The sequence below is a fragment of the Haliotis cracherodii genome, unplaced genomic scaffold (assembly GCF_022045235.1).
Source record: "Haliotis cracherodii isolate W230 unplaced genomic scaffold, xgHalCrac1.p SCAF_1, whole genome shotgun sequence".
NCBI lineage: Eukaryota > Metazoa > Mollusca > Gastropoda > Lepetellida > Haliotidae > Haliotis > Haliotis cracherodii.
This window is the reverse complement of record NW_027266264.1, coordinates 50,742,784-50,814,872: the sequence shown is the minus strand read 5'-3', so window position 1 is coordinate 50,814,872 and position 72,089 is coordinate 50,742,784.

Here is a 72,089-nt window from a genome sequence, read left to right as displayed (position 1 = left end):
CACGGGGACACGCCCAGAATTCTTCTTTTCTGCTCATGCGCAAAGTAATAAATTTGCAAATTAAAAAACCGATGATGTAAACAAAGTGTGGAAACACTACGTGACTCGAAGCACGACGGGAGATGTGCAATCGTAGTTTTCATCTAAAATATAGATTTTCGTAGACACCTCAAGAAATGAGATTCGTCCTTATATCAACGTTGTGGGTGCCCCGCGCCTGGGATGGTAATTAACGGGTTATGTATACATGCAGAAGGGCGACCCATGATGCAGTGGAAGGATTTGTTTAACATCTTCTGTCAGAATCTTCCCTTCTCACCCCGATATCGCCTCTCGGCTGCTCGGCTATCTCGCGCGGAGGTCAGGGGTGGCGTAATGGCGTCGGATTGTGTTACGTAATATAGCGCAGACCTCACGTGACCTTCACCCCTGAAATCTCAGTGCTTCCTACGATACCGAGTTTCTTGTGGTAATCCACCATTTGATAAGGCTAAAGCTCGAATAAATGTATTAGGTTTAGCAACGTAATTGATCACACACTGCACGTTACCTTGACCTTGAGGGATTCGTGACGTAATTGTCATGACGTTTTTAGACCATTGAATTACAGCACATGACATTTATGTTTTAGTTTCAGGACGGCTATTATATTTTTCAAAATAATTGCAGCTGACATTTGAAATATATGTTTGTGTATAAGAATGAACACCTATCTTAAACGTCAAGACATGGTCATGCAGTCGAATTATTCCGGGCCTGTAAAGTGATCCCTGACCTGAACGTGCATTGACATGATCCTGAAACCTTTAATTTGTCTTTATACAAGCTTGTCAGCCACTGGAACGGCCGCACAATGGTTGTAGGTCTGCCTTGTCATCCCACGACGCCTTTTGCACGTATTTTCGACAAACACAAGATGGTGAGATAGGATACGTGACCGTGGAAGACAGCGGCGATACATAGAACAATCACAGCGATGACCTCGTCGTTTTTTCAACACATTTTCTACTCAGATTGCCCAATGACATAATGCCTCCGCGCCAACCCTCACGGGTCGAGCGTCTACGAGTTGTCAAATGTATTGTTTGGACTAATTATTATACCCTTCCGCCATAGGTGATTTTCTATTCACCAGTTATCAAATCGTCATCTATCGGCAACCCTATACGCGAGCGATGGCGGATTTCAATGGGAGGGATTACGAGAACTATGGGGCATGGAAAAATTGTTTCCTTCGGTACATAGTGCATGTCACACGTGGAAACAGTGTGATATATGTTACCCCCTGTGGGGATCTGTGTTACAGCGAGGAGGGAGGGTGGTTCCCTTCATCAGGTGTGTCGCCGAGGTGTATCAAATAGCTTATCTTAAAAACCGTCATGAAATTGTATCACGAATCTGCACTATCGCGTGTATTATTTGATAGTGGGTAGACATATATATGACCACGGGATTCGAAAATGGGAAGGCATGGGGCGCAGGGTGTTAGGTGTGTGTGTGTGTGTGTGTGTGTGTGTGTGTTGTGTGTGATGGTGATTTTATAGTGCTAGCACACTGAGATACCATGCCATAGTTTAACATGAATACCCCACTCAGACACAGATTTCTGTTTCCGAGCCGACAAGACCTTGTTTTAGCCCCTTAATATTAGTCAGGATAACAACATGTACCATCTTTTAATTTCTTTTGTCGTGATGAGCCCGTTGTTCGAACCCCGGACCTTCCGCTTTTCGGGCAGTGTGGGTGTGTGTGTGTGTGTGTGTGTGTGGGTGAGAGAGAGAGAGAGAGAGAGAGAGAGAGAGAGAGAGAGAGAGAGAGAGAGAGAGAGAGAGAGAGAGAGAGAGAGAGAGAGAGAGAGAGAGAGAGAGAGAGAGAGAGAGAGGTGTCTCTGACAAGAAGGGTTGGGGATACCCTGCCTCTTCCACCTGGAAGTGTATATTGAGATATTTGTTTCAGATATCACCGACGTTGGTTGGGTGCAGTGTGTTGGGGCGTACTGTTCTGCCGTGAGAATTGCACATTTTATTTCGTTTTCCTCAGGAACATCACCTCTTGGTGTGCAACTCCCCCAAACCGCTTATCGTCTCTCCTCCCCCTCCACACACACAAACACCACCCATGCCCACTCCCCTTGATAGCATATCTCGGTAGCACCAGATCCACTGAGTCTCGTGAAAGATGTGACTAATAATCCTGATATCACACGCAACATAAGCAAATATCTTCAAAAGCGAATAAACAACATATTAACGAGCAAAAAGAAATAGACTCAGTTCCCGGTTTCCTAACACCTATTCATGTTGGTTTTTATAATATTTTCTTATAGCATTTCAATCAGTGCATTTATTTTATACATTTTGGAGAGATTGTTATAGTTTCGCAAGTGTTATTTTTCATAAATATAAACTATGCCTTTTCATAACATCATCTTTTCACAAATATACACGATGACTTCTCATTACATCATCTGACTCAAATTGAAATAAATATACTGTCAAATTAAGAAATTTCAAATGTATTTTGCCAGGGACTTATAACATCTTCATCGTTTTCCTGAACACTTTAAGAGACATGCATGTTGCAATAGTACTGGCAAAATTGAAAACAAATGACACAATGAATGAATAATTAGATAAAAATAAATAAATAAATAAATACACCGTGTATTCCTTCAAAATTCTTTTTTTCTTGTACCTGTAATTCCTGGTTTTAATTCCAACACAAATATCAATATTCTCTCTGTGGTATGTAAGGTAGCGACGTCACAAATAAAATAAATGTAGGCAAAAAAGCTTTTACTCCTTCAAAGTGGCCTTACGAACATAAAAGCCTTTTCCAAATACGGCGTTCCGACACGTGAGCGCATAGAACCCTTAGTTGGTATCTTTTGAGCAGCGAATCCCCCTTCCGTCAGCCAAACTCGCAAGTATAGCGCCACTTTTAAAGATCTGCCATTTTCAGTTTAGAAGTTTTTTTTGTCTGCCAGACATTACATTTTAAGGTTACATAACACGCCTCATAATATAGACTACCCGCTGCTTTAATTTGTACAGCAAAGTGTTGCCTATCTTGCCTCTTTGGTTGAGGAGGCTCCACAATTACAACCCGAGCGCTCAAAGAGCATGGACGTTTCTTCAAAGGAAATCCCGCAGGCCGACGGCCGTGTCTACCTCATCTTCATCTACGTGCACATTGAAGGCGACGGCTTTAAGTTTGCAACACCGCGACGTGGGAACAGGTCTCTCATCTCATGCACGTAGTTTTATGTACGTTTAACTGCTTTTATGCATGTTTTGTGATTAACAGCCCTCATATCCAGGAAACACTGAATGTGCCTAAGAAAAACACGCAGGAGTTGCATTTCTACACGATCTTTTTGAAACTTGAAATTATGAATTATTAAATGTCTTTTAGTTTATGCACGTGAACTGCATGAGAACATAAGTTCCGAGGATTACAGGACCCTTTTATCGGTGGTGAAACTCAACAACAGGAAGCACGTTTACAGATATGTGTGTGTTGTATTTGCAATCTCACTGAGAATGAAGGGCAAAGAACTACTGGTACATATCAAATAATAATTACGTATTAAAATAATGGTACAACTGATAAATATGAGAAATACATGCCTTTATAGCATATTAATGTCCATAATGTCTAGAATGCACGCAATCACATTAAATTAAAATAGACAAATACCGAAATGTGCATTTTTTAAATATATGTTTTTTCTTTATATTTAGAATATACACACGTCTACAACATACTAAATACTCCAAAGTCCGAGAAACGTTATGAAGCTTCAGTTTTCTTTGTGGGTTGTCATAAAGATTCATAAAAAATGAGCCAGCGAGTTAGTGTAACTGATTTAATATATCTGCTTAATTCCCACATTTAATATAACAATAAAAAAGTTAGTTCATTCTGTGATAGCTAAACATTGATATTGCCCATCTTATTTTTACTCGTTATTTAAACAATATTTTATAAAGTTTTGGAGTGTTGATATAGTAGTTCCAAGTTCCAGAAAAAATCATATTTTTCATTTATATTTAAGTCTTTTTTGCTGGTGGAAAATAGCATTCTCGTTAAAGGGGGTATTTGTTTTCGTGTAGCAAGTGAACTGAGTATCGCCACTTATTGTATTGACAATTGGTGTGCATCAATTTCTGGCATTATGATATTGACATAAGGTTGAATTAATTATTGCGTTGAAGCTACACCAAATATAGTCGCTTTCTGATCTCGTGTGGTTAAATATTACCTTATTATACTTCCCTATTACACAACATGGTCACCGTGAAGATCCGGGTTAGAATTGATCTTCAGCAACCCATGTCATAAGAGGCGATTAACGGGATCGGGTGGTCAGGCTCGCTGACATGGTTGATTCTTGTCATCGTGTCATTGGATTGTCATACAACTGGAATATTGCTGTAAACGGCGTTAAACGACAAAGAAAAACTTGACGAAATATTTTATTTGATATTTCATTTGTTAAATAGAGTGAAATGTGGCAGTCCCGACTGGAGAACCTACGCTAATCCATCATTATATAACATTGCAAGTTGGGGAAAAGTTTTCTATTATAGAAAATAACTTTAGTAAATAATATCATAATATGAATAAGCATAACAACTTCAATGTCCTGTAAAAATATCCTTTGGGTTTAGTCAAAGTAATACGATGGTTCTATATTTTGAAAGAACCCTCAGTTTGATTTTCAATTGAAACTATCTTGTGTTATCGATACTGTATCCAAAAACTGTACTGGCGATTAGTCAGCGCCCAAAGAATACTTCCACACGGTTATCCTATCTAAAATATAATCTAATTTAAAAATTCAATAACAAAACATTCTGATGATGGGGACACAAATTTACAACATTTCAAACATGGTAGGGGTCGTGTGGTTGCAAATTAATTACTTATCCCAGTCTATATTAAACCAATTTATTTTTACACAAAATGACCATGCCACAGATAACATCATACAAACTGTTGCAGGAATGAGTGATGGTTAAACAGACACAATCAAACACTTCTTTCAATTTCCAATTACATAAAAAACAACCTCGGTATACTTTCTTTAGTCCCTCAGACAAGGACAGTGCTAGAAGCCAAGAGCTTGATACCATTCGTCTGTCAAAAGAACATTGTGCATACAGACATACTACTTACCATAAGAGATATACACTACACTCCACTGTAAATCTGATAGCGATACACACAAACAATAGTCTCATACTTTTTACAGTGATGTGTCGTGAACGAATCAAGTTGAACCACCGTGTTTTTATAGTTGAGTGTGTCGCATTAATGCAAGAACCAGTTTAGAAAGCAATAATCCTATTTTAACATGATAGGACAGATTGAAGTTAACTAGGCGAATGTGTGGAAAGAACCGATATTACTGTTTCTATACTTGAACATAACAGAAAAAGCTTTTCATCAATTACTAAAATCCTATAAGTGGTTTTTCGAATCTTAATCGACAAATAATTTCAAAGCATGCAGCTTATTACAGTGCAGTTAATTTCTCATAATATTAAAATACAATGCTGAAGACAAATTTCATAAAATTGAACACGTAATCATTCACATGCTCCGCTGTTTTATTGCAGTTTAAAACGCCTTTCGCATTATTCAAATGAAGCCATTAACTTGGGAAGAGTATTGTATAGAACACCCGTTTCCGTTGCATTGAGCACCCTCATTACGTTTGTCGATTTTTGCCAGATTTCTTATTAATCCAGCAAGTAATTATCATGATTAATTTTTAATATTTCATGAGGATTAAATCGAACATTTCGTCATATGCCGACATTTTATGTCTCACAACTGCATCTTTAATCTTTCGGCTACGATTTCTGATGATTGCCGCGGTTCGGTTAAGAACCTACCCAACTTCCACAACAACTGAGCTTAGCCCGAAAACCAGAGAATACCGCTTCGGCGCATTTTTGAATAATTTAAAAAGATAATTTGCTGATATTAGTAATAATGTGATTACATTACGATGACTTCATTCTAAGTGACGATCGCATGAAATTGACATCCCCAATCGGTGTCGTTTTCATGTCAAAACGAGGCTCATAGCAAATCTGCTGCTATTTGGAGAGCCGTACATATCGCGAACTCTAATGTCTTGCGGGATGGAACAAATGCTAATTGAGTCGCAACGAACGGCATAGGGCAACCACAAGTCAGAATTTTCTTGATTTTGATGTATATATGAGTCGTGTACGCCCTTTGGTTGGCACAGCGTCTAAAAAGGCAAACTTGCGGTAAATGGGGTTCATTTGAAGTCATGATTGCGGCCGATATTTGCGCTTATTTGCATTTTATCAGATCTTTATTTTGGAAATGTAATTTGCAGTGATCAAGTCGTGATGTCCTCCCGTTCGAAATCATACGATGACTGATTGATTTTTACTTGCGGTTGCGTCGAAATCGACCTGCGGTTTTCACCCTGCTAACATAGAGGGAATTCATTCAACAGCCAAGCTGCCAAGCTATGCGTGTACTGCGCCCCATCAAAGGCTCGGTTGCTAATCAGAACTAATTGTAAAAGTTTTAATTCAGTTAAAATTGAATGCCTTAATTAGAAATTTGTCATTATTTATTCCATTGAAGTTTTATGCAAACGAGCTGAACCGTTTCCTTTGTAAATCCATTTTGGCGTTCTGCATTTGATTCCAAAATGAGAACCAATTGAAATTGAGTGGCTGACTTTCAATGGTGCATCCTTGATGAATGATATTTACAAATATAGCCAATTTCTTTAGAAGATAAATTGATTTTAGTGCACAAATCACGTCTCCCTAATAAGCTGGAAAAATCAGGGGACTTATTTTCAATACATTTCTTTACGCTATGACCTTACAGATTCGTTAATATATGTGTATTCATATTGATGAGTCTTAGAGTAGAGGATCATCTTCAAGCAAATAAATATTTCAAGGAAATTTAAACAGATCATTTATGCTGATTAAATTTCGTAAAACATTTGATTTCACATTGATTATCATTTACATAAAGAATAAATTTCTAGTTTGTTATTCCCTGTTATTGTGATAATAGTAATTGTTCTTTTATAGTTGTGACATTTTAAACTGGAATAAGATAATTGTCTTGAAAGACAGCTCTAATATCCTGGTTGACATGGCAATCTTATTATTTGTCCAAACAATTTTATTATGGATGAAGAGTTAAATGGGCATCAAACAGAAATACACCCACAGAGAGAGAGAGAGAGAGAGAGAGAGAGAGAGAGAGAGAGAGAGAGAGAGAGAGAGAGAGAGAGAGAGAGAGAGAGAGAGAGAGAGAGAGAGAGGGTATAGTTTGATTTGTGAACAGAAATATGTTTGACTGGTTCTTTATGAACTCATTCCTGACAGTTCGGGTTTAATTTCCCTTTGAAACGGAATATTAATACAGTTTGGATTTTGTACTATCAAACAGCAATCATATTGGAAGGAAAAATTATGTTATGTCGGTTTTAAACCTTATATATTGATAAATAAACTCTTGAATGTATTTCCAACAATTTTTTGTGAAACTTAATAAATCCGAAAATTCTGGCTAATATATATTAAAGTTTCTATATCCATAAATGCAGAGTTTCTTAATGAATATATTTACATTCTTCGTTATTTCATCAAATTGAAAAGCCAATTCGAATTTTAGATATACACCTGCAGGTATCTTCGATGAGCTCTACTTCTAGTTCTTTGATGTTAACGCGCAACTTTCTAATGTCAATCGGAATATTTTCAAGTTGTAATCATTTTCACTTCACCTTCTTCCAGATCTAAACTTTAAAATGCCCCATTTTGACAATTTTATAACATCACTCTGGTAATCTTACCACTTCATCATTGTATGAAATTTACTTTACGAACATGCACATTTGTCAAAAATAACATAAACTAGTATAGAACATAAATCATGTTGCACATTCTGATTCATGTCGTTTATGCAGACGTACATGTAACGGAATTGCGAAAATCAAAGTCTACAATTAAAACTGTCTATCTGAAAATGAAACAACACGCGGAGTCTTATGGATGCTCCGTCATAACTTTCGCTACAACTTTAATTAGGTCTTGATTTTCATTTTATGTACACCGAGCGTGGGATAACGTATTTATGTCATTTTGTCTCTATATTCGCCATCGTAACATCTCATCTAGAAATACAGAACAGAGATTTGGATTCCGTGAACGAGTTTCAAACTCAATTACACTGAACAATATCATACAACATTTTTAGCAATCGTTTGAAAACTATTTTCCTTGCCTTTAGTTATCAAATTTAGCACTATTAATTCCGACCACTGTTGGATTTGTTGAGATAAATCAGACTCAGATCAAATAATGATCCTTTTGCAGTCCGCTATGGTGATATTTTTGTAGGAAAGGACAAATTTAATCAAGAAAATTGCCGAAATCCAGAAAAGACTCCAACTCATTCAAACAGATTTACAAGTCACAAAACATAGAAAAATCAGATTACTGAGAGCAGTAAAATATTTTCAGACTCTGGTTGTCTTTCTGTCCATGAACTTAGCCAATAAACTCCTGCGGTAAAATCAATAATAATTTTGTAGTCGTAATGAAAATTCGCCTTATTTTCTTCATGAAAGAGTCATGTATTTAATTTCCCAGCAATAAACAATTATCATGTTGACAGTGCATGCAAAAGAACATGTATCAAATATTACAATATATTGTCAGAAAATATTTGAACTCAGCTGCCAGATTGGTGATATGAAATTAATATGCGGTGAAAACGGTACTTTTATTACCATATGCCAGATTGACCATTTATGAAAGGACATTTTATTTACCTCTATCAGCTTGGGGCCTTTTATTCGCTATAACACCAAATAGAATAAATACCAGTGTGAAGTAGAAAGGTTCTAGTGGTATATTATAGTACAATACCATTGTTAGACAGCAGCCGTACAAAGAAAGCACGATCTATGAACAGGTTCAATGTAAATCAAACTAAGGGGAAATGCAATTTAAATTTCCCCTATTTGATATTATTAAAACATAATTGGATTGAAATATCCGCAATCTTTCTTTGCAAACTCATCAACGGTAATTTATTTCGAATTCGTTTAAGTAAACATATCCGAATTTGTTAAATTAAAGTAACATGAACTCGTGATGTTTCATAATTAATAATTCATTTCTTCATCGAACAGTGGGATGCTTGAGGCTGTCGTAACATGTTGCTATTATATAAACTGTACTCACCAACCCTCAGCTGAATAGTCTGAAATAAATTATTATTTCAATTTTATGCAAATATTTATTAATCATTTACTTTTATCTTAATATGTCCTAGATTGTTTCCTTTATCGGCTCTGTTGCTGTAGCTCTGTGCTGTTTCAAAGCAAATAGAACTTTGAATAAAAAGTAAATTATCTTGTTCTCATGACACTCAGAATTGAATCATCAAGTAATAGTTTGTAAAAAAATCCAAATGTTGCCCAAATGACGCTTTGAGACTCTCTGCTATGCCCATATTCAGAGATATGATCGTTATTCATATTCAAAGTCATGACCAAAAGGGACAGACCACAACATCCAAACTGAGGCTGACAAAAGTTCCTCAATGAATCATCCAAAAGTTTAGCATCTCTCGGGCCTTCTCCCAGCCTCGTATTAAAATCAGCACCAGTTCGTACCAAGTTGACGTTTGGTTACAATTTCGTACTCAAATTACCCAATTTCGTGGCAGGGCTCACCTAGAACTGTGACATTCAATTTGACATTGTAATAGGTCAACAATTAAACTTAATTGCCATCATTTGCTGCAATGATTCAGCGCCACTCGACTTCGAATCGTACAACCTAGCTTAGCTCGTCGTCTATTTCACTTCGCTTGGTGCTACATATTGTTTTATCCGCCAATTTGTAATATTTTACCGACTGACCCACTGTTCTTGTAATTTCTGGTCAAAAGTCACGTGTTGCACGTGACCACATTATTCATGTCATTGATTGGCACTTGTTATCTGACCAACAGTTGTTGTCAATTGCTCATAGACATGAAATTGGTGTGGTCAATGCTCGGTCTATTGCAGTCCACATGTGCTTAAGAAGCAATTATTTTCTTGATTAATCAAACACATAAAACTACCAGTAAAGAACAAAGGCGGACTATAATTGTTTTTACTGTATTATCAGTATTGTTTCAAGTACACGTTGTAGGTTCTTGAGCAAGAATGATTTAGGTCACAAAGTGCACAATCGTTTTGATCAAGCAGAACGCGGAGACAGAATGTTTCGACTAATTCATAAATTGTATGAAATAAATTGACAGCGTGTGCAATAGTGAAAACCGAACATTAAGCCGCAACTTGCAATTTGGATTAAAGTAGCATGACATTATATTTCCGCATGTCCTATATGTAACCATACATTCACGGATGTGAGTTCATTTACTAGCTTTTAAAATTGAAAGCAATGATCTGCACACCAGTTGGAATGAAGAACAATTTCCCTGTGAAAATGAGTTCGAAATGAGTGAGTCATTTTTACAACGATTTACCAATTATTTGAACATGGCAAAATGGAATTTCGAGTAAAACTAGTATAAGCTTTATTTTCAGTGTCAAATATAGATGAATTAATGCCGATGTCAAGATAAAGAACTTTAATTCGAAATATGTAATACAAATTTTGTTCATGGTAAGAACCTGAAAAGCTCCAACAAGAATCGCATCTTAGACTTTGAGACGAGAAAGTTTTCCATTGTTAAAGAAAGTCAATCGGCATATGTACATTCTTGTGTTTCCGTCGATAATCAGAAGAAAGAAACTATTTGCATTCATGGAACAAAAACGCGACAGAAACCGTTGACATAGGTTTTCTAAAGTCAAGATATGTTCACCCTACTCCTGAAGAAAACGCCCTATGCTTCCTCGCCTTTGATCCCAGCCTACCTTACAGCTATTTTCTCGGTTCTGATTATGTCAATATTTTCAGAATATTTGCAGGGGTTAAGAAGGGATTGGTCTGGAAGTCGTTTTTGCGATCAAAGTTCCGAGTCATTACAGCACATTCAGTCAACAGTGGATATATTTATGTAGATTTTCGTCAGAAGCGCAGGTTTATCGTTTACCACAGATTAATTGCGTAACTTGGGAACTTCAAGGGTGTAGAGTCTCTCAAGTCATATCGCGGAGCCCTTTGAAGCCACCATCTTCCCCAAAACACTCACCATCTCCCTGGCTCGGAGACGTATAAATGAACGCTGTTAATCAAGACATGTTTTTTCTTGCTCATTAGTGAGTAGAACTGGGTCTGACTCTCGACGGCTGGCCGTAAGCTTTGCTTTGTGTGCCTTCCCTGTGACCTGGTACACAGCATATGCATTTTAAGGATGCTGTACGCTCTTCTTGTTGGTCTACATTTGGGTTTGGTGTTTACTTTTTAGGCCCTCTTGCAGTTAATATTTCGCAGACGAATGCCAAGCTTTTCATATGAGCGGAGTTGGGTTTTCTAAGAAATGAATGATGCTGCGTTGAAGAACTAAGTCCTTGAATGTTAAAAGAGATATGTTGGTGTTATCGTTATGCTAACTCAAGTATGCTTCCCTAGCTAAACAGGTTCTTTAATTCTACAAACATTAAAGTTTGAATAGTTTTCAAAAACAGTGAATAAAAAGTAAGTTTAGTGTTCAGAATTTACTGATTTTAGTCTCTTTTTCCTTCTTCCATATTTAACCTGTGTTCACCTTTGTGTCAGAAATATGCCGTTTTTACCATATCAGAGTTAATAGTGTTAGACTCACTGATAGAAATAGGGTCTTTTGACCATTGCCATAGATTGAGATAACTAAATGGAGTTAGATTCATGTGTTTTATGATATCAATTTCTGAAAATGCATTCAGACATTCCCTTTGTAAAACACTTCGAATATTCGTTTAATGGTTGCCCGAGACGGTTGTATTTGAATGACCATCCTTTGCACATTGTTAAATCCGGGGGCATTCTCATTATTAGTCAACATTGCCACATGGACAGTTGCTATTGTATTTCTACTGCTTAGGTGATTTATTGGTTTGGAGGCGAAGACATGATTTAATTTGTTTTATTGCCAAAAAATAATTCCATAGCTTGTAATAAGATGAAACAGGGTATTCACCATCCCTCTCTATAAACGTTCTCACTTCAATGGTTATCCTTTCAGAACGTCGCTTCCTTTTGGCAAAATCTTTACAACTGACGGTATTAAGGTTATGACTTTTCTCGTGAGTGGTCATCGTATTGTCAAATTTTAAAATAAAACAAACATTAAGAAGGACGGAGACTTCAATTTCCTTCAGGATTTTATCACACCATGGCAACCCCAAACCCACCTCGGCAACTTGAAAAAAACTATTAAAGAACCCTGCGGTAGAGGTTGTTTGTTTTTGCCATAATTGAGCCAAAGGTCAGTTCAACAAAATAACAGACTGGACAGAGTCAACAAACCTGGTTTACACTCGCTCAGCTTTTAAATAGGCAGAAGTAATTGCTACGCTTTTCATTCTGATAATGTCACGTAATTTCGCAGGGAAATTTGCAAAAATTGATGTGGTTAGACTATTGTACACAGAGCGTTGACAGGGAGGCATCACCCCCTTCCAATTAGTAAAAGGATTGTTTTATATTCTAGCGTTGGTTCTCCGTCCTCGAACAGGCTTTATTAGTCTTCATAGTTGATTGTCTTCAGACAAAACTCATCATGACACTGAACCAACAATTTTCCTGTTCTTGTGACACTGCTGTGTTTTATCGCTTATTTATGTCCGTCAATTTGCTGCGATTATATTGACACTGGTGACGACCATAGAAAAATATTACTGGTGTCCACAAAGTCCCCGGATAGTACAAAACACTGTTTGGGTGAGTACTTTTGGAAATAACGCGACAGGCGTCGTTATGACCTTCTCAACCCATTGTTAGGATAATATTGAAAATAAAGCATCGTTCTCCTAGCTGTCAATGAAAATACTCATAACAGTAAATTGAGCGGGTGATACATGATCACCCTGGTCGTGAAGTCCGACCCCGAGGGGAGGAGGGACCTTTTTACGGGGACTGCCGAAGGATATGGTCAAATTATTGTGTAGACTATGATGTGAGGAAGATAAAAGTCGTCATTAAGAAGCTTGGATCAAACGTTAGTTTACATGCAAATTTGTACTTGCCACTGGTGCCAATTAGTGTGTCTCTGGTTCCTGGCGGAGTTTGTTCTTTGGCCTTGTTCGCATCCAAAACATCAAATTAAACTTGATACATTAACAATGGAAGCAGTTCTTGGAACAAAAGTCCTGATATTGGAATATTTTGAGATATGTAGACTTTGACGTTCCAGGATACAGAAGGCGCACATGTATTTGCCGAAAATGTTTTCGTGGGGCCGCCATCTTGTTTTGCAAAACTCTTACAGTGATTTGTGTTCAATCTGGACCCCTTATTTTGAATTCACTTCTGACGAACAAAGTACTTTGGGGTGATATATTAATGATGACATTTGTATGTAGTTTTTAAATAGTTTTTGTATGTAGCCAATCGGGTGATGTTGCAGTGCGCTGTAAATCTATAGCTCACAGACCAATCTCCCCCAGGAGTGACATGCACTAGATGATATTACATGATGAACGGATGAGAGGGATTCGGTAACCGCAGCAAGATGGAGGAGAAGCTGCTATTCCACTGCCTCAAGAAAAACAAAACCTGTCTTTGCCTCTGATTGTTTCCGACATCACTGCAAGATAATCTCGATGATATTGTCACTCTTCATCTGTTAATACGTATATCTAATGTCTTTCGATAAACGTGACAGTAAAGTTCAACCTATTTGGGAGTGTATTTATGAAAGAGTGTATTTTCAAATTTCAGATTTCCACCGACCACATTCAAGCAATGTTAGGAATGTTGTGTGCGTTTTAATGGTGTACGTGTTCTTGATCGCGATATGGCCTTAGGTAAGAAGGATGCATAAAGCCATGTTAGACCAGTTCCAAATCCTCCAATCAGTTGATGGATAGTGGTCAAGCGGTCTTCCAGTGACCATTGCTGTCAGTGAACAAGAGAGGTATATTTACGGCTGACAGGCGTTCAAGCTCCACTCATGATCACACAATATTGGAGGCTACGTTTTAAATAGAGGTCATAGCATTGGATAAATCCGTCATCAACGTTATTGGCCTTGGCGACATTTTGACCAGAGATCAATCCTTTTTTCTGACACCCCAGGGACATACATTCATTTGTTGACATTTGGTCTTGGGTTGGAATCCATAACAAATTTGATTGAAAATACATGCATGGTATGAGAGAGTACTCTGAAGTACTGTGACATTTACCGAGTGTGTCATTTCTGCTTTCATGAGAATTGGTACCAGGATGTGTCATCTCATTGTGACGAACACGGCAGACATGCACGGGGCTGTAACAGGAACGGGTCAGATAACAAGCGGCTTTGTCTGTAGCTTTTGAAGTTTACTTTACCAAAATTACACAAATGCAAACGGTGAAATGAATAAATATGAAAAAAAACCGCCTTACAAAAACGTGCAACGCTAACCGACACACTAATGACAATACTTTAAAGCCCAAAGCTATAGCCACCCATACAAACACTAAAAACATAAACCGAAATAAAAAACACACCTTACTCATGATACGCCAAATGATATAAAATATTGTTTCGGTTAACGACGAACATTAATGTATTGACTTTGTCGCAATCAATTAAAAAAAATCCCGACAGGACACAAGGAATTGATAACTGCATGCGATAAGACACGATAACAATCGCGTTATGTGGTACATTCCCACAGCAAAACACCATTGACTGACATTTACCACAGTAAACCAGTCGCGTCCTTCATTGCTCTGATTTTTTCCAGAAATAATGATGATTTCAAAAATGAGTTTTAGATGGTTCATTTGTGCAGAATGTCCTTTCTTGTGACCAGAGAGAACTTTTTTGGTTGGGAGCTAAGTACACTTGATGCTTTGGACATGCGTTTTCCGCCAAAATCTGTGATTATTGCCGCAAGGAAAGGGGAAGAGTATTATACCCTTGACAAACGCCTGCTTCCGATTTTTGAGGTTTTGCACGATAACGCATTATAATGCCCTCCGGTATCCAATGTACCATTGTGAACGGTGTGTGCGGAGATGGTCGCTAATTCTTCGCTATTCATTGCATCGACGATCCTAATACCGCATTCCCCTTTAGAGATAATTTGAAAAACGCTATTCATCAAGTTGAGATTTAACCAAACGAGGGTGATTTTCCCTGATTAGCCCTGGTTTAGCCTCTCGTTCGGCTCTCTTCGCCTCCTCAAACAACCAGATTCGTAAAGCAAATCGCTCTCAAAACTTGCGATTTTCTTAGGTGATTAACGTCATTTGACGTTGAGGAGGGAGCAAGACTCCGCCGTTGGGGATGACGCTCCCTAATTGAGGAGGAGGTGAACGAGAACAAGCCCACAATGCTCATCTCAAATACAAATAAACCCATTCCTTTATATCATCTTCAACTACAGGAAACCGTGTTTTTCGTGTGTTGCAGCTAATTTGATCATTCTCACGTTGACGATGGTCAGACGGTACAAGATGGCTCTACTGAAAAGAAGCGAGGGTGCAAGAAATGAATTATATGTTTTAAACATGGAATTTGGACATTCATGTTTATGCTTAAAATAATTGTGGTCATAAGGGGATTTAGATCTGTTTGAGGCAATGCGTTGCTTAACTAATGCTACGGGATATATGTTATGTTTGCTGTAGCCGCTGTAATTATAAATGTTATCATAGCGTATTGTAAAGGCCTATTCAAAAGTCTGAAGAGGATTTTATATTAAAGGGTATTAAAATGCTTTTTCGCAGATCAAGTTCCTGTATGTGCATTTCAATTTCTAATAATTAAGGAGGAGGTGTAGTAGCCATGTGGTTGAAGTAATCGCTCGACACGCTGAAATTCAGGTTCGAATCCTCACATGGGCACAACGTGGTGATGTTCGTAAATGGCGAACTCAAGTATCCTAATCAAGGTGATATCATAACTCCTTGGCGATGCTGAGTTAGAATTGGTCATCAGAATCCATATCTTAAGAGATGCTTTAATGCATCGGGTGGTCAGGGTAGGTGACTTGGTGGGTTGCCTGTCTCCGTACCCAGACGCGTGGACCGTTGTTCATAATATCAATCATTGATCATTGGTCCCGATTCGTCTAGTTAGAGGACTCATTTAGCTGGAATATTGTTCAGTGCAAATAAATGTGTGGGGTCGAATGAAACAGGCACTGCCATGGTGTGCTGTGGCTGGAACTCCGTTAGTCCGATCCCTCCGCTTTCCAGACAATCATTGCTGGGAGCGTCTTCATAAAGACAACGGCGCACTTCATTTTCATAAAATAGGTATATGCAGATTAAACGGGATGTGTGTTTATGTGAACTTAGTTTCGTACACATGGCTGGTCAAAAAGTTCTAAGCCTAACAAAAAACAAAACAATTGTGAAAGTGTTTTTAATTTTATTTTTCAACGTACTCTCGCTTCTTTTCAAAACACTTCTCATATCGAGAGTGAAGCTTTTCAATACACTTCTCATATCGATAGTGAAGCTTTTTGATACACTTCTCATATCGATAGTGAAGCGTTTTGATACACTTCTCATATCGATAGTGAAGCGTTTTGATACACTTCTCATATCGATAGTGAAGTTTTTTTAATTCCAGTCAGGAAGAAACCACCCTGCAAAACCCATTCACGACAGCTTTGATGTCATCGTTGTCACGCTTTGCCACGAAGATGTTCTTTCAGTTTATGAAACAGGTGGAAATCACTTTGTGCAAGGTCTGGCGAGTAAGGAGGCCGAGGAAGCTCTTCGAACCCACACTGTCCCACAGCAGCCTTTGCAAGTCCGGAGGTGTGAGAAGAGGCATTGTCATGATGTAGTAGAACTCCATCAGTCAGCATTCCTCGCCGCTTTTCTTTGATACAATTTTTCAGGCGATGAAACAAATCAGCATAGTAGGCGCCGGTAATCGCCTTTTGACTTTCTAAGTAATGAGCAAGGATCACACCCATTGCATCCCAGAATACAGTGGCCATAACTTTCTTCACTGATCTTGAAGACTTGAATTGCTTTGGTGCCTGAGGAGTGGAATGGTGCCATTCCATGGACTGACGTGTTAACTCGGGATCATGGCGGTAGACCCATGTTTCATTACCCGTTACTAAATTTCTTTTTGAATTTGACCAAATCCTCCTCAATTAGCTCTATATTTTCTCTGGCAATGTCAGTTCTTTTTTCCTTTAGATCGGAATTTAGAAACTTTGGCACCCAACTAGCAGATAGCTTATTCATATTGTAATTGTTCATGAATAATAGTTTCAATGTATCCATGGCTTAGACCTGTGTCTTCCTCAAGTTCAGCAATGGTAATACGTCTGTCTGACAGTGTAAGTTTTTCTATCAACTTGATTGAATCTTCATTGAAGGAAGTTGAGGGACGTCCAGACCTAGGGTCACCATCAAGGCTTGCTCTCCCAGCCTTAAACATAGCTGCCTAACGTCTAACTGTGGAACAGCTAGGGCACTTATCCCCATACACTTGAGACATGCGGTCATGAATTTCTAGGGGAGTACTTTTTTAGCTTGATAACTGTGTCCATCTTGACCCCTATCACGTTCAGCTGTTTGTCACTAATATACAAAGGCCTCAACAGACCAAATGCACTTGCAATGAATTACTCAAACAATGTACTACATTGACTAGTTAACTTTGTTGTGGCCCATAGTTGAACGTTAGTCAGGTTCACAACGTTTTAACCAGCCCTGGTATTATCTGGCTATTTGGAAACAGTTTTTGGTGAGTCTTGATTGAACTTTAGCAATTATCATTTTGTGCTCTGTTATTTTACTTAAAAACATATTAGTTGTCAGTTTATGTATGCACGGACATGGAGATTCCGGGTTACAATTGATCCCCTGGGACATATGCTGTCGTTAGAGATGACTTAGTGAATTGGGTGGTCAGGCTCGCCGACTTGATGGCGTGTCATCGTACCCCGTCTGCAAGCATCGTTGCTCACATTATCAATCACTGGATTGCCTGATCAGGCCTCATTGATATATATTGGAAAATTGGTCAGTGGCCAAGTGGATAGAGCGTCCCCCCGAGAATGAAAGGTCGGTGTTTGGATCGCTGGTAGCATCATACCTGACTTCTTGTTTCCCTGCCTGCCGCCCGTCATTAAAACAAGGGCTGATCGGATATACTGTGTCTGAGTGGGTATTCATATTACACTGTGGCATGGTATCTCAGTAGGCTAGCACTATAAAACTGTCATAAGTCAGGGCGTGTACATGAAGCACGTACTATATAGGTGCAATAATCTTGAACGTGGCGTTAAACCTCTTCCCACCTCACCTGTATTACAAAAGACTTACAGAATAGTGATCCGAATCTCCACCACCATTAACACCATCGAATTATATACGCCTTCACACAAGCATAATAACATGCCCTATATCACATAAATGCTATTGCACTTTGCTACCACATTCTTTATGAAACGGATCGTGCCCTGGCGGAGTTTTTTCAAAGGTGATCTTTTGTCGTAATGGGAAACAAAGTGTAGGCCCATATGCGCTCCGTGTCAGCGTGACCCAGTGTATAGTTTTGACACCTCAAGGTCGACGCATGCGCAGTGAGGTCAGGACTGGCGAGAATCTATTGACTCCTGATCAGAAAAAGATGCCGATTTGGTTATCAACATGCTCTGTTGGTGATTTCACTCAGCTGATGGCAACCAGAGACGTCTTCTACGGTTTGTAAAGGTTGTTTGAACAGAACTGGTTATCCTTCGCCAGTCCTGCGACATCATCTTGAGGTCGTTATACCATAAAGAACGTTTTCTCAAATGTCAAGAGGCCTCGCAGGTTTTTGTCTGAAAACTCTCTTTTTTACTGCCAGATGTGTTTAGCTGCAACCTTTAGGTAACATGTTTTTTTCTCAATAGCGACATTACCATCACTGATGAATTACAACGTTTCTTTGTAAAACGCTTCTGTGTAGTTGGAGTCTGTTCTTATATCTGGAAACACTGGAAACAGGCACCAATGGTTGTCTGCGAACCGGTCAGTGCCATTTAAACTCTTGTCTGCCATTTTATAAAAACGGCTGGGTTTTGTGCTGTATTGACACACTCTGTACGGAAACAGTTTACTGGAAACTCAATACGCCATTGATGCCAAACTAGCACATATCGTACATTTAAAAAAATGATGTTTTTAAGCATGGGGTGAGGTGAAATTGGGTTTAACGTCGCGTCCAAGATTATTGCATTTATATTGCGACATGCACGTGAGGGTGTATGGCTGCTAGTACTAGTCCGGACTAATGCCGAATTTATAGTGCTAGCCCACTGAGATACCATGCCGCAGTTTAACATGAATACCCCACTCAGATAGTATACGGACTCCGAGCTGACCAGTCCTTGTTTTAGCCCCTTAATGCCGAGCGCCAGGCAGGGTAACAACGAGTACCTTCTTTTAACGTCTTTTGGTATGACGCGGCCGGGGATGGAACCCCAGACCTTTCGCTGTCCGGGCGAACGCCCTACCACTAGACCACAGAGGCGGTCTGTTTTTAAGGGCATGAAGATGATGTCTATGCTTTAGATCTACCCCTTTGGCTCAACAAGCAGTGGAAGTGTGACGGCAGGGTATTACGTCGCTTCACGGGGGACACGTGCATTTTACACAATCCATTGTACCTATGCGGAATCGGAACCAATCCCCGACGTAACGAACAAAGTCTTTAATGTCAAGCTAGCCATCTGGTCCAGCAGAGTGAGTGAGATCATACGCCGCCTTCAGCAATGTTCATGCAATTTCACAGGAAATGGGTTTCCTACATTGTGCTAATGTTGGGAATCGAACCTTCGGCGTGACGTGCGAACACTTCATCCTCCAGCCGCCCCTGCCCTAGTAGAAGTTAAATGGCGAATCAAGAGGGTATCATCCTATAAAACAACGACTGGCACTCATCCAAAGGGGTAACCGTATATGACCAGCGGCATTTACGGGACCTACCATTTAATGTCCTGGGGGTGGAGAGACAGGGCTCTTTGTTTGAAACTGAAACGGTTTTTTTCAGTCAGCGCTTCAAAACATGCAATGTTTTCTTCTCTCATTATTGAGAATCACGCTGATAATAAGAGATAAAAATATATGTGTCCGCATATATGCATGTCTCCCGCCGTGATATTGCCGGAATATTGCTAAAAGCGGCGTAAAACCATACTCACTCATTCGGTTATATGCAACGGGTCCTCAAGCTTGAGAGCGTAACCACTCGGACTCACATTGAAATGCGTATCATCCTGTCGTTCACTGTGTCAAACGTGCAGCATACCAACAGCTTGTCCTCTCTCTTCTATATTAAAAACAACTCGTCGCATTTTCAACTTCCAAGACTAAAGTTCAGTTACATCTGGAATGTTCCGTTTGATACCCCATATTAACTGTTACTTGTGACGTATTACACGTGCACTGGTAAACCAACTGTTGCGTTCAGGCGTGTGTTTTGGGTAGATTTTCCCATCACCTTCAACCTTGGACTTTTCAGTGTTTCTTTTAATATTGTCATTGTCGATGTTTCCAGTTTTATAAAATCCTCCAATCAGTGTGACAGGTGACACTCCAATCAGTGTGACAGGCATAAACAACACGTTCTTCAACCGTTAATTACATTGTCAACATACTCAGACCTACTAACACTTGTTGGCATATGTTCATACACATACCCGTAGATTTATAATAATAATACTACTACTAATAATAATGATTATGATGATGATGATGATGATGATGATGATGATGGTAGTAATAATAATAATAATGAGTATATTTCAGTATATCCTGTATGTCCAGTGTGTTGGGCCCTTAGGCTTTCCTCTCATTCCGTCGCACCTGACAGGTTATAAAGTCATGTGTTTAGATGTCAGCGTAGGAAATATGTGAGTGAGCATTGTTTTACACCGCTTTAGTACTACTTCAGTCATATCACGGCGGGGTCATGAGCAATGGGTTTCACGCGTTGTACCCATGTGGGGATAATCGGACCTGTTTCCTTTGGCGTGTCGAGCTATAACGACCCCGATGCATTCTGTATGTAATGACAGGGAAGTGCATAAATGACTAGTGTATTTTCCGTTTAGCTGCAAAATTAAACCTACAGATAAGTAGTTGTCAGTGACTGAATGTTGCTGTACGTCGGGGTCAGCAATATTCCAGCTGAATCACGGCGGTCGATTAATAATCGCAAACGTACGGCAAACCAGTGGTAAAGACGTGACGAACGACCCTTGCATTCGGGGTGCGATGACACACAACCATTTCAAACATTCGTTGGCTGTTACGACAATCGTGGAAATAAAAGCGACAAAACCAAACTACAACCACAAGAAATCAGAATCCACCGCATGACTCCGACAACATCACAAGCATGCAAGTACGAACCACCTTCATACAGTAATGACACCAAGCGTCCGCGAAAATGCGAGCTCACCCCGCACCACCGGCAACATTCGCAACAAACACACGCAAAGGCAAGCCAAGGCTCCACCTCATTAAACACATGATCACACGACACAAGCCGAAACAAGGAACGCACCGTCCACATTCCAGGACCTGTTGCCCCAAGTCCACCATAAAACAACTTGAAAGCCCCATCAAGACCCCGAATGCTGCAACCCCGAGCAAGAGCCGCACGACGCTCCCTGAAATCCTTGGGACGTTATCATGCACATGAGAAGATGTCAGTACATGTTATAATGTTCGCATATTGTCTAGCTTCACAAAGAACGCCCGGGTTGACTGGTGTGAAATAAATTCACGATAAACATACGTGTTTTGACGGACAAAATGTAGTTCGGAGGTATGAAACCTACTGGCGACACTGCAAGGAAACATAAAGTCATTCATCAACCTGCTGATGATGTTACACGAAACCATTAAGACATTCATCAACCTGCTGATGATGTTTCACGAAACCATTAAGACATTCATCAACCTGCTGATGATGTTTCACGAAACCCATTAAGACATTCATCAACCTGCTGATGATGTTACACGAAACCTTACAGACATTCATCAACCTGTTGATGATGTTACACGAAACCATTAAGACACTCATCAATCTGCTGATATGTTCCACGAAACCATTAAGACACTCATCAACGTGCTGATATGTTACACGAAAGCATTAAGACATTCATCAACCTGCTTATGATGTTACACGAAACCATTAAGACATTCATCAACCTGCTTATGATGTTACACGAAACGATTAAGACATTCATCAACCTGCTGATATGTTACACGAAACCATTAAGACATATATGAACCTACTGATGATGTTACACGAAACTATAAAGACACTCATCAACCTGCTGATGATGTTACACGAAACCATTAAGACATTCATCAACCTGCTGATGATGTTACACGAAACCATTAAGACATTCACCAACCTGCTGATATGTTACACGAAACCCCTTAAGACATTCATCAGCCTGCAGATGGTGTTACACGAAACCATGAAGACATTCATCAACCTGCTGATGATGTTACACGAAACCACTAAGACATTCATCAACCTGCTGATGATGTTCCACGAAACCATAAAGACATTCGTCAACCTGTTGATGATGTTACATGAAATCATTCAGACTTTCATCAATCTGCTGATATGTTCCACGAAACCATTAAGACACTCATCAACCTGCTGATATGTTACACGAAACTATTAAGACTTTCATCAATCTGCTGATATGTTCCACGAAACCATTAAGACACTCATCAACCTGCTGATATGTTACACAAAACCATTAAGACACTCATCAACCTGCTGCTGATATGTTACACGAAACCATTAAGACACTCATCAACCTGCTGATATGTTCCACGAAACCATTAAGACATTCATCAACCTGCTGATATGTTACACGAAACCATTAAGACACTCATCAACCTGCTGATGATGTTACACGAAACCATTAAGACATTCATCAACCTGCTGATGATGTTACACGAAACGATAAAGACATGCATCGGCCTGCTGATGATGTTACACGAAACCATTAAGACATCCATCAACCTACTGATGATGTTACACGAAACCATTAAGACATTCATCAACCTGCTGATATGTTACAAGAAACCATTAAGACATTCATCAACCTGCTGATGTGTTACACGAAACCATTAAGGCACTCATCAACGTGCTGCTGATACACGAAACCATTAAGACATTCATCAACCTGCTGATATGTTACACGAAACCATTAAGACATTCATCAACCTGCTGATGTGTTACACGAAACCATTAAGACATTCATCAACCTGCTGATGATACACGAAACCATGAAGACATTCATCAACGTGCTGATGATGTTACACGAAACCATGAAGACACTCACCAACCTGCTGATATGTTAAACGAAACCATTAAGACATTCATCAGCGTGCTGATATGTTCCACGAAACCATTAAGACACTCATCAACCTGCTGCTGATACACGAAACCATTAAGACATTCATCAACCTGCTGATGATGTTACACGAAACCATTAAGACATTCATCAGCCTGCTGATATGTTACACGCAACCATTAAGACATTCATCAACCTGCTGATATGTTACACAAAACCATTAAGACACTCATCAACCTGCTGATATGTTACACGAAACCATTAAGACACTCATCAGCGTGCTGATATGTTACACAAAACCATTAAGACACTCATCAACCTGCTGCTGATACACGAAACCATTAAGACATTCATCAACCTGCTGATATGTTACACGAAACCATTAAGACATTCATCAGCCTGCTGATATGTTACAAGAAACCATTAAGACATTCATCAACCTGCTGATATGTTACACGAAACCATTAAGGCATTCATCAACCTGCTGCTGATGTTACACGAAACCATAGAGACATTCATTAACCTGCTGATGATACACGAAACCATTAAGACATTCATCAACCTGCTGATGTTACACGAAACCATGAAGACATTCATCAACCTGCTGATGTTACACGAAACCATTAAGACATCCATCAACCTGCTGATGATACACGAAACCATTAAGACATCCATCAACCTGCTGATGATACACGAAACCATTAAGACATTCCTCAACCTGTTGATGATACACGAAACCATGACGACATTCATCAACCTGCTAATATGTTACACGAAACCATAAAGACACTCATCAACCTGTTGATATGTTACACGAAACCATTCAGACATTCATTAACCTATGAAGACACCATCCAGATATTCATCAATCTGCGGATGACATAGCATGACAAAACTATCCCCATCTATATTAAAACCTGTCAAAACGATAACGATGATTATTTATAAACATTTCTTTTATAGTATGAATTCAGGAATTATGTGAGAGATGATGAAACATATAACAAATGACTAACTGCTCACAACAGTTCCAGCGCTGCTATCCCAAGGGGACCCCGGCGTCAATGACTGCTAAATTATTCATGCTTTTCTATTTCATGGACTTGAAAGTCCTTCATATACCCACACATTTATCCAGGAGCACTCTAACATTTGGGTCTATTTCAGGATAAGAAAACAATCAGACAACATGTACAAATAACCGTTATCATTTATATTATTGATTGACTTAAGATTCTTCATTTCAAAGGATTATAGTTCAGAATCTGTAATACCAATAGTTCCTATTTCTTTTGTCTGTCAGTTACCCATTCAACATATTCAACCCATTCAACCAATACGTTCACAATTTATCGAATTAAGGATTCCACAAGGAACAAAGTCTGACATATATCTAAAATAAATCGAAATTCTAATATCATAATATTTAATTCTCGAAAGATACCTACTTTGAAACGAGAAACCTAATTTTGCCATGACAGAAACACCTGAGGATGTATGAGGATGCAGCTCTTGGAATATAATACCAAGCGCAGCCTGCATTCGATAGACCATTGTCATTTTCACATGAACCATCAAAGGGGATATATATCACCCAGACGAAGACAATTCTAAACTCGGTGTCATAGTAAACCAATTAATTTCCGATAAGTCAGAAATATACAACCACAGGTGATAGACGTATGAACAGTATTTGGTATGACATTTATTTATGGCGTCATAAGAAGGTAGACGAAGCCTGTCGTATGATTGAGACACTGTGCGATTGTAAAAAGCCATTGTTGAGGTATAATGAACATATGGTTATGGCACAGATAGACTTATAATGAATCTTTGACAGTCTTACGCTATATTTGATGTGCATTGGATATCATGCAGACATGAGGATAATTGAAACTGGGAATATTTCGGATACTTAATTTCTGGTTTTGTGTTTGCCCATGGTGATAGGTCTGTGACAAGGATGCCCACTCTCCTCTAGGGTTTCTCTGTTCGCGAGGCATAAAAGTTGATTAGGTAGGTTTATGGTTCTAGAATTGGTTGTTTGGACATATAGTGGGTGATAAATCCATGGTAACAATGACTAGTGTCTACAAGACGTCAACAGAAACCGTATTCGTGAGATATTACATCTTGTTTTAGAAATAATGGATTGATATTTTCAAGCTGAAATTATTATGTATTTGCTAACAAAATTCAAAAGCAGAATTAAAAATGAAAACCTTTGTAACCAAATTGAAACAAAAGAATAAATGCATTTATTGTGAGAATTTGAATTCGAATAACAAATACACACAAATCAACATAATTTCCGTCACCAAAAGTTTTCTTTTGCCACAGTTGGGAAATACCAGCTCTTCTGACTTGTGTTGGTGTTTGGGGGGTTTGGGAATGGTGTGGAGGGTTGGAGAATCAGGCTGCCAGAAATACCTAAAAGACTTGCTCGGATTATCACCCTTGGTTTCTGTGCATCCGTGCCTGTGGATATCACCAAAATATATGACTAAGGGATTTCCTCCCACAATAAGCTGACACGCTGTGATATAACTGAATTAGTGCGCAGAGCGGCGTTAATACCAGATCCACTCCCTCACAACACTTGAGATCAAGATTGATAATGTGAATCATTTTTGCACATGTGGTCATATATTACACGCAACGGTTGTATTCTCAACCAATTGTATTTTTAATACTTAGTTTCTTCCACCCGCATGCTGCCTCTGAAGCCGATGATGGACATGAGAAACACATCAAATACGGATGACCTCATCGAGGCGTAAATACGACTATCGAATGCCACAGAACATGGTACTGACGTCAATCTTTGACGGTCTTTCAACTCAGCTAATGTGGAATGATCAAATTCCTTTTTGCATCTGTGCGGAAGGAAATATGCAGCTATCTATCAGACATGTTCTGTTTCCGTGTAAGATTCAATTTACAGATACAACGAACCTCTTTTTTTTTAACACAGTGAAGGAATTCTGACTGAATTGGGGTTGTTTGAAAGTGTGTTGAAATGAAACATAAATCAAAGTGAGTATTTCAGGATTTTTATAAAGATGTCATTGATACACATTTAATCTGTGAGACATGGTGACAGCTCGTTAACTTGAGTGCATTGACTAAAACATATACTCTGTATAAAAAGAAACGCAAAAGTAGTAAAATGGCTACGTTGTTGTCGACATACATACAAAATAATACCAAAAACGAATTGATCATTTCTGCATGGATTGGAATTGATTTGTGTAGAAGTAATGATGTACTGCAGAAATCTGGTGAAAAGAAGGAAAAACAACAGAACCTCCGACAGTTGGCACAAACACTGAAAGCTGAGATGGTAAAAATTCTCCAGGCAACAATTCGGGATCTGACTGCTTCCATGGGACGATGCTACTGGTTAGTTTTGGACTCTAATGATGGCCATACAAGGCGTTGAGAACAGATTTTCTTCACCTTAAAAATCTACTGTTCAGTGTGTCCCATATGGAACCTGGGCCAATGACAATGATGTGTGCCAATTGTGAACAATCGATTACCATCTGTTGATTACTTATAATATGATATATTAAATCTACACCTAAAATCACTTGTGCCTTTCTTTTTTCAGAGTATATATATTATTATCACTATCATTATCATGATTCGATAACAAAATAACTTATTTAAATCAATAATAAAAAAACCCCAACTAAGTAATCAAGCTTACAAAGATTGACAATGGATAATTCGTTTAAAGGAGGATCATTTTTCTACAATGAACCCTGCTACTTTGGACTCCAAGCATTCATAACTGTCCATAGGAAATTAATGCGTCCATTCTACGATAATCCGTAAATGTATGAATCCGGATAATATATCTGGCAACGTTACCGTCAGAAATAACGGAGTTCCTGCGAACAAATGTCGAGATGAGGAAGCACATCGTCACAGCCATATATCGACTCAACTGACTCGTGTATCTAGCAACCTCGTTATACCGGATCCTGTTATTTCGGACAGGCCACCGATCGCTTCACTGTTCGAAAGCTTACATGTATACAACATGACGTTACTCTTTTCCTATAAATGGGTTCTCATCCGACAAATGTTAATCGGGATGAATTTATACGGTATCGGCCGCATTAGCGGATTTTTTTTCTGAGTGTCAGCTGATATGAGCTTGAGTTACTGCGTCTCCACTGAAAATATATCTAGTTGTCATTTGTTCATTATCGATTTTTCAGGGTATAATATATCCATTCTATGACGATAAATACCCCGGGCCCGTTTGCAACTACAATTTCGTGTTTAGTCTGATTTTGGAACCAAACTGGAACCAGAAAGAAACAAACAGGAACAAAACAGAAATAAATCAATGGTCGATACAAACCACGAATGGATTTAATTGTCACAAGCAACTCTAGAGGGAGTTCTTTTCCGTCGCACGACAAGCATCCCCGGTCTTCATTGACACAGATATCCACACATGCTGGACCTGAAACAAAAATAAATACCACCTCAAAATTAAACAGCCAAGAGTGAGTGAGTTGGCTTTAACGCCGCTATGATCACTATACCAGTTTTACCACGTGTCAGCTTGGTGTGGGAGGAAAGCCCAAAGTGATGCAGGTGTCAGACGTTTACCAATTTGGTGAAACTCACGAGCACCGGTAGTGTGCTGCCAAACCTAGAAACTTAATTAGGGTGAACCGGAATTCGAACCCACGATCATAGGCCACCCCTGCCCCCTAATACCCCAATAACAATAGGCTATTTATATTGCGCATATTTCCACACCACTCAGGGACATGCTCAAAGCGCTATTATTACCCCGATCTCCGGATCAATTTGCACTTATGAACCATTCTCAACTCCCTGGGGAGTATACAACCCAAGCTGCCTGTTATGCGCTAGAAGGTTAAGAATCAATCATCAGATTATCAGATTGTTGACAACTGACCTTTTTTTGCCTTTTCTTTACTCTCGACATGATCGAGAAAAAAGAATAGCTAACATGAGCCCCAAATAATCCATCTAAGTGGTGTCAGCATGTCCGTGACCCAATAGGACTTAAATGAATCCGAACTACTGTATATTTGGAAGAAAAGGCGTGACGTTGAACAACGACATGATGCGTTGTCAACTATTTTATCTTAAAGTGCATATATCATGAAAAATAATAATCACAACAACTGCATGCATCTGCTGTAGATCTTTGCATAATGTTTGCCAGCAGTCAGTCCAGGTATCAAAACACTCAGCCATGTGTATAGTGTAATGTATCACGCCAGCAAGTAGCACGGTTGCACAGAGTCTATGACATGTCGCTTCATCGTTGTCGTTTTATTTGAAGACTACAACAGGATATTTTGACTTGGAGAAAGTAAACTAAACTATATCGGAGTTCACTTGTACTTCTTCCTCAGAAATCGCCTATTCATCTTCTGAGAAACATTAGCATTCCATGACAACTCGAAAACTATTGTCACTATCATTTCGGCAAGTTATGATAAGGGTACCGCGAAAAGGAGCGAAGTAAGTACGATCGATGCTTTATCCTTTCATACATAGATCAGAGAATATTTTAAACACAGCAAAGTCTCACAACAAAATATATGAGAGTTACGCAATTGAAGCTCAGTTAAAGCACAATAAAAGAAAATGCATGTTTCGCACATCGTCTTCTCACAGTGATATGAATTACCTTTGTCACAGAACCGTTGTTAAAAGAAAGAGGAGTATCTTTTCATTGTTTGGCGAAGGAAAGTTCATAAATGGTCAGTGTTTAATTGTGGATAGGAGAATGTCTAAGGGTTTAAAAGGTGAAGAATAGGTTTGCTTTGCCGAGACCGTATGCAGGCGGGAATGACCGTGAACGGAAGTTTGCTGGCCAGGGTTGTTGTGCGATCAAACGTGTCATTTTGGAGGAAAGACCTTCTACAAGACCATATATGGAACCTCTACATCCGCCTTAGCTGTATTTTTGTTTCAGCCTTTGAAACTAATAGACATTACTAAGATGCAAATAAACCTTATTTACGTGTCGCTTTCGCTGTTTGAATGGGATATTTGCTATAACGGTATCCAATTCTGCAAAGGTGTATATTCCCACTTTATTATTTAGCAAATTGTGGGTTTGAATCCCAGAATCACCTTGACTATGACGTTAGGTGTGTCACCACCTTACCTGCGTTTGCTTGTTTTAACAGTGGTCAATGTCTAAGCTGAAAGATTTGCATCACTTGGGCTCGCCCCACGTCAAGCTGATACTCAATCACTAATTTTCGAAATTCCCTGCACAACCGAAGATAAAATAGCTGTATCATTTAGAAACATAGATGGTACTTTCATTGTAACCGAGGGCTATAATATGCATACACTAGCACCTCGGTCATCCAAACCACCATGTTATTCCGGAAACCCTGCTTTCAGCACACTCTCTTCTCTGTTAGAATATATACTGAACCGCAAAAAAAAGTCACCATGGATAGATATATGAGAAATCTTATTTGTCCAAACACTGTTAACACACTCTGAGACATATTAAAAAGATGAAACTTGGCAAAACTGATCATCAAGGTTGAAATTAAAGTGTCAAATGTTCTTAAAGTGAAACACAACACTAGTCTCTGAGAAAATGACATCACAAGTCAGTATCTCGTGTGTCTGCCATGTGCATTGATGACTGCCGTGCAACGTCGATACATGGAATGGATGAGGCGGTTGATGAAGGCTACAGGCACTTGAGCCCACACTCTGAGGAACGCCTGACGCAGTTCAGCTGCAGTTGTCGGTCTTGGTCGGACGTCATTCAGCCGTCTTTGAATCTCGTCCCACATGTGCTCAATGGGATTTAAATCGGAACTGAGGGCATGCCACTGCATGGTTCTGATGCCATTCTGCTGGTGGAAGTCTCTCGTTGCTCTCGCAGTGTGGGCACGGGCGTTATGACTCGTGGTTGCGGCGACGTGCTAAATGAGGTATGGCGTGTGGTCTCGAGACTTGATCAATGTACCGAGCTGCTGTGACACCATTGCCTCTCCCTGGACCTATGTCCTGGAAGACCACAGGGCTGACCCTTTGTGCAAGACCAATTCCACCCCACACCATGATGCTCGGACCACCCCACGAGTCTCTCTCAAAAACACAAGCGTCCGAATAACGTTCCCCATGGCGTTGCAAGATTCTCTCTCTCTCTGCCATCTGCAGTTGAGATACAGTAACGGCTCTCGTCTGAGAAGAGGACTCTTTTCCAGTGCTGGTGGCGCCAATGCTGATGCTGTGTTGCCCACTGAAGACGGTTCAGGCGATGACGTGGTGTCAGAATGGGTCCTCGGAGTGGCCTGTGACAGTGGAGGTGTCTGATCGTCAATTGTCGATGTACGGTGTCCGCACTTATGTGTCGCTGGTGTGTCCCAATGGTCTGTCGAGCAGTGTCCGCAGCAGTAACAAAGATATCTTGAAGATGCTGTCGCACAATCTGACGATCCTGACGTCGGGTGGTGACCCTTGGACTTCCACTACGTGGTCGGCCATCTGCAGTGTTGGTGGTCTGGTACTGTTGCTGGAGCCTGTATATGGTCTTTACGTGGACTTGAAATGCATTGGCTACTTGCCGGGCGGTTTGTCCAGCTTGCAATCATCAAAGGGCTTGGTGTCGCTGATTTCTTGTCAATCTTGGCATGCGGTATCAATTCAATAACGAATGAATGTTATCCGATGGATTTTTATAGGGCAAGAAATGGGGGAATGCATGTGCATTTCAATTTGCACGGAACTCACGTGCATCGGGTTACCATGACCGTTGCCGTGATGCATTTTGGCGATCGGTTATATTGTCATCTGCTTTGGGTTTTTTTATCACCAAATGTCATTTTTCCGGACAAGGTAATGTTAAATTTTAGAAACTTTAACAAAAAATACCCACATATTTACATGACAACTTTTCATGCAATGTTACTTGGAGTAATGTTTCTTTTGCGGTTCAGTACATTTTTATATATAGTACATTAAAGGATTCGTTAATCCAGACTGAATGTATTTTATTGATACTGGTGCCTTCCGGATTGACCCTGTGCGCACAACCACATGAACTGCTCAAATGCAAAGACTGTTAAACGAAATGTGAGTTGGTAAGTTGTAGTATTGAAATGTATATTACTTGGCGAGAGAGGCGGTGAATGTGCTTCACACCTTGCACTCATTTGGGTAAACGAACGCAGACAACCGGCGCGAGCCCCTACAGAAACGCCTTAGCTACCCAACAACCCTATCGAAAACGCCACGTTACGCATCTGGCATGTCTCCTCTGTTGTGTCTATGTTTCTAAGTTCGTCATGTAATGTGCCCCCAAGGGCCTTATAATGAAAGTTCTGAATCACGCAATTAATGGTTCAAGCAAGCAACATATTGATAAAACAGATCCCTATGAAACAAGGTAACTTAACAAATGGTGACTAACGTCATTATGCAATGAAACCCGATGTGACATATTACTGAAGGCACACATTCTAAATGTGAAATCCTAGATGTGCCTGTGTGTCTGGAGAGTTAACACCACCCTACAATAACAACCTCTTCTGGCTAAACCCAGATATCGTATGAAATGTCAATATGACGCCCCATGGCAATCACACAAAAATTGCTCACAAAGTTACAATTTAAAGGTAAAAAGCTGACAATTTGCACATTTTTTCTACAGCTCTGTCCATCTAACAACGCAAAACACGCCTAACTGTTTAGAATATTTATGAAAAATTCACAAATCTGCAGCAAGTAAATGCTTCTAAAAGCTTTTGTCACAAAGGGAGGATAGCCCGATTGATACGCAGACAACTCAGGAGACCAGTTTTGATCTGGATCATGTTTCTCGGTGCTATATCTGTGTTTGCAGCAGTGACTGTGTGGGAAAGGTAAAACATGTTTTGTCACTTGGTGGACGAATAAATATTTCTGCGAAGTTTTTGACACATTTTATGTGTGGTTAAAACCATTTTATGGCGACAATGGCAGAGTGGCAATTTAATAAGGCTTGGATGCTGAACCCACGAGGCCAAGGACTATGGGAATATGTCTAGTGTCAGAAGCTCTATAGCTCACCTGACAAGCTTCAGACACTCGACACTGCACCTGAACCTGTCTACTAATGTATGGAAAGTTTGAATTTTTAAAACATTTTTTTACATATCCTGGATTTGATTGGATCATGTGTAATTGTGTAAATGCATGACACAAAAGTGTATCAAAATGATTGGGGGAGTCATGTATAGTAGCAGAGACCATATATCGGTACATGGTCTCTGTTAGTAGCTTCCCTGGTGGATTGTGCACGCTACAATACGACACAACCTGGTGGTAGTTGTTTTTACGGTAAAGGTCACCTAATACATGCCACGTCGTCGCAACGAGGTGCTAAGTAGGCCTTAGTTACAAGGTAGCTAACCATATACATGATGCTTCGTCACAACAAGTAGCTTAGTAGGACTTAGTTACAAGGTAGCTAATCATATACATGATGCTTCGTCACAACAAGTAGCTGAGTAGGCCTTAGTTACAAAGTAGCTAACCATATACATGATGCTTCGTCGCAACAAGTAGCTGAGTAGGACTTAGTTACAAGGTAGCTTACCATATACATGATGCTTCGTCACAACAAGTAGCTGAGTAGGACTTAATTACAAGGTAGCTAACCATATACATGATGCTTCGTCACAACAAATAGATGAGTAGGACTTAGTTACAAGGTAGCTAATCATATACATGATGCTTCGTCACAACAAGTAGCTGAGTAGGACTTAGTTACAAGGTAGCTAACCATATACATGATGCTTCGTCACAACAAATAGCTGTGTAGGGCTTAGTTACAAGGTAGATAACCATATACATGATGCTTCGTCACAACAAGTGGCTGAGTAAGCGTTAGTAGCAAGGTAGCTAACCATATACATGATGCTTCGTCGCAACAAGTAACTGAGTAGGACTAAGTTACATGATGCTTCGTCACAACAAGTAGCTGAGTAGGCCTTAGTTACAAGGTAGCTAATCATATACATGATGCTTCGTCACAACAAGTAGCTGAGTAGGACTTAGTTACAAGGTAGCTATTCATATACATGATGCTTCGTCACAACAAGTAGCTGAGTAGGACCTAATAACAAGGTAGCTAACCATATACATGATGCTTCGTCACAACAAGTAGCTGAGTTGGCCTTAGTTACAAGGTAGCTAACCATATACATGATGCTTCGTCACAACAAGTAGCTGAGTTGGCCTTAGTTACAAGGTAGCTAACCATATACATGATGCTTCGTCACAACAAGTAGCTGAGTTGGCCTTAGTTACAAGGTAGCTAACAATATACATGATGCTTCGTCACAACAAGTAGCTGAGTAGGACCTAATAACAAGGTAGCTAACCATATACATGATGCTTCGTCACAACAAGTAGCTGAGTTGGCCTTAGTTACAAGGTAGCTAACCATATACATGATGCTTCGTCACAACAAGTAGCTGAGTTGGCCTTAGTTACAAGGTAGCTAACAATATACATGATGCTTCGTCACAACAAGTAGCTGAGTAGGACCTAATTACAAGGTAGCTAACCATATACATGATGCTTCGTCACAACAAGTAGTTGAGTAGGACTTAGTTACAAGGTAGCTAACCATATACATGATGCTTCGTCACAACAAGTAGCTGAGTAGGACCTAATTACAAGGTAGCTAACCATATACATAATGCTTTGTCGCAAACATATCAGCAACAGCCCCAATCACAACATCAACGGGCAAAACGTCCCAATCCTCTCCAACAACCTCCATGGCTTCACTAAAAAAACCTAACAGAAGCAGTCCACATTCGTCGCCACAAGCCATCAATTAACAGAGATCAAGGCTGTTTCATCCCATCCGCCTACTACGAATTCATTAAGCAATAATCACCCCACCAATGAATACTCAATCCTGTTTGATTGGCTTCCTGTCTTCTTGGCTTACCCATGCGATTTCAATCCATCATGTTGTTGCACTGTTATCCTTCTGTTCATCATATTTAACCTACTCATGTATGCAATTGTTGTTACTGTTAATCCTCAACCTACTACATATATTATGTACCATGTTTCATTATTCAGCCTTGCTTGACAACAGTATAAGGACCTTCACCGAAACGTCGCCTTACAGTAAAATAAAGACGCTGTTATCCATAAATCGTGTATACTTTGCCATCCGTTAACTTCTAAGAATTGCATATCAAACAATTTAACGCCCCCTCGACAGCGACCGGAAAGCGAGTTGCTGGCGTCGCGGTCGCGATAGTGGGGACGTATATTTGAACACCATGAGACAAAACAAACGTGTCTACGATCGCGACCTTGGTGCGGATTTGATTGGTTTTGAATAGAAGTGAACATTAAACATTTTTATGAATATCAAACAGTCGCCAAGTTCAATATGCTTATGTAACTATCATAAAACATTTACCAGTTTATATAAACTACCTGGAAAAAGAAAGTATACATCTTTGTTTGATGGTGACAAACAAGAAAATTCAATGGTAAATGTTTTTGGTAAGCGTATCATTGGCGACTTTACATGTACCATATTAATGAGTATCTCACAACAGGTGACGTGCACATGAGGTCTCAAGGAGTGAGTGAGTGAGTGAGTGAGTGAGTGAGTACGCCGCTTTTAGCAATATTCCAGCAATATCACGGCGGAGGAAACCAGAAATGGGCTTCACACATTGTATCCATGTGGGGAATCGATCCTGGGTCTTCGGCGTGACAAGCGAACGCTTTAACCACTAAAGCGGGGGAGTCATATTTGATTTAAAATCCAATTTTATAGAGTATACTTTTTGTCGGCCATGTTATAGAAAGCTGTGTAAGTGAGACAGTCTTCATTATAATAATCTTTCTCACTGAACTTCTCAATGTGTAACCTGGACATATGGCCGACATTATCACTGAATAAGCTACTGAACTACTAGTAGAGATAACATGTATTTTGTATTTGAGAATTTACGAGTTCATTTCGGGATCATAAAACAAAAAGCTGACAAGCTGAGTCAGCCATTTTAAGTGAATTACCTTTGATGGAACATATATTTCGTTTTGTTGAATAATTTGAGAATAAAAACATTTTATAGCTCTTTTAACAACTGAATTTGAATTTGAATGAGATAAAATAGACTTGTAAATGAAAGAAATAGTGTATCCAGAATGGAGCCTTTACTGTTGAGGTGATAACATGTTTAACTAGTTAAATACTTTAATAATAATAATCCGTAAATTAAAGAATCTTTGTATTTAGGTTTAAAGTGTTGTGTGTTAAAATAGCGACAGTGATCAAATAGTTTTGTTTCCGAGCCATGCAAATAATACTTAACATCTGTCCTGCCGCGCACACATCTCCGAATGACAGTTAATATTGTTCTTAACATTGCGGCAATCGTAGCCACATAATTCAAGCAACGGGATAGCTCGGTGGATTACGGCTAACTATCAATTTCTGGTTGTCTTTCTGCTAACTGATTCATCATGAGAATACAATTGAGCGTTTTGGCGGACCCCACATCGAGGAGATTATTTGCAGTTACCTGATCGCCCAAATAGTCCAGTCTCCACACGTAATGAATATCATTGCAAAATACAAACACATTGTACGCCTATTCAAATTACATAACGACTTCCCCAACCAAACACTTTACCTAATCTGACGCCTTTTAAAGTATGGCGTATTGATTGAGAAATAAACCATACCCGCTATTTGTCTCTTTCTTTGTCCGCCACCCAGAAAACGGAAATTGATTTTGCACGGCCTATTTAGGAGAAGTAATTAGGCATAAAAACACTAGGTTAAAACTGTCTAAATAGGGTGTCGTTTCGCGTTGCATAATTCTTTTCATATGCTCTTGATATGGCACTTCTGTTGGTCCCCATGGGGGTTCTTGAACAACTGCGTTAAGAGGTTTATATTTTACCAAATTTGTGTAAATATAGGGAAATGATTTTAATAGCCTATGAAACACTGGATTGTAATATGGAGAAGATAGCGCTTTGTAACATTAGTGTGTCAAGCTGTTGAGTTGTATTTGATGTCGCCTATTTTTATCGTCAAATCACTTTGCGGGGACATGATGGATTGAGTCTGAAAGAATTTCAATTCAATTTTAGTGGATCATTATATATTTACCCTGATCAAAGCTGCGTTTTGTAGTGTTTTAGTCTTGATTACTGGTTTAAAAATATTTTTTATTAGGATGAATATATGAATATTGATATCATAGCGTCATACATGTATGTTTGAAATGTCTTGACAGGGACATTTCCAAATTTGAAAAAATAACGAAAAATGCCTGTCATTGTGTTATTCTCTCGGAATTTCTAGTTGGTTTCATTTTGAAATATTGTTATCATACACATGTAATCATTCAGGTTCCTGTCATCGACACAGAGAGTTATCTGCCCTCAGTTTCACTATCACCATAACTTAACACATTTACATGAGTTTAGTGGCAAATCTGACGTGACACGAACTATGTAATTAAAATAGAAGTGGGAGAGGGTGGCTCCACTACACGACATCTGTTTGGAGCCCGTATCAGTCGAGACCCACCATCCAATGTTCTCAGGGGGCCTGGGACGTTTTTCGTTCAATTCTTGAAGACATACACCTTCTTATCTGAAAGGAGTCGAACAATTGTTTTTAACAAAATAATTTGATACAACAACATTGGTAAAACTGAAGCAATATTATTCTTGTCAGTATTTTCAGGACCAAAATATTTTTCAAAAACACCCAACGGTTTTGAGGATATATCAAGAGTTTTGACATAACACCATCCCGCCTCCGCCTCTGTGATCGTCATAGCAGCAGTTCCTGCCACACGACATTACTATGTCTATCAACCATATTACATTACCATGTCTGTCAACCATATGACATTACCATGTCTGTCAACCATATGACATTACCATGTCTCCCAAACATATGACATGACCATGTCTCCCAAACATATGAAATTACCACGTCTCTCAACATATAATATTACCACGTCTATCACCATATGACATTACCATGTCTCCCAACCATATGACATTACCACGTCATTCAACATATGGCATTACCACGTCTATCAACATATGACATTACCATGTCTATCAACACATGACATTACCATGTCTATCAACATGTCAATACCACGTCTGTTCACCATATGACATTACCATATCTATCAACATATGACATAACTATGTCCCCCAACCATATGACATTGACACGTCTATCAACATATGCCATTACCATGTCTATCAACATATGACATTACCATGTCTATCAACACATGACATTACCATGTCTATCAACATGTCAATACCACGTCTGTTCACCATATGACATTACCATATCTATCAACATATGACATAACTATGTCCCCCAACCATATGACATTGACACGTCTATCAACATATGCCATTACCATGTCTATCAACATATGACATTACCATGTCTACCAACATATGACATCACCATGTCTACCAACCAACCATATGATATTACCATGTCTATGAACCACATGACATCAACACATATACTTACTCTGTCTAGTAACCATCCAATATATCCTAACTCCGTCTAGTAACCATCTATATACCCTTACTCCGTCTACTAACCATCCATATATCCTTACACCATCTACTAACCATCCATATATCCTTACACCATCTACTAACCATCCATATATCCTTACTCCATCTACTAACCATCCATGTATCCTTACTCCGTCTACTTACCATCCATATATTCTTACTCCGCCTAGTAACCATCCACATATCCTTACTCCGTCTACTAACCATCCATATATCCTTACACCGACTACTAACCATCCATATATTCTTACTCCATCTACTAACCATCCATGTATCCTTACTCCGTCTACTTACCATCCATATATTCTTACTACGCCTAGTAACCATCAATATATCCTTACTCCGACCACTAACCATCCATATATCCTTACTCCGTCTACTAACCATCCATATATCCTTACTCCGACTACTAACTATCCATATATCCTTACTCCGACGACTACTCACCATCCATATGTCCTTACTCCATCTACTAACTATCCATATATCCTTACTCCGTCTACTTACATCCACATATCCTTACTCCGACTACTAACTATCCATATATCCTTACTCCGTCTACTAACAATCCATATATCCTTACTCCGTCTACTAACCATCCATATATCCTTACTCCGTCTACTAACCATCCATATATCTTTACTCCGTCTACTAACCATCCATTTATCTTTACTCCGACTACTAACCACCCATATATCCTTACTCCGACTACTAACATCCATATATCCTTACTCCGTCTACTAACCATCCATATATCCTTACTTCGACTACTAACCATCCATATATCCTTATTCCGTCTACTTACCATCCATATATCCTTACTCCATCTACTAACCATCCATATATCCTTACTCCGTCTACTAACCATCCATATATCCTTACTCCGACTACTAAACATCCATATATCCTTACTCCGTCTACTAACCACCCATATATCCTTACTCCGTCTACTAACAATCCATATATCCTTACTCCATCTACTAACCATCCATATATCCTTACTCCGTCTACTAACCATCCATATATCCTTACTTCGACTACTAACCATCCATATATCCTTATTCCGTCTACTTACCATCCATATATCCTTACTCCGACTACTAACCATCCATATATCCTTACTCCGTCTACTAACAATCCATATATCCTTACTCCATCTACTAACCATCCATATATCCTTACTCCGTCTACTAACCATCCATATATCCTTACTCCGACTACTAAACATCCATATATCCTTACTCCGTCTACTAACCACCCATATATCCTTACTCCGTCTACTAACAATCCATATATCCTTACTCCATCTACTAACCATCCATATATCCTTACTCCGTCTACTAACCATCCATATATCCTTACTCCGACTACTAAACATCCATATATCCTTACTCCGTCTACTAACCATCCATATATCTTTACTCCGCCTACTGACCATCCATATATCCTTACTCCGTCTACTAATCATCCATATATCCTTACTCCGTCTTCCTCAAGAAACCATACAACCTTTTCCTGCCCAGTAATGATATCATCTTCGTTTGTCTGGTAAAATATCCTCGCATTATGACAAGAAGCCATATGATCTAGCACAGTAGTGATTAGTAACAATGCCCTTGTTCTGGCATGCAGACATATCAGATTGCTCTGGGCTAGTGACCTTGCCCTTCCTAGCAATCCCTCATCACACCATTTTACGATTCCGGCCGTGGTTGTACCAGGGCAGCAGAGATCCTAAATACCTCATGGCTTACGTCATAAATAGGAAGAGGAGGGTTACAAAATATGCTCTAAATGATTGTGTGTCACCATTCCCAGATGGTGTCGTTATCAATTCAATGTTGGTTTGTCTGATCCAGACTTGATATCTATAGACTGCGACCTAAAAATCCACTCACTCACTTTACCTAGTGAGTGAGTATGGTTTTACGCCGCTTTTAGCAATATCCCAGCAATATTACAGCGGGGGATACCAGAAATGGGCTGGGGAATCGAACCCGGGTCTTCATTTGACGAGCGAACGCTTTACACACTCGTGAGGTTACCCCACCGCCCCTTGTTTTTACCTGGTGTGTTCGGTGGCGGACTCCTGTGACATAGGTGAATCCAAACCCAAACCCACAATGACCATCACACCAACACCCACCAACCCCCACCCCCACACCCAACCCCACCCCCACCCGCCATCCATATCTGATAATCTCATTTGAAAGCCGTGATACTGCTGCATGGAATACTGCTGAAAGTGCCGTTAAACCATACTCACTCACTATTTCGATACGTTCAACAACTGATTAATTAACACTATGATTTTTGCTAAATATTCCAATGTATTTCCTAATCACCGCCCTGATGTCATTTAAAGCATGCAGATAAATACAGCATTTTCCGTATACTTCCACCCAATATAGCGAATATCGACATTTAGAAGAGTATTTCCTTGCACCATCAGACCTAGTTTAAACTGCTGGGAAAAAGAAAGTATACACTGTTTGATGACGGCTAAAAATTAAAACAAACAAGAAATGTTTTTTTCGATGGTGATGTATATGAGACAGGTATCATAGATGTGTTTGGGACCTTAAGTGTTTGGGCGACTGTTTTCAGCCTAGCAACGTTTTGATAACGTTTGTAATGTTTTGTACAACTCCAATTTTCAAGTGTATACTTTCTTTTGCCCGTCATTTGATATTGCGTTTCCTTCTCATTGGAATACAAGTAATAAATTTGGCTGAATCCATACCAGTGTGGTCGCCTGCAGATAAGAGGGGTATCGCGTTGCGTACGGATAGCTTACTCTCCCAAAGAGTGAAAATAACAGTCAATAATACTAGCATTTGACACGCGAATCATAAACCTCGTAGTCATGTCAATTTCTTTCAAAGTTGTAATGACAGGTAATTAATTTCAACACCTGTGTGGTGTCGGCTTTCACTTCAAGGGATTATGTAATACACCCTTCCTGCCGCCCAGTGTATTAGACGAGACAGTGAAATTTATTATCTGTTTTGCGATATGAATGGATACACGTGGTTTGGTCGGGACACTTGATGATTTCATCTACGTGGGGGGCCATCGCCGAAATGCATAAACACATCTCTTCAGTCTAGGTTCTGTTATATGATAGCGGTTCCTTTTTTCGATCGTCTACGGTTTATTTATTGTCAGTTCTATACATGAAGAATGAATATATCTTAGCATGTTACATTGATATAAACAAGACTTTTGTTAAAGTAGTTGCAGTTGTATATGCTTTCAAATAACTACATATATCTACATTCATATTCACGGGAGCACAAGACTATTGATGAAATTGCATGAATATTTGCATCATAAACCGTTACAAGCACAACAACGTTATTGTATAATATTTTAGTATCCTTCTTATTACTTCAATGCATTGTGAGGGTCTCATACATGCACCTGGTATGTAATGTTTACATATGAAATATACAATGATTCGCGCAAATAACATAATGTCCTGACGTGGGGTAATGTGAAATGTACATGCCAGGTATGTAAATAGTTAATGCCAAGTGTTCCGAACAAACACGACACATGGAATACCTGTATTGGTCTGGTATGTACATGACATAAACCAAACTGACGTTTGTAGTCGTCTCTTTTGAATATTTGTTAAGGGGCATGCATCGAGACTCGTTAAAATGACAATAAAATAAAGAACCAAACAGACAATGATGCGATATAACTACCGTGGTATGAAGGGGGTGAAACTCTGATCGTTTGATACATTAGTCCTACACCATGACTGTGGAATATATTTATTTTATGATTTTTTTTATTTCTAGAAATGCATACAAAAGCAAGTTTAGCCAGCTCAAGCTAGCTCTATTCCACATCAGCAGAGGGAATTTTATTATTATTTTTCGAGTCAAGAAGGATATTGTGTAATATAAGATTTCAGAGACTAAATGTTAGTCTAGAATTACATAAAACAACGTTTATGTAAATACACTGACGGGATAATGAAAGGATATACTTGAAAATTAGATTTGACCAAAACATTACATTCATTATCTAAACGTTCCCAGGCCGGAAACAGTCCCTGAAACTCTGCAAACTTAATATCCACAACCCAACTGTAACACCACACATCAACTACATCACCATCGAAGAGGCATTTAGTTTTTGTTTCATTTTAGCCACGATCAAACATGGGTGTGTACTTTCTTTTGCCCAACAGTTAATATGAAGTTATCAACGTTATTAGGCATTGGGAGAGGAAGAACGAATACGGCTAAATTACGGATGCTACCATTTTGCCTCTCATATGTTAGTGAGTATGGTTTTACACCGTTTTTAGCAATATTCCAGCAATATCACGGTGAGCGACACCAGGAATGGGCTTCACAAAATGTACCCATGTCGGGAATAGAACCCGGGTCTTCGGCGTGACGAGCGAACGCTTTAACCATTAGGCTACCCGACCGCCCCCTCATATGTTAGCGGACTTACAGAACAAAACATATGTTCAATGATAAAATGTATAACATAGTTAATATAGTTTAATATATTCAAATATCGATGCCACAGCATGTTCTTTACATGCAATGTTGGTTATTGACAATAACATTAATTCATAGGCCTTAAATCATCACACAAAACAAACAGGGAATACCCAAGCTGATATTTTATTATTTGATATTGTATATTATGCTTATGTTATAAGTGTTTTAAGAAAAAAACGACACGTTTTTTTCCCCACAAATCAAATTCCTGACCTGCCGTCGGTAACACTCGCCCGATCTATTCAATGTCAGTGAGCTCCCAATGGTAGCAATCGTCGACATTACCCTTGTACAAGATCGACTCACAATCGTTACGGTGTGGTCTTAAAATACTTCAGTACCTACATTGTGACTTAACTGTTCTATAGAAATGTGTCCATCTCTTTGAGCCCTGCTTGTGTCGTATATACATGGGTATATGATGGTATATAGCATGAGTGATGTGTAATACCTATCGTGCATTAGTCATCTACGCGAATACGTGAATGTACCGACGCTATTAACGGACACCGAGGCCTGCAATAGACACTCGTACATGTCTAACATCAGGATCTTACATGACAATGTTAGAATGAATTTCATTTACAGTTAAAAAGTAAAAGTGAATGACTTAGGTTTAATGCCTTTTGAACAGAATATAGTTGTATGACGCCGCCCAGGAGATCTCACGAAATAGTGAGGGGGCACGGGTGGCCCAGTCGTCTAAGGCGCTGCGATTCGTTGTGCAGAGTTGCGTCCCTTGGGCACGTCAGAAACCTGTAGTTGTGGATTCGAATCCCGGTTCGCCACGATTATGTTTCTAGGTTTGTCAGCACCATACCCGTGCTCGTGGGTCTGAGACCTGCATCACTTCGGGCTTTCCGCCAACATTAAGCTGACACAACGTGATGTAACTGGAATACTTTTAAAAGCGGCGCTAAACCCAACTCACTCACTCACGAAATAGTGATGGAAGTCGTATGAGTTTACTTTCTCTGGTGAAGAAAAAGAACACCAAGCTTTAACAGCATTTCAGTTATAACATGTCGTTGGGGAAATAGCTAGAAGACTTTATGGAGGATGTATACTCGTCTGTTGCACAGTCCCTGAACCATATTCACCCTTCTGCCAAGCCCTTACTGTAATGCTATAGCTCTAAATGAAGCAAGTCTAGAATGTTCACAGGTTCAGGTTCTGAATCTCCTGTCTCATTGGGCTCCTTTTCAAATAAAATGTAGTTGCTTGTTTCTGTCAGCATTATATATGTTCAGAGAATAAGCGTAGTCTAGTCGTAAACGTTGGCTTTGTGAAACCTACGAAATCGAATATGGTGCTGACAAACCAAGAATCACGAACAGACCAAATTCGAACCCAGGAATTTGCTGCTAAGAAGGTAAGAGAAAGCGGTGACCCAGCTGTTATCTATTTTCATTCTGCTACTTAGTAGCATTGACATCCACCGTGTTTACTTGGAAACGACATACACTTGAGTAGCTTGGGCATGACATGTACATGACCTTCACCCCTGCCGGTACAATGCGCATAGTGATATTGACATGCAATGTACATGGCATAGGAGACGATGTTATTCACACTTGAAAAAGTGGTACAAAAGATATGTTAAAAGCACTCAGTGTTGACAGGCATTAAGAAAATATGCATTTTAAGCCTGCTAGGAGATTTCGTATCATGAGAACTTTTTTGCGCGTTGAAGAGTTTACGGTTCAGAAGGATGTTGCTAAAATCGATGTAGTTTCACCTACTTGACGTTTGTATGTTTTTCTAAAAATATGACAAGTGTTATGTTTATAACAGCTAAAGGTTACTGTTGTCGCTTGGAATAAATCCGTGTTACAATACATGGAAATCTGCACGAATTTAATGTTCGAAACACGTGTGGTATAACTGCATGGGACACTACGTAATGCTGCTATCTCATGTCTCAGTAAACCATGCTTGTTACAGGCGTCTTAGTGGATCGGGTGGCCGGGCGTGGTGACTAGGTTGACTGCGTGTCATCTTTCGATGGCGACTTGGGGCGATGCTCATAATATCAATCACTGGTTTGCCTGGTCCAGACTGGGTTATTTACAGACCACTGTCATGGGGCATGGTTGTGTATTGTTTAGCTGAGTGCGGCGTTAAACAACAAATAACCAACCGTAATGCTGTTATTAAGATGACGACAGGACAATTACATGACTTAAGTCATTTAAACCGACATTTAGCAAAATCTAGCCAGAGTTGACTGTTCTTATGTCGATGTGTATCCTGAGATGTTTGTGGCCATTGAAACACCAACGTTTAGTTAACGTTATTTGTAGTGGTTTCGCGACCACCTGGTGTTATCAATGCATGTGGTCACTGATTCGTGTCATGCACAGCATTGCTTCTTTTCCATTTAAAAAATAAATTCGTTGTGAGCATGGTTTTACGTCGCTTTTAGCAATTTTACAGCATTTGGGGAATCGAACACTCAAACCGATACACCCCTACTCCAGGTGTGACAGAGATATAAAACTGAATACCACACGACATTGACGCTTTTATAATTATTAGATTGTCTTTTATAAGAGCTGAAACATAAGAGCTGACTTCTCTTCAAGACATGGTCATTTGAAAACATTTCTACTTGGAGTCATGGCTTTGTAGTTTCTGGTTTCAACAGTACGATTTCACCTAAGTTTTACACAACGCAAGCATTGTTTTACTTTACTCGAGTGAAAACGGGTTTGTAAAATAACGTGAACGTTTTTCCAATTTCTTATCACGCCAAGACACACATCTCCATTCAAACGTGACTCTCATTCATAAAGTCATCATCTCGTCTTCTCATGTCCCGCAATATCATTATTTTGATAGGAAGACATGCGGACATGTGTTTATGTAAATACGGTTAGTATCATCTTGCATAACATTGTTATAGCATTTGTAAATGTCAGTCATGTATATATACATGAAATGCAAGCTCTGAAATTGACAACTGACATTTGTCTATGAAAATCAGCACATATTTCCTTGTCAAAACAACACAGGGTTATGTCTTCAATACAGAGAAACTCACTTCAAATATGGCTAGGCCAAAAAAATAGTAATTTGTTTTTTGGTTTGATCATAAAATAACAACGACTTGGTTTTTATAGGAAATATACATCGTATTCTGTATTACAAATTTCGTCCCACATGAATCGGTGTATAGAATGATGTTCGCAGATTTTGGTGTTTTAAACTTTTGTAGAGGTTGGGGTTTGGGGGTTTGGGGGTTTGGGGGCCGTGTAGGGGTCAGCCATTATTGGTATTCCAGTGGGGACATGGCTTCAATATTGTCACTTTCTTATAATGGGCACGCAGGTTCTGATAAGAAGCTAAGTTTCAGCTGTAGGTTCAAACCGAATTAAAAAGAATTTTTAGTACGTGTTATGGGTATAGTATTGGGTGAAACATACAACCACTTTGCCTAAATATGACGTGCTCACCAAAACAATCTACGACGATGCATCACTTATTTCATACGGCTTCCGAAATCTCAGCTACTTATTTCAAATCTCTTAATTCAAAGCATTGTTTCCAGACAAAAACAGGGGATGTGTTTTCTTAACATAGTGACATTTATACTTTGTCTTATAACAAAAGTCATATTTTCTTCTTTAGGTGTCCAACCCAAAGAGACAGAATTCCCCATTTTCCGAAGAATTTTAGGTAAACAATAAATCAGAAAAAAATCCGCTTATATGGTGTACGTAAATCCTCCTGGTATCAAGCAGATCAGCTGTAATGACTGCAGGTGTCTACAATAGGGTTGTCAGCTTACTGCTGGGAGCATGAAAAGGGATCCGACAGTAACACTATGAGATGCACTGGTTGGCTGTTTCGGTTCGTATATTTACAGTGACCATTAGCCATTGATTTTACATTAAAGTCTACCATATCAGTAGATGGATTTCTACTTAAGCAAAGCCTCGTGGGGTTTTCAGTTTATCTCGGTGAGGATTATAGTTTGTTGGATGATCATGAGATGTTCAGGTCGGCTTGATGAGGCCTGCGGTGTGACTGGGTGAGGTATTAACTTTGACATGGTGAGGTATGCAGTTTGGATGGGTGAAGCCTTCAGAATGATGGGGGAGGTTTTCATTTTAACTTGGTGAGGTCTTTAGTGTGGCTGGGTGATATATATTCAGTTTGGATAAGTGAAGCTTTCAGATTGACTATGCAAAGTCTTCATTTGGACTTGGTGAGGTCTTCAGTGTTACAAGGTGAGTTCTTCAGTTTGAATGGATGAGGTACTCAGTTTGAATGGGTGAGGTTATAGTTTCAACTGGTGAGGTCCTCAGTTTGAATGGGTGAGGCCCTCAGTTTGAATGGGTTAGGTCCTCAGTTTGAATGGATGAGGTACTCAGTTTGATTGGGTGAGGTATTAAGTTTGAATGGGTGAGTTCTTCCGTTTGAATGGGTGAGGTCCTCCGTTTGGATGGGTGAGATATTCAGTTTGAATGAGCGAGGTACTCAAGTTGAATAGGTGAGTTCTTCAGTTCGAATGAGTGAGGCACTCAATTTGAATCGTTGACTTCTTCAGTTTGAATGGGGGAGTTCTTCAGTTTGAATGGGTGAGGTATTCAGTTTGAACGGGTGAGTTCTTCCGTTTGAATGGGTGAGGTCCTCCGTTTGGATGGGTGAGATATTCAGTTTGAATGAGCGAGGTACTCAAGTTGAATAGGTGAGTTCTTCAGTTCGAATGAGTGAGGCACTCAATTTGAATCGTTGACTTCTTCAGTTTGAATGGGGGAGTTCTTCAGTTTGAATGGGTGAGGTATTCAGTTTGAACGGGTGAGTTCTTCAGTTTGAATGGGTGAGGTACTCAGTTTGAATGGGTGAGGTATTAAGTTTGAATGTGTGAGTTCTTCAGTTTGAATGGCGTGGTATTCAGTTTGAAGCGGCGAGGTACTCAGTGTGAATAGGTGAGGTACTCAGTTTCAATTGATGAGGTACTCAGTTTGAATGGGTGAGTTCTTCAGTTTGTATGGGCGAGGTATTCAGTTTGAATTGGCGGGGTACACAGTTTGAATGGGTGAGGTAATCAGTTTGAATGGGTGAGGTATTCCGTTTGAATGGGTGCAGTACTCAGTTTGAACTGGGTGAGTTCTTCAGTTTGAATGGGGGCATATTTCGTTTGAATGGGTGAGTTCTTTAGTTTGAATGGGTGAGGTAGCCAGTTTGAATGGATGAGGTACTCTGTTTGAATGGATGAGGTCTTCAGTTTGAACGGGTGAGGTTTTCAGTGTATGTGGTTGAGGTGTTTCGTTTGAATGGGCAGGGTTCTCAGTTTGAATGGATGAGGTACTCAGTTTGAATTGGTGAGGTTCTCAGTTTGAATGGGTGAGGTACTCAGTTTGAATGGGCGGGGTACTAACTTTGAATGGGTGAGTTCTTTAGTTTGAATGGGTGAGGCACTTAGTTTGAATGGGTGGGGTAGTCCGTTTGAATGGATGGGGTACTCTGTTTGAATGGGTGAGGTTCTCAGTCTGAATGGGTGAGGTACTCACTGTGAATGGACGAGGTCTTCAGTTTGAACGGGTGAGGTATTCGGTGTAAGTGGTTGAGGTGTTCAGTTTGAATGGGCGAGGTACTTAGTTTGAACGGGTGAGTTCTTCAGTTTAAATGGGCGAGGCACTTAGTTTGAATGGGTGAGGTAGTCCGTTTGAATGGATGGGGTACTCTGTTTGAATGGACGAGATATTCAGTCTGAATGGGGGAGGTATTCAGTTTGAATGGATGAGTTACTCAGTTTCAATTGGTGAGGTACTCAGTTTGAACGGTGTGTTCTTCAGTTTGAATGGGTGAGGTACTTAGTTTGAATGAGTGAGTTCTTAAGTTTGAATGGGTGAGTTACTCAGTTTGAATGTGTGAGGTCCTCAGTTTGAATGGGTGAGGTCCTCAGTTTGAATGTGTGAGGTCCTCAGTTTGAATGGGTGAGGTCCTCAGTTTGAATGGGTGAGGTATTCAGTGTAATTGGTTGAGGGGTTCAGTTGTTTACGGGTGAGGTATTCGGTTTGATTGGGTGAGTTATTCTGTTGGACTAGGTGCAATATTCAGTTTGTCTATGTTAGGGAGAGGCTTTCGGTCGGTTTTGGGGAAAAAATAAATCCAGGTAAGTTTATGTTATATATAAACTACTATATAATTCTACCCCCGCTGTTTACTATATGATTAACAATACTTTCCATGCACCCAAACCTACTTATCACAAAGGAGTCAAAATTGACAAACTTTCAACTACGACGACAAAGAATGATACATCCAGTAGTTTGACAAAATGTATAGCTTGAATGTCGTGGTTTGCGTAGTCAGCTGAATACAACATCCACTTGTTTAACGCGACATGTCAGGCTGAAGCCCTGGGAGGATGAGAACGCCAGTGGTCAGCATGTGTGTGTTGTACAGTGCGTGTCTGTAATTATTTGTTTTGGGTTGTCTTCTTAGTGAATTTAATTGTTTAGTCAGTTATATCTTTAGTTAGTGACCGGGCTGAAGGCCTGCGTTTGTGATAAACTCTTGTTGGTTTGTTTGTTTGATGTTTAACGCCGCATTCCGGTCTGTAAATAATCGAGTAATCGAGTCTGAACCAGACAATCCAGAGATTGACATCATGAGCATCGATCTACGCAAATGGAAGTAAGTAGTAGTAGTATTAGTAGAAGTAGTATTAGTATTAGTAGTAGTAGTAGTAGTAGTAGTAGTAGTAGTAGTAGTAGCAGCAGCAGTGATATTAATCCACTCGTTTTACTGTTTACTCACAGTCTACGTTTTGTTATTTATTTTTGGTGAGTGTTTTTTTTTCATGAAAAAATTCAGAGCAAGTTTGAATGAAATGCATTTCAATTATATATATATGATACAGTACCTATGCATTCCTTCTCTCGTCAATCTACTAATGAAATGATCAATTTAAATTTTCAATAATCCAAAGGCTGATCACAATTCATATGATGAGCACATTTTATGCCGCTTTTGATATATCAGTAAGTTCTGGGGCACTTATTACTGAGATATTACGACATATTTGAACGAATTCATTACATTACAATTTAGTTAATATGAATTGATCAGTTTTAAGATTTAAAAGATTTGACATTATACAATGAGACAAGGAAATAATACCCGACCGGCGTGTCAAGGAAATGCATCTCTCTGGTCAGAAAGCAGTTCAGCTGTCGCTTTCATAGTCATGACTTTTTGTTTCGGCGGTCTGCGAGTTATGTCCCTTGGACTGTAATGCGAACTCAGAGGCTTAATGGTATAAAGCATAGCTTGTGAGGCTGGTGTGTTTAGCGGAGAAATAAGACGTAAAATGGGAACTGAAGGCAAACGGCTTGACGACAAATGAAGCTGCTGATACAAATACATCTACCACGGCGTGCTTGTCTGATCAAGGAAAAAGATGAGTTCATTTGTTTTCGAAGCGCTGTCTATATTGTCCAAAGAAACGCTTCTCTCCATATGTCTCCTCGTATGACCAAACTGTCCGCTCCTGAAAATGTTTCATATTAAATGAATCCCCCTCCCTTCATCTAATCCCTGTGAATTCTTAATCGTTAAATTTGACAAAGTTCCAAGCCAACTGATACAGAAACTTTTTTAATTCAAACACGTAACGACGGTATTTTACAATTCTGATAGATATTTATAAAATACATTGTTTACAGACAGGATATTTTTAACATAACAACCCCATTTTAGGTAACAGTGAAGGAGCAAGAAGTATAAAGAAAGAATAAAAGGTGTCATGTATTCATATTCTTCCAACTTCTAAATGCCTCTTTTACGAACTAATGCCTCTATATACAAATGAACCTCTGCGATTAGCTCTCAGATATGAATCCGGGACTGAAGGTGTTCGCTCCTTCGTAAATTTCTATACACTCGACAGTCGAGAGTAGTTAGTTTCCTTAGACGCAACCCGGAACCATGGGCCATGGCTCCGCGAACTACCCCCTCACCCCAGGGCAGGAGTTTTTTCATCACGTTTTTATAACCAACCCCTCAGAACAAGCCAGCAAGGAGATACAATTGTTCTGGTGTCCCCGTAAGCGTGCCGACTGCATATCGGCGGAATCCTTACATAGCTCAACTCAACCCTTGGCACGGGATCTCACCCTCCGTCTTTATCTTTTTTCGGAGTGTCTTTTTTTTTCGCAGTCGCCCCTCTTGCCTAAAACGCAACGTTTCGCTTTGAAATTCCAGTGGTGTGTTTTAAACATGTAAAGGTTCAAACTTCAGTGATATTTTTTTCTTCCAGAAACGCGGGATGTTCAAACTGCTGTCGTCTGCTATTACGTCCGCCAAGCAGACGTAATCAGTACCATGGCCTGTGTGTGACTTTCAGCACGTATCAGGTCATAAGAGGCGAACCTAAGGTTGTCTGCATTCTCCTATCTTATCGCGATCGTTTCAACGATCGCAGAGGCATAATGTCAATATGTCAGTGGGATCAATGTCTATTCCAAACAGGCAGTATTCCTTTGTGCTTGTTTATATACCGTTAAGACGAAGGAAAAAACCTCTGACGCAAAGTGAAGGCTTTAATAGCACGGCTTTTCCCACACAAGCCCTCCGACGAAATTTGATACCTACGCCGACCCCGTCGCACTGTTGTTAATCTGGCTCCTAAAACTTATGTCAGCCGAAGGGTGATTGTGCAACTACAGATTTGGGCTGGTGCGATCTTAGGTCATAAGAAAACATCGTAAAACTTTGTGCCGGGTCATGTCCTCTTGTGGTAATTCCTTAATACTGGGCTTTCCTATATTGGATAAAGAAGGTCTTGGCCTAAGATACACCATGCATCCGGGCTACGGTATGCAATTGAGAAAATATGCTCTTTCAATACGATCGTATTTGAGCAACCCGAAATCTGTATCAATAGTTAAGGTAAAAAAATATTCTATGTTATTATGATTTATGCGACTATTGATTTTGTCCTTACCACCTAACCAATGGACCTGTTTCGTTTAATATGTAATCCCGTAATGTTTGTGCATGTTGAATATTAAAGTCATCGATATTGTATATCTCTCGCTAAAGGGATCACATATTCGGCCACACCCTGAAATAGGAATATTTCCAAAGCTGTGGCTTTTTGAGGGAATTTTGAAGAAAAGAAAATTGGGAGAAAAATTGTCTTAACTTTTGGGCGCAGTTAGTCCTCGTTTTGAGGCCCAATACTGATAGAGCGTATCGTGTTATACTGCTGAAACCAGGCCACTTGGAATAAAGAGAGAACTGTGCTGAGCGAGATTACGCATGTTATTAAAATGTAATCTTAACCGTGACTCCCGTTCTCACACGATGCGAGGGTTTAAGCGTGTTTGGCCATGTATTTATTCTCATAATACAGCCGAAACAGGAACATGCAATGTACGAATTCCTGTACCCCATGTTAAACACATCAGGTGTTGCCTGGAGTGAAGGATTAGGCATATCAACTTGGTCATGGATCAACACTCTCTAGAAAAAATAGCTTCGATACGCAATGTTAAATTTATTGCCATGTCTAAAGACTGTTTGCTTGAGTGAGTGTTGAGGTATTAGATCAGTTTATGCTGAGCACAGTGATTGAGTAGCATCTTCATCCCTGAAGTTTGGACTGTTAGGCATCTCAGTGGTTGCCATGTTGGAATATTTCTAGAATATATATTATAAAATATGTTTCATTAATTGCATTGTCACATCGGTGTGTTTATAATGTCCCCAACTCAAGATTTAATGGAACGTAGCATCTGAAACGTATAATTGACTACAAGCAACACGAGTCGGGGTGGGTTGTAAGTGGGGAGTGTTGGTGTCATTTCATTAACTCCATAATTTCAATCATATTTCCAAGCTAAATTGGACAGAAAATAGACTTTTATTGGTGTAATAACAAATTTAAAACATTAATATACACATTAGAAGTGATGAATTTCTTATGGCTTAATGGCGGTTGACATTCCCGAAATGCTAAAAGTTGAAAACTTTATTCCAGATCTGTTGCTGTGAGCAGTTTTTGTGTCTGTTTCTTGTATGTTGTTGTATTTTAGATTTTGTTAACGTTGCTTTGTAGGATAACCATTTGGTGTGACATTGTGGCATATGGACTTGATCGACCTACAATGATGCAGGTAGCAAAGGTGTCGTCTCTAACCACATAGAGAATACATTAGCAATGTTGCCAATCAAAGGACTTCATAGAAAAACTCTTCATGGTGTGACGAGGAAAGAAAATGTCTGAAAGTATCTACATACCGGACACTGTCTAATAAAACATCTGATCGAATCAGGAAAATCAGAAGAAGCATAAGCACCGACAGAGAAGGAGATTAAAAAATGAGAAAACACTTTAAATCAAAGCGACAAAGCCTTTCCATATCCATTGCAAATGTCTGTTAAAAGAAGAGTCGAATGTAATATTAAAATAATTTTATTGTATAAGCGAATGTATTAAGAGAAAACACATTATATATTGCATAATACAATTAAAAATGTATGAGCTAAACGGTGAACTATTTCTTGTGGCGAAGCAAACGGGGGCGTGAGTAAAGCGGTCTTGAGTGCTCCACCTCCGACACTGGAGTCACTAACAGTCAGAGAGTCATACATGGCTGCTATTAGTGTCAGGCTGGGAGGTAGGTAGTGATGGTTCCCGACGTATGATACCCATGCAGGCAGTTCCACAACGGCGGACGGAAACACTTCTCCCGCGTTCAGCTTTTAATTTTCCACCTTCCCCATGGTCAATAAACGACAAAAACCGCGACATTTCCCCGTGGGTACTGCGGTGGATATTAAAATCCCACTGGCGTATAAATCGTACAAATCTTGTAGTCTTTTTGACAATACTCGCTTCAAATGTCTCAGTCTTAATTCTCGTGGACTCAGAAGCGATTCTGCTCGCCGGACGCTAAGCCAAATTTCATTTATTATTTATACTAAGATCGACAGGATTTGGTAGGGAACAAGAAAAGACCGATCGATCGCTATTTTTTTCCAAGTAGGAAAGCTTTGTTAGGAGTTAATTAAACGAACGCGAAATATAAAGACCCCAAAGAGCGGTCCGAGCGCCAGCGTTCACTCATTGAAAACAAGGGCTGACAAATGACAGTTAGCGGAGTATTCCAGGGTGCTGTTCTCACTTCATCTCTCCGAACAACTTTTAGCCCTTTTTAAACCAAATATCCCCCCTTTCTTTGAAGGTAAGCTCCTTACCGAACCATAATCACAGTGTTCAATTACATTTTATCAACATTTACTTCGATCGCATTAACAGCGCGCGCCAGTAATTTGTCGCCTTTAGAGGTATTTGTAAACCAGGATAGAATTAACCACGTTGACACGAGCTACCGTCGACGGAGTACTCAGTAACATGGTGGATCTTGACACCGTAAATGACCTTCTTCCTCCGTGCTAATGTGAAAATGACCGTCAATAATATTATAACGTAGTCATTTTCAAAAACACAAAATGGCACCCTGGAACATGGAGTTCCCACGACTCGTTTTGGTAGGTAGAACCATTAGTGGAATGAGTCAGATGAGCTTTCATTCTGCCCCCACAACTGCAAATATTGCCCCGTCATGCTTCCATACATGCCCAGAGGATGCTGAGACGGAAACCAAATAGATAAATCTAAGTCGTATGAAAACAAGTTCCAAAGTTTTCAGTGGTATTACTTTCATTGGCAGTATTACTATTTGAAACAAGAAATGCTGTTTTTCCTTGTTCGGTTATTAAGCTGTGTGCCATTTATAGAGTGTAATAAGTAATAGCTTGTAGTTTTATTTCCATTGATGATTTGACATTCGCAGCGGGTGTCCCACAACGAGGGCCTCGTTTCGAGTTTTGATCTTCAACAATAACCATCCCGGGTCCAAGTGTTGGTGAGAATCACTGAACGCTGGCATGAACTTTTGATAGATCCCGAGGGGGGATTTACGAATTGTTTAAAAAATGTGAATAATGGCCAAATATATGAATACAATTACTAACCAAATCTACTTTGTATCATTGAATCATTCTAGACGTAATTTTCTTTCATGCATTTAAACTTTTTTGTGTCATTTTTGAATTTCTACTGACAAGTAGGGAAGAGCTGGCTTTCATTTAACAGCCTTTTTATTTAGATAATATGAAAATAAAAACGTACAATAACATATCACAGCAGCCTTTTTGTCAAATAAACAACCAGGTAAAGGAAAGTATAAACTTGGAATAAAGCAAAACATTATAAACGTTAATAAAACGTTACTAAGCTGAGAACAGTCGCCGAAACACTGTAACCTTAGGTTCAAAACACAACTGTAACACCTGTTTCAAATACATCACCATCGAAGAGCCTTTTCTTGTTTGTTTCATTTTTAGCCACCGTCAAACATGAATATACTATTTTTTGCTCGATAGTATAGTTCATGGTAAAACCTTTTAATCATTACAAGACAAAATGTGCACAATTTTCTGCGAAGGTACAATTATGTAATTAAATGTTTTATGAATAAAATAGATTTTCATTCACTATTGATATCATAATTACTCGTGTTTGATGAGATATCTCCAACATCCAAATTCCTAATATCCACTGACTACATACCCCAAATTCTGAATTATAAAAACGCTCATCAACACAGGAAATGTGAGTGCCCTCTGGCTGCTATAAGCAAGTTCAATTCTTTTTCTTCTTCTTCTTTATGTTACCCTATTGAAATGTCAGAATAAATATGCATTGCTACAAAAAATCGATAAACACACAGTTATATTTTTAAATTTTGACTATTGTTATTTCACAGTAAGACCTGCGGTGGTTGTTAGCGGCGTCCGAACAACTGGTTGCTACATAACCTGACACTCTTTGGGATCATAAGGAAACGTTCTTAGGATATTTATTTACATGTATATGCTCAAATATTTATAGTTAATGTTGGCTGTGAAACTCTACTGGCAGATGTAATGAATTCTATGGAGAAAATAAAATTATATTATGAGAATATATGATAATATACAATTGTTTTAACATGAGAGGATTCTTACTATTTTTAATAATACACAAATATAATTTGAGGAAAGTTATGATTTTATAATTTAAATTTATGAAGTGCACTTTAAAATGAGTTATCAAAGTATGTTACAATTTTAGAGATAACCACTAAAAATAAATAGTATTCGTTCCTTATCAATTGTTAATACTATATGTGATTGCCGATGTAAAACAGATTTGGGTGTTTCAAAAATAAAGGTTATACCACATACCATATACCCATGTTTTTTTAACCTACAGAGAAAACATGAGCATACCTTATATCAATGTCTTTTTTAACCTAGAGAGAAAACATTTATCATTTGCAAGATAATATATTCCCTCACATTATAACACAGCTATCACATTCCTACAGTGACACATGCAAGTCCTCTCCTACAAGATGGTATAGTTACCCAGCCACCTGTACGTTGTATGCTCTGTAATTTGGGAAGGAAGACACTGGATTCAACAACTAAAAGCGACGAATTCTCTATTCCTCTCCTCATACATTTTTCAGAATGATTAATTACCTTAACATTCAACATGTCTCGTGTCAAGCCGATTCTTCTTCTACATATTCGCATCTTTATAGTGCTAGGGTAAAACTATATATCTCTGGCCCCTTTGGTCACTATACTGGTGGGGTGTTACCGTTAGCCAACGTTTCTCACAACACTTTAACAGTGCAGGCGTCATTAGTTTTCACAGATGTTTTCACGAGACAAATAAAATATATCATTATAAGGAAGGTTTCCAAGAACTGCATGGGAGAACTGTTATAAGAATACTTTAAGAAATTGGTGATTTGAAAAAAATAAATTTCTATATGAGATTTTTCAAATTTGATGTAAGTTTACTTTTTATATTTAAGAAATGTACAAAATAATCTTCAAATGTTGATTTCCTTTTATCGACCTCAGTAAAATCATTATAGCACGGCCAATGTAGATGTAGATATGAATACTTATCACAGCCAACATTGCATTATATCGCAGGTACACACACACACACACACACACACACACACACATATATATATATATATATATATATATATATATATATATATATATATATATATATATATATATATATATATATATATATCCACCAAACACATCTAAATGAACGAATATCACGTTTTATAAGAGTAGATTATCTTTATGTTCAGCTAATGTGAAATACACATCAATAAATTACATACCACATGACATGTTAATGCCATTTCATTTGAAATAGTGCACCAATACATACATGTATCACCAGCCGAGTGACACGAATTTCAATGACACATCTTTCAGGTAGCTAAATGACAACCCATTGCTCCTAATGGGAAGCTGTTCTCGCCAAATTTGCACACTGCATTAGTCGAAACCATGCAGGCAAACGATTGAAAAGAAAAGTAAACAAAAATCAACGAACGTGGGTGCCCTAACTTCACGGCTCCCTAATTGGTTTATAGTCCGTATGCAATGGCGCTTTAAGCAAATTAGCTTTACAAACAAAATGGCCTGGGAGAAGGTGTCATTCCTCCACTTAAGAACGGGGGAGTTTACTGAAAGGTTTTACATCTTGGTCACGATCAACGACCAAGGGGGGTTACATTTCATGCTCTGCCCTCGTGCGAAATATTTGCGATTTCGGGGTGGTACAAGGGGTCGTTGTGTAATCAGGCCACTTGACACCCTCCTAACAAATAAACTAATTGAAAAACATTTAGAACTGAACAGCGACGCGCAAAAGCAAGGTTAGAAGGAGAGACGGTCTGACGTGCATTTCTGTCACAACCGGTATCTACATGGTGGGCATGAAATATAATCTGATTTATTCAGTTCGAAAAAATATCTCTCGTAAATCATATCTTATGGGTTCTGACTAAAGCTTTTTACTTTGCATGTCATTATAAAACCGAGTTGGTCATAAAAGTGGCATTAGGGTTTGAAAAGTTTCTCTGAATGCTGAATTGAATTCAACATAAAAATGGCAAATGCGTGACCGGTGATTATACGAGTTGAATTTCAATGTGGAAAGTCAAGAAACTCCCGAACATTCCAGGCCCTTGACTTTGCCCATCCTCACAACAGTTCTTATCATTAAAATATTCTCCACTTACAAAAGGTCGATATGGAATAAATGATTAAATACTAGTTTAAAGGTGAACCCACCTAAGCCTGTTAGAAGGTTGAAATTGATAGGTTGACAGTCGTATACAGTTTGAAAGACGCCACCCGCCTTTGCTTCAATACTTGTTTGATAACAATGTAATATGTATTGGCTTGTTTGTACGCTTGGGCGGAATACAACAAGACGGTTCCTCACAGTCCGTTAGACCTGTGTGCTCCTATAAATGTGAATATATTAAGAAAACGAAATTGTCAAGTACCTTTAAATGAGAAGGCAATACTATTAAATGGTTGTTACGCATGACTCCTTATGTGCCAATCTTGAATATTCAGCACTGCCTTAAATTCCGAATGAGGTATATTGTTCATTCCGTGTGTAGTGGGTGTCAAATAGGTTGTTATTGGAACATAACCAAACGCTACTGAGAAGCGCCGTATGCTAATTCTAAATACAACGAGTACAGTTGTGTATATAATGAGTTTAAACATGAGTAAACATGAAGAAATATTCTTTATTTCTGTGGCATCGAATTATTCGTAAATACCATAACAGGTGAAGTGAAAAGGGGTTTAACGTCGCGTCCAAGATTGCACTTATATTGCAACTTGCATGCACGTATGTGTGTGTCTGTTTGTACCAGTCCGGATCTATATCGTTTTATAGTGCTAGCCCACTGAGACACCATGCCCAAATTTAACATGAATACCCCAGTCCTTGTTTCATCCCCTTAATGCCGAACGCCAGACAGGCTAACAACAGATACCATCTGTTAAAGTGTCATAATAGTCAACAATCTTTGGGTATCCAATCTTAGATGTTTAAAGGTTTAAATCCCATTTCACTCTTATTTCCCAACTATCTTCGTTTGTAGAATACACCCATGTGAAACAACAACCTATCATTAACAGTGTCATTTCACTCACTTGTTTGATTGTTTGTTGTTAAACGCCGCCACAGCAATAGTCAAAAACTATATGAAGATACTCTTGTCATTAATCGAGTCCGCACCAGACAATACATAATTTGACAACATAAGCATCGATGTACGCAGTTAAGATACGATGACATACATCAACCATTATTTTTAGTAATTACGAAATTTCAAAAACATTTGACAAAGATGGGATTTAAATGTCGCAATCTGGCTATACGTACAAGACTTGCTTCTGAAGAACAAATGAATTTGCTTTCTCATTCCAGGCTGTTTCTCGAACAGCGTTTTCAGTAAATGAATCCAACACGTTATACAGTCATTAACAGAAACGTGATGTATGTGACCAAAGCAAAACCACACCAAATGTTGTGTCCAATTATCTCCAATATCAGAAGTAATGAACAGGTCAATAAGGAATGACCCTCGCCCATTCACTTGACCACTGTCTTTTGTTCGTTCAGTTTTTTCCTGAAAAGCGTGACCATTTGTCCTCTACATTGTGTCCTTCAAACAAAAGATATCGACATGCACATTAACATAAATCAGTTGGGATGAAAAAGCCTTCTGCCACCAAATTACACCGAAATGTACATGCGATGGTGTGAAATCTATTACTCATTCTGTAAATCAAGAAATAGCAAATTTATATTAATTAATCTAAAAGTAGTTCCAAAGAATACAGAAACGCGATAAAATGACAAAAGATGTTCATTTAGTGAATGGTAATCAATAGGAAAATCACGACTGATAGGATATGGCGGAAGTTCACGTGCTCCTGGAGGAAATAACAGTGAAATAACTTTGAGAGAAAAATACTAAATGCAAAGAAAATCTCACGATCTTTAAATTTGAATGTTATGAAAACCATTTGAGAATCTTCAAACGTTAATTTGTTAAAATGAAGTATGTAAATTCTGTGTTGCCATTATGAAAATGGTAAACTCTTCAATTTTGTACACATAAGCTGTATTGTATCTAATATTTGTTCTGGGGATGAGTGACACAAGTTCTGGTTTGTGTTCCACGTAGGTGGAATGTTTTAAAGAAACAATACAGGTGAAGGTAGTTTTCCGCCGATTTTACCCCAAATAATACATTGTTCGCTGGATATGTAGCTTGTCCTGAAAATGAATGTGTTGTGAAAAAAAACAAACGTCTTCGGCACCTCCTTCCACAAAAAAAAAATGTTTTGAAGCAATGACGTAAAATATCATGTGTTTGACAAAAATGCCCGCGAATCACGTTCATCAATATCAAGATCGAAAAGACCAATAATATAAATCCAAATCAGATTACAACTTAGTGGGCACATAGAATCAAATTGTAATATATATTTATACAGACTGTGAATTGCTAACCAGAATGGGAGATATATATCTAGATAAACTTCAAACGAAATCTTGTGTCATTAAGTCAAATCCATCGGCATTTGAAATGTTTACTAAATTTCAATCTTCTTCGGTAACCCTGCATCGATCTTTAAAAGAACCGATCTGATTGGATAGTTTCAAAAGTCTATACGCGAGAGGGTTTGCCCCAAGGGCTTTGCTTTGCCCCAAGTGTGACATTAACCAACCTCCTCCGTGAAGCCCGACGTTGCTCTAATGAGTTTGCTGTTGATTTGTGTGCTTCATGTCCAAAGGTTGCGGTTTCCCTTCTAACTGAAAGATCTGACAAGTACGTTTGCCCAGTACATGACTGGAGCATTGTACCCAACTATTCATCCTTACCCCAGGCCTATGGTAGCCCCATCTCCTTTTGGGAAGAAAGGCATTTAGACGATGCTCAAAGGCGCCAACAGAGACGTGCTTTAGAACAACACCATGCATTACATCCCCGAGGTTGAATATCAGATATACCTTTTTCCTTTATTGAACCCAGCCATAGCAGAATTGATTATATTACTCGGGGTTTACCCAAAGGCCATGCATTTTGGTCAAGTGTCTAATGCTTTGTATAAAGTGCAATGAGTCATTCTTATTTGCCAGAAAAATGACAGATCTCCTCACCAACTTGACCGGAAAACTGTTTCAAACATTGATTATTTTGTTTACCCATCTCGCTTTGCTTAACGTCGATTAAAAGCATTTATCAAAATGGTAACAATATCTTATCAGGTTTCTGTGTTATATTTACATTCAGGTTGTAGTACTAATCAATAAATTTGTATTTTCTTTTCTAATATCGTTTTTCTCAAAATGACGACACAAAAACGTTCATTTTGATTATACTTTTTTCGTGGCTTTTTTTCTTATGACAAAAACTGATAAACTAAAGGCAAGGTATATAGTATTTCGTATATCATCTATCTACAAGCTATAGGAACTGTTCACTGTCTGTAGAGCTAGCAACTATCCATTGAAGAACTAGCAACTGTTCACCTTTTCGAAAATTGCAACTAACCACTCTCTGTAGAAATAGAAAAACTGTTCTTTGCAAAACAAGTAACTAAATACTAGCTTTTGAACTAACAACTAACTACTGTTTTCACAACCAGTAAGTAATTACATGTGTGGAACTTATATACCCCGTCTGAAGAACTAGTAACTAACCCCTGTATGTAGAAAAGAAACTAACCATTTTCTGAAGAACTAGTAACTATATATACACTGTCTGTAGGATGAGTAACTGAAAATACACCGTCTGTAGAACGAGTAACTGACCACAGTCTGTAGAACTAGCAACTATCCACTATCTGTAGAACTAGTAATTAACCACTGTCTGGCGAACGAGTAACTCACTACTGTCCGTAGAACGTGTAACTAGCCACTGTCTGTAGAACGAGTAATTTTCCACTGTTTGTCGAACTAGTAACTAACCACTGTCTGTAGAGCTAGTATACATCCACTGTTTGTAGAACTAGAAACTAACTACTGTCCGTAGAACTAGAAACTAACAACTGTCCGTAGAACGTGTAACTAGCCACTGTCTGTAGAACGAGTAATTTTCTACTGTTTGTCGAACTAGTAACTAACCACTGTCTGTAGAGCTAGTATGTATCCACTGTTTTGATAGAACTAGTACCTATCCACTGTTTGTGGAACAAGTAACAAACCGCTGTTTGTAGAACTAGTAACTAACCACTGTCTGCAGAACTAGAAACTAACTACTGTCCGTAGAACGTGTAACTAGCCACTGTCTGTAGAACGAGTAATTTTCCACTGTTTGTCGAACTAGTAATTAACCACTGTCTGTAGAGCTACTATGTATCCATTGTTTGTAGAACTAGTACCTATCCACTGTTTGTGGAACAAGTAACAAACCACTGTTAGTAGAACTAGTAACTAACCACTGTCTGCAGAACGAGTAACTAACTACTGTCCGTAGAACGAGTAACTTTCTACTGTTTGTCGAACTAGTAACTAACTACTGTCTGTAGAGCTAGTATGCATCCACTGTTTGTCGAACTAGTAACTAACCACTGTCTGTAGAGCTAGTATGTATCCACTGTTTTGATAGAACTAGTACCTATCCACTGTTTGTGGAACAAGTTACAAACCACTGTTTGTAGAACTAGTAACTAACCACTGTCTGCCGAACTAGAAACTCACTACTGTCCGTAGAACTAGTAACTAGCCACTGTCTGTAGAACTAGTAATTATCCACTGTTTGAAGAACTAGTAACTATCCACTGTAAGTAGAACTAGTAATTATCCACTGTTTGAAGAACTAGTAACTATCCACTGTAAGTAGAACTAGTAATTATCAACTGTTTGTAGAACTAGTAATTGACCACTGTTTGTAGAACTAGTAACTGACCACTGTTTGTAGAACTAGTAACTAACCACGGTCTGTAGAAGGAGTAATTGACCACTGTTTGTAGAACTAGTAACTGACCACTGTTTGTAGAACTAGTAACTGACCACTGTTTGTAGAACTAGTAACTATCCACTGTTTGTAGAACTAGTAACTGACCACTGTCTGTAGAACTAGCACCCGTCACAAAGACCTGCAAAGGCAAGTCAATTGTTCACCCCAAAAATACAGAAACATAAAACAAGTCAAAATAGGAAATTGCATTGGACATAATTTTCTTTATTACTGATAGGCCAAATATGGACAAGTCCTCCACATATCTACCATACAACTTTTTGAGAGCTTTACTGGGGCCTTCGTAATCCTGATCAAAGAATTTTTGTGCTAGGGTCGTATGACGCTCTAAGAAACTCCAGAGAAGTAAGTCCATAAATTACTGAAGAGATGATACACGGGAGACAAATTTTAATGGAGCTTAAATATATCATTTGTAAGACAGCCTTATAAATCGCTTAAGTGACGTAAGTAATTGTGCGCCTTTCTGTTGTCATGCTGCTAAGTGATGAGCGAGGAGAGGCGAAGTAGCAGCATCATGTGCTCGCTCTTTACCATCATCTTCTCATGCCAATGGGCTGCTTTCATGACAAGAGCCACGTCGCTCTTCATTAACAAGGAATACCGTTATGACCATATTGTGGATGATTTAGAGTCTTGTTTGTTACGTAACATTTAGACCAGAGTTATTGTTATTGCTAAACGTAATTGATGGTCTGCAGATGCTTGTGAATAAATTGTGTCACATTAATTGTGCCGAGAGTGCAACTATAAAACATTATCTGTGTAGTAAAGATACAACATGACTTATTTTTATAAAGATATAATATGTTTGCTTTTGGACATATTTTATTTTTCACTTGTCAAAATGTGCTTAGGGGAGGTAAATTGTAGCTTTATATGGATTAAAATTGAAAATGACACTTACCCTTTACAAATACGTGTATTCACAAATATAGCGCGCACATACCTTATCTTAACTTAATTTAAATTATGAAAACTGATATTTCTTCCAAATATATTTCCACTCTCGAATTTCTAACGACTGTTACGACTGTTACTGATATAGTTACTGCTGATACTATACTGGAGCTGGCATCTCACCAAATGAGCTGTATGAGAGAGACAGCGCAGCGCTGATGACATTTTACCGCCGTAATTGCCTACTGGTAGTGAGACATGTAGTAGAAGAAATCAATTAATCCATCAGTGGCAGCAATGTCTTCAACCTTTGAAATCAACACGAATAACAATGGGAATGCAAGTGAGTCTATTTATTATAGACACAATGGATGAGAAATTGACAACAAAGTGGCCTTTATGGAGCTATATGTTCATATATGAACAATAAAAATAGCCATAGTTTGTACAATGGGCTGTATAGTGGGAGTGATTAACTATTTAGCACTAATGTTTCAGCTTGATAACGTACCAAGGAGTAGTTTGTGCAATCATAAAGACAAACATCAATGCTTAAGCAAGTTATAAAGAGGGGGGGGGGGGGGGGGGGGTCTCCAAAAGATATTTCTATATTGACAAATCTCGGGTGTTGAACGGCTGTGGAAGAATAAAAATACATGAATACCTGATTAAAATAACGTACGATAAAATATATGATCGAAAAATGTGTTCCACCCTAAAACGATAATTAAAACATTGGTTTTGACCACAAGAAAGACCTGGTGAGCTATATCAATGAAGTGGACAATTCCTTTTCTGGAAAACAACTAATTTAGTACACTGTAACAACCACGTTTTGGTACAGATCCTTGTCAATGAAGCTACCACTATATTTTGAAATATGGCATGTTTGAAAGTTCCGTAACGTTAAAAGTCGGTCCTTGGAGACGAATCGGACGGAGATGACTGTTTGTGAATGAATGAACTGCTTTGATCATCTGCACAATGTTTGTCTGAACGAAAAAAGACAGGATGCAAAGAAAGACAGAAAAAACATATGCAGCTTCACTCCCTTTTGGAGAACTGCCATTTGCTTTTGAGAATTTCTTAATGATGATTTAGCGCCACACCACGCTTAATTGACTTCTAAATGTTGCGTCACACAGCTGAACCACGTCACACATATTTCAGTAGCAAAAACCAACAAAGCATTTTAAAGCCCCAAACCTCACAGATGCAAAGTTAGAGATTCTCAATGGGTAATCAGGGCCTGTGATCATTGAACGAACTATCGCCCTTTTGTGTTGGTTGAATCTACCCAATCAGTAAGATTGGCTACTTATTGTGTAGCCAGTTAACGTTTTATCATTATCGAATAATCTGACACTTAGAGCGTCACCCTGACTAACCCCACTTCTTGGCTTTGAAGGGTTTCTATAGTTAAAGCCGTATTGCAAAGTTGTGTTCGCCTAGAAAATACTCACGTATCTAATGTTTCTTTAATATGCTCAACGATCACGAAACTCCCCATCAATTGAATACTTGCCACAAAACCTCAACTAGGCAATTTACAAACAATTATTTAAAAAGCAGTTTCCAGTATCCATTGACTAGAATTCCGAATTTCCGTTCACCAAGTCGCGAGACAGAAGTAATGATCCTAGGCGATTGAATTGTACAGCGAGAGGGCTTTAGATCCCTAACATTCACGCGACACTATTATTTCGGCAAATGATATTGGTTACGGTTTTTTCTACAAACAATACTACAATTCCACTCTCATACATTTTCTTAACCGTTGTGCTAACAAAACACTTCACCAAATCGTTGCTCGATAACATTTCAAATATTTAAAAAAATAGTCTGTAATATAACCAATGAGAGTATTTGTTTAGGCAAAATAGGTAATGATGAAAACACACAAACATTATCTGTCTCTGTCAGTGGCGTAGCTTGTGAGTATCACATGTTTTATCTTTTTTTCACATGTTCGAAAGCTCTTAAAATGAACATGATTCCAAGACATCGTTTCTTTTGGTTACAACATGACATGACTTGCAACGAGCATTACCAGAGGAAATTCTTGCAGGAATGTAATAATATTCACTTATACTTAAAGATGTATAGAAGGAGTGCGTGAGTATGGTTGTGCGCCGCTTTTAGCAATATCCCAGTATAACACTGCGGTGGAGACATCGGCTTCACAAACTGTACCCATCGAACCCAGGTTTTCGGGTGACGAGCAAACGTTTAAACCACTCGGCTATCCCGCCCAAGTATTTCAAAAAAAAAGACAAAGAGCTGAAAAATATAATTATATAACCATGTAATTTACCATCTCTGATAATAAGGTGCATGTACAAACCTGTAAAACATGAAATTAAACCTCAAATAAATACTATTAAATTAAATGGTATTAAATAAAATATCATGTTCATGTCTGTTTCTATTGTGTTCATGTTTTCCACAAAGAAATTTAACTATCTCAAATTTAGGCTAATTTAGTTCACAAATGTAAAAACCACACTGCACGTCAAATGGTTGTAATAACTCGACCTTAACAAGACCCGGCACGTCGACGATACAGTAAAACTCAACGTCTACGTTCTACGTCCAGACCTCAACGAAACCAGGAGGTTGCCATAGCTTGATCGTAACATCGTACCTACAAAATTAGTGAACGACTACACATAAAATGGTTATAATATACGTCCATTTCCTTCAATCATGAGGAGGTTAAACAGGAATATATTTCCAAAACTGAAGTAATAGTAGCATTAAGTCGGAGTCGAGGTAGTTTAGGATGTAACTTACGTCACCCCCGCACGCAACACGTGTCCGACAGCGTGAGTTACACACTCTTTTGCACGAAATCTGGGATCAAAGTTGTCCGTTTTCTCTGACAGGGGGCTGAAGGGCAATGTCGGTGAGAATATCGCAATAAAACGTCTTGGTCGTTTGGGGTTTGTTGAGTCGTACTTCTTTTCATGTGACACTTTCACTTTTTAAGCGAGACTTAGCTATAAACCAATGTCATTTTTTAATGTCCTGTAAGTGTCTTCGACGGAACATATCGGTAGATTATTGTAATTTGTTGTTTGGGCCTAATTCGTTAAAAGGTATGAGAAACGGGCAAAACACATGGGTGATATATTATCCGTTACGGCTCTTCATTATTCAAAGGGTTCTTGAAAGGCACGAGTGCCCTTTTGGTGTGACATGCTGCAACAATTGCAGGTGCGTCCTTAGCAACCACGATCAGCTGATTGTGGGTCCGAACCTATAGTGTCAGCACCATCACCATCACCAACGGATAAAATATATATCACACATACTAGTAATCTTTGACTTTCATGCCATACGAATATAACTAATTGTTAATATTACTCTAAAAACTCGTTAAATTTACACTGAATCTCTCAAAACTCAAAGTGACTCCCCCTTTCAAACCTTTCGACTACATCCTTATTTTATGAGTTGTGTTTTTGGTTAAAATCCAGATTATATAAATGTTTTCCAGAAGCGTCTGGGAATAAACAATAGCATTACACGGTTAGAATTTGTTTTTCCGTTAGCTAGTCTGCAGGATTTCACTACATCCGCTTAATCCGACTATAAGCGCGTGTGTTTATGCCTTCATGGGCCTACGCCCTATATACGATGTTAATGCAGGATGGAAAGCAGTATTTAATCACTAAGTACCATCATAATTACCAGCGTTAAGCTTCAAAGACACCGTCTGACATAAATCACATTAATTTGTTCATAAAATTGTCACTTTGGCAATGAAATGTACATACGTCAAGCTCGCATGTCCTTGATAGAAAGACACCTCAGCGATCTGCGGAGACGCTGATATAACGGCGAAACACACGCGGCTAAAAGGTACTCTCTTGGGTAGGCAACATAGCGTTGACTTTTCACATGAAAAGGACAAAACAGAATGGAAATTTGAAAAACGATATTGATAAAAATACCTTTCATTTCTCTATAGGGACCACGTGATAGAATATATGTTCCAGTAAAATAAATCAAAGCGCACGTGTTGGTTCTTTCGATGGCCGTCATACTGAGACACTGAGATGGATTTTGAAAGTGTATTTTAAATATACGTCTTATATTTAATGTCTAACATCTGGTTCAGTATATAAGATAAAGTTATCAAAGAGCTAGTTTTTGGTAAGCGATCTTAAGATGTAACGTGTATTGTTGAATAAAAGGTACAGTGTTCTTGGTGTCGGCTTTAATGATGTCATTTACGTCTCATGTCTTTCAAACCGAATTCCATAACGATATTAAAGGCACAAAAAAAACGAATCTCTAGCTTGTGTCTTTCTTTGTGAACTGAAATTTGAAAGAAAAAACCGTGGGCTGTCATCAATTTCAGAATCCTAAGCCCGAGTTTCAAAACGGGTCTTTTGATACAATAATGAGTCAGAGAAAAGGGACTTGCAAGGTTGCGAAACGAATGCATGCACGTGCAGTAGAATTTATTATCTGCGAAGCTGAAACCACACGACGTGTAATCTCTTTCACCACCACGCGTGTGTTGCGGTATTTTAGCACCGTGATTACGAGATGCATTCTGCCGTCACGCTGCCTGGCAATAATTTGTGACAAGAGATATATTATGCCAGACACGTTGCATACGTCTGTTTCCCTCTTCCTATTCATCGGTGAAAAGCATTGACAAATTGTCCTTCCCTTTGTCCTTAATTATACAATACAAATCCGCCACAGGATCTAGATATGTCTTCAATACCCCGTGTCACAGCGCCACACAGGAAACAAGCTGTCTCACGTCATCTCGAGAAACACCGTTCCATTTTCACAGCATAAATCTCAATCTGGTCAGATCTCGCGAGAATACCGTGACGTCATAAGTGCGGAAAACTTCATCAAATTTCATTCTTAGTGGACATTGTTATATTTCATATTCCAGAGGAGGCACTGCATCCATGTTGCGCGAAACCAATTAGATTAGCCGCGATGAAAAGCCAGGGCTTGGGTCCCTCGTGCGCGCTTTTATTTCAATCTAATGCCCTGTAATGGCCGCCAGTGTACGTTGTTACCAGTACTGTGCCATATTGCTTGGCTAATCTTGTTCCAGAGCGCTGGTGAACAGGGTCGAAGGTGGGTCCTCTGTCACGACCAGACAGCAGGGACATGGTCTTTGTCAACGTCCTTATTGAAATTTACGACCACAAAACAGCTGTTCCAGCCCAAAAAGACAATAAGATGGCAGATATTTTAGCAGAATGTCGATTTAGAGCACATCCTGACTACGGCTGTATTAGCCTTTCCCAGGAGGAACAGGATCTTTCCTGTTGGAACTGTCCATCCGCTGTGGCGGAAATATTGCATTAAGGCTTATGACAGTAGGTTAACTATAGAGCATCACTACTGATACGCTCTAACGTAAACCAGGAGCTGCTATGAAAACGTTAAGTGGATGACATTGATGATTGCTAAACTACCCTTAGTGTCACATGTGACATTGATATGACTTCTAAACTACAAATTATGACTCATGCAAAAACGTGACTGTTCTGAGACATATGTGGCGTACTGATAGTGAGTTTCAAGTATTGCTATGGGCTGTTTTTGCGTGGATGATTTTCATCGACGATGCCGTTGCCGTCACATTACCTCATGAGCCTTAGGAACAAGTATATTTCTTTGAGATCGAATTAATAAAAAAGGTCAAATTTTGATATGATATCATCTGTGAGTCAGCAACAGGGCGTATTTACAGAGCATACAGTAAAATCTTGTAAACTCGAAGGACCATTTAGATTTATCGAGTTATCTGTAGGTCACGACAAGCGAAGCATGACACATTAATAAGGCTACATAATCTAACATGCTACATCGATTTAATGGAGTTCAAGTTAACGTTGGGCCAGTGTATGTATACTGTAGGACACATTCGCAAGAAACTGTCGTAACCTTGTGACACAAGTCCAATTTCTACTAAACCCTACACCTCTTTTGGATTATACTGTTATGATAATAATGTATATGGATTATGTTGGCTATGTGGCCAGTGTTCTGGAATGCTATTTTTGTTCTTGTACCATAGGGGGTCACGGGTGGCCCAGTCATCTAAGGCGCCGCGATTCGTTGTGCAGAGTTGCGTCCCTTGGGCACGCCAGAAACCTATGATTGTGGGTTCGAGTCCCGGTTCGCCCCGATTATGTTTCTAGGTTTGTCAGCACCATACCCGTGCTCGTGAGTTTCATCGAAGTGGTAATCGTCTGAGACGTGCATCACTTCGGGCTTTCTTCCCACATTAAGCAGACACACCGTGATATAACTGGAATACTGTTAAAAGCGGCGTTAAACTTAACTCACTCACTCATTCTTGTAACACCTATTCCCGTATTGTTTCAGATGAATAATTGACTTACATTTGCATGTGTTTGTGACAAGTGCCACCGGTAAGGATACACTCACCTTCTCGCGAACACCTATCACTATTCATAAACACATGCTTACGGTATGGTCCGAATCGTACATGGAGTTTCTTAGTGGAGATGTTTTATGAATATGGAATGTTTTGTCGCGCATATGTACACTTTCATAACGGTTAATGTAAGAGAGGGGTCATACCTGGGCTATCTTAGTTTGCCCATGTTGTCAAAATATCTATGTAATTGAGCAATTAAGCAGAGAAGTGAATTACAACAAAATTTAGTGAACAATATTCATTATATATGAGCATTTTGCACACAACTGCAAATACGTTTAGCACCGCTTGCTATATATTTCCATATGGAATTGTCATTTTTTAGTCATTTTTCTAACATATTCTTCATTACTCATATTGATATACAGAAACCGTCATCGATTATCTAATGACAAGTTTTTGAATTACTCCACGACGATAGTTAGCTGACCCTTCATATGACATAGCTCAGTATTTACGACCATCTGGTGGAAAACAGCGTTCCTGTACCAACTGTCCAAGAGGAATCGGTGGTATTTTGGACTTTTATCTAAATGAGATCCATGTCATATGTGGATATTTGAAAATAAACAATGGACAGTGCTTAACTTGATTTCATGCGTACATATTGACGAGTATATGTGTGGTACAAAACGTAAGGTGTTTCGCGTCATTCTAGACTTTCCGCAAGAATAAAAGAAAGTAATTTCTATTATGCCCGAACTAATGTTTGGTGGAAGTAACTATTATGAAGCACAATGCACAAAATCTCCCCTGGCCTACAAGCATAACAGTTACGTATAATGGGGTATCGTCTCAAAGTCGAGCCAGATATTGTTAAAGGAAGACAAAACCTAGAATTACGTCATGCGTTTTGAGCTCAACCACTGCCTCTTTATACATCTTGTCACGAACCGATACATCTGTTTGTGTGTATCAAGCCTACATAGAATGAAATACACCCTTCTCCATGATCTGAAGGCGCCCGTATGTAATTAAAACCAATTAGTTCTTTGACAAAGGCTAACTTTTTCTTCAATTTGTTTCCATTACAATAATTATAGGGTTGCGGTCTCAGCCAAGGTGATATGATACCTCCTGTTCTTTTATGGTGGTCGCTTGGAGTGAAGTTTTAAAGCATCGAAATATTTGATCAAATTCTTAAGTGTCGCGGCCTGGGTGTAGAAGCAGTCAGAGGAAGCTTATGTTGACATATGGCCATAATGATATCAATAATACCCGTTGTAAAACAATTTTAAAAACAAATGTTCGTAGAAACGTAGAAACAAATTAATAAATTATGATAATGTGATATTGTTACTATAATCAACTGGCTACAAATGAATGAATGAATGAATGAATGAATGAATGAATGAATGAATGAATGAAACACATCACGCTACATTGCATTTATGTACCAACATATCAATCCTGGTTCCTTCAAAAATCTGGATGTAGAACTAAATGAAGCGGATGCGGATTGTGAACTACCTTGAAAAGAATCTCTCCATCCATGTAATTAACAAAGAGCTTCAGCGAGTCGCCATCATCAACCTGACGTTTTGTCCTACGCGCTGGCAACACCCGCCACCCACCGTCTCTAAATGACTTATTTATTAGACAGGGTCTTCTACTTCTTGCCACGAAATGAAGCGTGTATATTAGATACACCTGGGCACAGGTAACACTTGACTGACAGGTGTGTGGTTTGTATGTCCCTGTCACGCTACGTGGTGGTCATTAACCTCAGAAAATCTACGTCATACCTTAATACGGTAGGGACGTCTGTAAGACATGCTTGAGTGTCTTAATCAGTGTTGATGGTTTGATGAGTTCAAAAAGGTGAATGGTCCTGCTTGACGTGTAAAATACAATTGTATTTTTTACATGAGTTATATGACCGCAATATATATTTGGGTGCACCTTATGAGTCGGAGAGTAATGTGACTTTGGAATACATTGCCTAGTGCGAATTTCATCATTTCATCCGATTAATTAATAAATTTGTGTTCTTTTTCTGAAAGAAATTAGAATATATACTATGTTTAGTTTTCAATTAAATATGCTTGTTGGTATACTGATGATGACAAATAAATTAGAGCATCAGTGCAGCAGGGTAAATCGATGTCCAAACCAAATCCAGAACAAACTGAAGAAAAACGTATATT